The sequence below is a fragment of the Rosa chinensis genome, chromosome 5, assembly GCF_002994745.2.
Source record: "Rosa chinensis cultivar Old Blush chromosome 5, RchiOBHm-V2, whole genome shotgun sequence".
NCBI classification, from domain to species: domain Eukaryota; kingdom Viridiplantae; phylum Streptophyta; class Magnoliopsida; order Rosales; family Rosaceae; genus Rosa; species Rosa chinensis.
In genome coordinates this window covers 51,078,081-51,150,169 of record NC_037092.1, presented here as the reverse complement: position 1 = coordinate 51,150,169, position 72,089 = coordinate 51,078,081, and the positions used below count along the sequence as shown (strand labels likewise).

The window sequence follows — 72,089 nt, the reverse complement described above, 5'->3', positions numbered from 1 at the left end:
AGCCTGATATTGTCACGTACAACACATTGATTGATGGATTCTGCAAAGTAGGTGACATGGATAAAGCTAAGGAGCTATGGAGTGACATGGTTTCTAGAAGAATATCCCCTAATTACATTTCATATGGCATTCTTATCAATGGATTCTGTAGCATGGGACTTGTCCATGAGGCACTTCATTTGTGGGACCAGATGATTGAAGAAGGTATCAAACCCACTCTAGTGACTTGTAATACTGTCATAAAGGGCTATAGCCGCTCTGGTGACACAGAAAAGGCATATGAGTTCTTAGGCAAAATGATTTCAAAAGGAATTGGTCCTGATAGTATTACTTACAATACTCTGATTAATGGATATGTAAAAGAAGAAAACCTGGATAAAGCCTTTTTTTCAGTTAAGGAGATGGAAAAGCAAGGACTACTGCCAGATGTGATTACATACAATGTCATTCTATATGGGTTCTGTAGACAGGGTAGACTGCATGAAGCTGAGTTAGTTTTGCGAAAGATGATTGAGAAAGGTGTAAATCCTGATAGATCCACTTATACGTCATTGATAAATGGACATGTGTCCCAGGACAATTTGAGAGAGGCATTCCGCTACCATGATGAAATGCTGCAGAGGGGATTTGTACCAGATGATGAATTCTAGTTATTGGTTTTTCTCTTGTAGCTCAAGGTGGATATCTCTCCTAATTTCCTCTTTCTTAATTATAATCAGCTATGCCACTATAATGTTGTTACTATACAGACCTTGTTTCCTGTTAACTTGTAATGAAGGTGGTTGTCTTGGCAAATTCATTTTTGATGGATAACTGTTTTCTTGACCTAAAAAAAAAAAAAGATGGACAAGTGTTTTTAAATAATGGAGATACAATATTTCTGTTTTACAGGGTTCACTGGATATAGAGAAAATATACTCACTATGATAGCTACGATCCTGAATTCAGGATACTTGATCTTCATCAGCTTATCACTAGGTATAAATATATGGCATAAATTGAATATTTGTGGATTCATGATGTCTTACTCACTTCCAAAAATTTGGTTGCTTCTAATCTTAGTTGTCCATATTTTTTGAAACATGAACGTACAGTTGTACATGCTTTTTAGTCTCAGACTCTCAGTGACATTCACATAGTTGAATTTTTATATATATCAAAGTGAAATCTATGATTTCTACAATTTTTGCACATTAACAATTTACCTTTCCGGTTTTCACTGCATTAGAGTTCCATTTCAGCAATTCAATATTGATGTCAACAGAAAAAGGTGGGAAAATAGAAAAGGAGAATGTTGTGGATAAGAAAAGGTGGGTTGTTGTCTATGACTGGGGTTTAGATGAAAGAAATTTTAGTAATATGGGTTAGGGTTTATATCTAGGGTTTAAAAGAGAAAGTAAAGGAGGATATGTCCAGGCTAAGCCCTCATTTGTGTTATTCAGGCCTTCCTTAGGGCAGTAATTGGATGAATTGAGGAGAGGATGTCTTTGCAAAGTAGTATATTGAAAACAGGCTAGATCTTGGGACTAGTTTTGTAACTTTACCTTTTCTTTTCAACATCACTTGAAACCCATTTGATATTTGTAGGCTATTTATTGGTGTATCTTTGAACTTATTTTCTTAAATTTTTCCAAGCAAATTTATTTTTGAAATTTGCCTTCTTTTATTTGTTTCTTACCTTTCTTCTCCCTCATTTATATTTTTTCCTCTTTGAGGAACAGTGGCTTGACTTAGAATTTCTACTTCTCTATCTAGTATGAAGTGGAACCAATATATAGTGACTTGAACTAATCTACAGCTTATAAGTTGGTGCATCTCCATAATATCTGGTGATTGATAACTTAAAGGAATCGGTTAGAATTGTTAAATTGTGAATATAATATACCTAGTGTGTTTTCATCTGCCCTTATCCTTGAAAATTCCTTGCTCCTGATGTATGGCTGTTAAATTGTCTAGGTATAGTATATTAGTTAGCCGGTAATCTGTGATTCCATGTCAATTATAAGTTACACTAAGAAAATTAGTCCGATAACTAAGCCTTAATTATGAAATCTATATCAAGATTAATTATAAGAATGCAAGTGTCCTTAGAGCTTGCTCTTGGGTCCCTTTTCTTTCTTTTTTTTTTCCTTCTTTTTTTGTTTTCCCACTTTTGGTGCAAGTGATGCAACAAAGTACTTTGTCATGGTTATCATTAATTTTTGTTGCTTTAAATAAATTTTAATATCATAAGACTTTTAAGCATAATATAGAGTGATCAATTTCTAGATTTTTCTCTGTACATTCCTTTTCTTTATTTGTAGTTTTGAAGTAACAACGAACTTGTTGTAGTGGATAAAATAGTGGGTGCTTGCCCATGTGAATATGATGTAGATTTGTTTTCTCTTTGTAAACACTAATGGTTATCACATTTTTATAACCAGCATTCACATTTTAAAATTGTTTTTGTTGCTGATGTGCAAGAATTGAAAGGAATTTCATTCAAAGTTTCATCTTTTATTGAATATATTTCTTGAGTGTACGGGCTTTACAATTTTAGGGTGACAACTTAGATTGATAAATACATTTGCATCTTGCTGTTTCTGGTACTTCATTGAAAGTGATTCGTTGAACTTAAGCACCAAACGAGTGAGAGAGATATTTTGGTGCTTTCCCTGTTTTCTGGTTGACTTTGTTTCCTATATATAGAAATCACTATATAAGATAAATAACTTTGTATAAATAACACTGTTTCTGGCTTTGTGTATTGGTGTCCTGTCCTCTTTGGGATAGTGTGACCTGAAAATCAATAACTGTTTGATAATGAGCAATCAATAGTGGTCTATATTTGTAGATGACTGAGTCCCTTGAATTTGGCTGGCAAAACTAGTTTTGTCTGAATGTTTTGCTGTTTTAAGTTGCTTTTCTTTTTAACGCCGGTCATGAAGCAAATTTTTCTAATTAAAATTTTGTTGCAGGTCTGAAGATGTGAAATGGCCTCATCCCGTAGAAACTAGAAAGTTTGGAATTGATACTATAATGGGAAAGAGGCTATTGAAGGGGAGAATCAAATGGGCCTTTCATGTGCCCGCTGAAACAGAACATGCAAATATGCAAGAGAGCGCTCTTTCTAGCATTCATTTGTTGTGCTTGGAATAGTGCAATATCTGTTCTTGGTGTTCAGAAGCTAGTCTGCAGTTGAGTTTGCGGTGATACAGCTGCTTCTGTCTCAATTTCTATTATCTCCGCTGTGGCAGTTCAGGTTGGAGAGGAGAAATTTCAGGTATCAACGAGCCAACGAGGATCTGTCTGAGAGATGAGATTTAAAGATGGAGAGAAATTTATGAATTTTCTTGTATCCTTTTAAGATCAAGAAATGAGTTGTTTTGCACCCGAAGAAAACGAGTATAAGGAACTTTTCTTGTATCCTTTTAAGATCAAGAAATGAGTTGTTTTGCACCCGAAGAAAACGAGTATAAGGAACTTGGGTATGCACCGCTACTCAGCCGGTGTCTTCTTCTTTCTGTAAAATTAACGGCTTATAGTAAATCTCATTTTGTCCATTTTAACTACAAATAACTCGATGGAAATGAAGTGAAATGCTAATATGTGGACTACTTCAAACTTTTGTTGTTTAATTTACGGTGCAGTTTCATTTACACTAGTCCAATGGCGGGGATTATATAAGAGCATGTGCAATTCATGTGTATTTGTTAGAGACGTCAGTGTCTTGCTTTCTCTGTTTATCTATGTTCAGTACTTGTGCACTAGAAAATGCACGCTCCTACGGGAACCCGTTATTTTAACTAATTAAGTAATTAGTCATAATTTAATTGTGGCTGCTGGTTTTGTCTTTTAATTATAGTTAGAAATTGGATATGGTATGATTGTATGAACATATAATCTTTGTGTTGTCGCTTGATTGACATATTTTTTAGATAAGAATGAACAAATGACAATGATCTGAGTCTGCTAGCCGGAAATTTGCTACAAGTCTATGGGATGAACTAAACTAATAGCCTGTCGTTTTAACTAATTAGCATATTTTTGTCATGTTTTAACTTGAACTACAAAACATGAAACTCATATGCTCGAGTGATATCATACAATATACAATCATCAACAGAGGACTGCTCACATAAAGTTATTATAATTTCAGTTTTTAAATTTAATACATGTTGTTGTGATGCATTTCTGATAGTGCCTTAAAACTGTTCCTTAGAGTAGCAAGACTGATCATCAATATTCAGAGTTGGTGAAACATATTTGAGCAAAATAATATTGTGGACAGTCTTGGGTTTAGGTTTTAGAATTTATATTAGGACATTATATTGGGATAGTTGTGCGCACTTGTTGAGCTGCCCTAATAATAACATTATTGAGCTTCGTTTTGGATTTAGGATTTAGGATTTACATTTGCAGATTATGCTTGCTGTTGATAAGGGTACGTACAATATTTGAAGAGATAGGGCACTTTTATCCTTGTAATAGGACTAAATATACGTACAATATTTCTTCCACTAACTAAAGTCAATTAATAGCTATCAAAATTTTATCATGTGTCAAAATCAGGATAAAAGGTCAATTTTGTACATATATTATACTGTAAACATTGTGCTCTATAGTTATGGGGCTTGAGCAACTCCAACAGCTTCCCTAAATTTTTTGCTCCAACAGATTCCCTATAACTATCCTCATTTTAGGGATAGTTGAGGAAAGAGAAAACCAAATTCCTTAAATTTACAGTAATTTTTAAAATTTTAAGGAAGAATTATGGAGATTTTATAAATTACTGTAAAATACAGAATCTGTTGGAGTTTGGAAAAAAAAAGATGTTAAAGCTTTAATTTTTACTTCCCTATAATACAGAAATTATAGGGAAACTATTGGAGTTGTTTTTAATATATTATGGTTACTATCGCTATTGTACTTGTCATATGAACAATTCTAATCAAAATTGATTAATCTTATCACATGAACAACTCCACAAGCTAGAGAAAGAAGAAACTAATCATTGTTTCATATACTATACTCTTATTTAATGACAAAATGATGTAGCAACTTTGACTATGAGACATTCTGGCATCTATGGGCCATAAGTGTGTATGTGTGTGTGTGTGTATATATATATATATATATATTTATACAGATTTTATTCAGAGCGGAGCTCCGCTCTGAAATTAACGTGTGAAATTTGAGTTTTCGGTCACTTTTCGATCGCATATCCACATCTCGACCGTTCAGTTTTTAGGTACTAGTGTATAGATCATCTCTGCAAATTTTCAGCCACATTGATGATCATTAAGGCATTGATAACTGCTTTAAAGCTAGTACGGTTCAAGTTGACAGATTTAGTCCGTCCATTGGTTTAAGCGAGTTAGATACCTTAAAGACCATCAATTTGGCTGAAATTTTGCAAAGATGATCTCTACATTAGTACCTAAAAACTGAAAGGTTGATATGTGGATATGTGACCGAAAAGTGACCATAAATCCTAACCTCGCTCTAAAATTACCTCGCTCTGGATGATTTGTACTCATCAAATGGTTTCTACCTGATTTGTAGAGTTCTTTCTTTCACAAACTTGAAGGCGAGGTTCATTGGAACGCAATAATTGTAATACAATAGTATAGTATAGTATGTGCTATTGTATTCAATTGGAGACTCTTAAACACATTCTTAATCATCGTAAAATTTTATGGTCATCAAAAGTAATTTTAAAATCTTTTGTTTGTAAATAAATTCATAAGACCGGATTCTCTTTTTAGCATAATTAGTAAAATACGGGATGTGTATAATACGTGAAAATTACATACGTGTATTATTCGAACATTTCATCAAATAATTCAATAAAAGTTTGACAAAATATTTTTAAGTAATTCATTTTGTTATATTAATTTGTATCCATTTTTGTTCAATAATATGTGTAAAATACGAAGAAAAAAAATGAAAAAATCAATTTTTAGTACGTGTATTATATTTTTGGCTTCAAAAATACTAAAAATTTAATGAGACCCTTCTATAAATACAAAATACAGAAGTAATTTTAAAAATAAAAGTCAATACATGTTTTATTTGCATATTATATGAAAAATTACATACTAACAGTCTTTTTAGTTTGAAGTAAATGTCGGGACAGGAGTAAGACAACTATATCTGTGTACTTTTCTTAACGACTCCATGTATTCGAGGACTTTTTAATGTCCACAAGCATGAACAAGTCAAAAGACGATTTTGAATAAGAAAGTTACTAGGAGTGAGACTTAAAAGGACAAAATTGTACAATGAATTTTAGCAGGAATTTATTTATTTTTCTTTTCTTTTCTTTTGGTCAAGAAACGTCGCATGATTCAATGTACTAAATCTTAGCAGTATGTGGTTTAGAAAAGCCACATGCTTATTTAAAGGGCCAAGTGGCCAACCGTTTTTGTTTGAACAAATTGGTTCATCACGTTCATATGTATTCTCTTTACTGCTAAAACACGGCAAAATATAAAATGATCACGGAAAAGACCATTTAATAAAGCGTGATAAACAAAAAAAGGCAAATATACACGCATATATACTGCTAGGGGAATGCGATACATACTTAGGTGAATATACTTCATGATGATACGTATACCAAAAGAAAAAAAGGATGAAAAGAACGTATACATGATGATACATGCATATACGTGTGATCATATATAGATACGTATATAAACTTACCAGAAAAGTGAAAAACCAAATAACATGTATATATACGTGAGTACATGAATGTGATATGCATTAACGTACATATATTCTGCAAGGGAATGTGGATATGATGGTTCATATATGCATGGGGGAGGATCAACGTATTGTGCCTGTTCCAGCATAAATAGCAGACACATACAAACAACTTGGCTTAGGTGAATATTACACGATCCATGAGCCCTAAATTTAGGACGAAGCCTTGGTATATATCTAATCTGACTAGGGCAAAGTTGCCAAAATGGGCGCCTGCTGGCTATTATTCGCACGTACGAGGACACACATGTATGAGAGAATGCTTGCATTAATTTCATTTTAGGGTAACAACTAACAACCAAGTCCCTTCTAAATTTAATTCTAATCGAAACTGAGAGTCAAACAGACAACAAACATATGTGGAATGGGAGCTTACGTACAGTTTGTGTCAAGTGCATGTGACACTTAGTTACTTGTTTCAAATCTTGAATATTGTCTAAATAGATAGTTCCATACGCAATTGGTTAGGTATGTGCTATCATTTCTAAATAACGTCTAAATTCATTCGAATGAACTAAAAATAAATGAGAAAATTAAATATAAACCCAAAAATTCAACCTTCTATTAGAAAAAACCCATATACATACTTTTCTTTTAGTTTACACCCAAATCACATTGATAAACCTTCTATATAGAGTGATTCATAAAAATAAAAATAAAACCTTCCATATAAACTATAGGCCTATATATAATCAATATTTTTCCTTATTTTCATGTATATCTAATTTGCCCTTTTACATTCTCTCAAATAATACATGTCTAATGTACCTACTAAATATGTATATGTAGGTAGGGCTTAAATAATAGAAACGTTCAAACTTAATAGAAATTGACACACAATGATATATACCACAATCATAGGTGTAACATTTTTGTTTATACAATCATAGGGATAATATAATAGAAAACCTAACAAAGAGGTATGATACAGAAAATAATGATAAATTCTAATACAAAGATGTTATACGAAACCCATTAACATTTAGGCTGTAATCAAATGTATAAACCAAAAACTAAGCCTCCTATATGTTAGATACATACCTGAAATCAAATTATCTAGAAAAAAAAAAAAAAAAGTATTCTAATGATCAGGTACCTTTTTAGTACATACCTTACAAATAGAATAACTGTATAATATGTTATTAACCTATGTTTGCTTTCCATTCAAGTGTTTATATGAAAAATATAACATACCTTTTATATAGAAAAAATCAGATATAAACCTCGATCTAGGTATTGATTACCAGAGCTTCAATCAATGATCTAGTTCATCAAGTGTATTTGTTTAGAGCTTGTAGCATATTAAGAAATTTTTGACAAAAACATATTTTATTTTCTATGTCACTTAATGAGAATTTATTTATGTAATCAACTTAATCAACAGATTTGGGTATATATTAAAAAAAATTATAGATGGGTTTAATCTAATAGGTGTAATCAAATTTGGGTGTAATATAAAATGCCCCAAAATAAATAAATTATTGATGTTTTCTTTAATTACCCTACATGTGATTTGAGGTTTAAATTAGAGAAGTTGATATGGCTGAAGCTCTTGCACTATTAGTCTACTACCGGTAAGGTTCTGTGATTTTAGCCTTAGGATTAATCTAGACATGGACTGTACACTGGTTAATGGGTTATATACGACCATTTTTCAGCAAAAGGCAAAACTCTAGCTATTGTTTGAAAAGGCACGTAGTATTGATAATACAATATCTCAACACTTTTCTCCGTGTACTTTAGAGCAAGTCCATCCGTTGAAGTTGGCTGGTCACGACTATTCATTATTTTCTGTCTTTCATTTTCACATTTTTTCTTAACCAGTCAGATATTGTTCACAAAAAGTCATCAAATGTCAGTTTGCAGGTCAAAAAACTGACCCAGAGTGACTTTTTATGAACATACATCTGACTGGTTAAGAAAAAAAATAGAAATGAAATGTAAAAAATAGTTAATAGTCTTGACCAGCCAACTTCAACGGGTGGACTTGCTCTTATAATTCTGAAGCATGCATGGTTGTTCCTACTCTCAACAATTATTTCGTCGTGCCGCTCGATCTAAATATTTTGTTACATATGAATGCTCATAGCTCATACTGCACATTACCGTTTTTGAAAGTAGAAATATAATGTTAGGCCAATTATTTTTATATTTTTTTTAAGTGAGTCATTTATATATATATTTGAGAACTGAGACCGAGAGATTGTCAAAGCTAGCCGACATGGATGACCACCGACTTATATCTCTCAAATCCCATATAAATTTCCCTCCTTATAAAACAAACGATGACTTTCTCCAAGTCAAATCTATCCCCTCCCGGCTTCTATCTTGTATATAATAAACCCCCACTTCTTTTCCCTGAAGCCAACCGTAATCCTAACTTAATTGAAATCTGCTTCTTCCTCCCCTTTCTCTCCGTATGGGTAATGCAGTGTCTCCATGTTTTCAACAAAACTCAAACTCAGCTGTTAAAGTAATCTTTTCCCAAGGCACCACCAGATTCCTCAGAGGAAAACACATCGCCGGAGAGATCATGTTCGAGTTTCCCGACCAAATGGTTTGCCATGCAGACTCCTTCTTCATCGGTCAACCTATTCCGGCCTTGTCCATCGACGACGAGCTTATGCTCGGCCAGACCTACTTCGTTCTTCCCCTCGATCGCTTAGCAGGCAGTGTGCTCTCCGCCTCCTCTCTCGCGGCGTTAAACTCGTCGAGCCCTAAGAATTCTCCGATCAAATTCGGGGAGAGCCCCTTCGAGTACATAAAGGGTTCCAATGGAAAGGTGTTGATCAAAGTTGCGCCGGAGTTCATTACCAGGCTGATTACAAGAGGTCAGGAAATGGAGTCCGAAAGTCCAGGCAATCGTTTTCTCTGTAGCACACCGGAGCTTCAGAAACACTACGAGCTGCTTGTTGGTTCTAAAGAGCAATCGTGGTCGCCCAAGCTTGAAACCATTTCTGAGCATAAAATTAGGTTTTCACCTTGCAGATTCATAGGGGTAGAGTACTGGAAACCGAAAGAAACGCAAGTGTAATTCAATTTACTTCTTCTTCTCCTTTTTTTTTCAGACAGATCGATGAAATCACTTGATTATTCCCTAGTGGCACTGTGGCAGTAATTAGAAGACAAAGAGATACATATGCTTAGTGGCAAAAAGAAAAAAAAAATTGTGTATTCTTGCTGTTTTGTTAATTTCATTCTTGTCAATGGATTAGTTGTTCTTAAAAAAATTGATTCTTTAGTTTGTAACTTGTATATACAGTCACTTATTAACTACGATCTCGGTCTTTTTCCCATATCCATATCCATCTTCTCTTCTTCTTCTTCTTCATTTTTCTTTTTCCCTTTTTTTTGTAATTACTACCTAGTGTGTTGGAAAGATGATGATTATCAGGTGGTTCAGTTCCATCGTTGTTAACTTAACAGATGAATTACGAATGCATGGACCTATTACCATCCTGTTTGGTTAATTTTTTCCTCCTAATGACTAATTATAACATGCATATATTACCATCCTACCTGGTTTATTATCTCCTAATGACTAATTACACCATGCATATTCATGTCTACCCTTGGGCTTTCCGGATCAACAGATTTAGGTGCGGACGTTGACAACAATTCTCCGTTTATTCAGTGAGTGACTCTGCCTCGAATGAGTCCACGGACGGGGGATTTTGAGAACCAGGATATTTCAGTATTAAACTGTTGTCTTCTCAACATACCCGTGTAATGAATGAAGACTGTAAATTCAAAATCTAGAACAAAACTAGAATAAAAAATTTCAATAATTCGAAGAAAAGTTCCTAATTGGCTAGATCTTAAATATGAAACTATTGGGATACCTATGTAACTGCTATATTCGACTACATTAAGCATCTTGTTTTGCTCAGGCCTATTGCTTGGGCAATGACAGTTTACAATTTGTAAATTTGCTTATTGCCTTTGTCTTCTTGTTTTGCTTATCTACTTTCAATCTTTAGTTTTGCTCAACCAGTTATATAGGGTTTGTATTTGAGACTGTTGTTTTGAGTTGCTTTAACGTCATTTAGTTTCAAACATACTTTAATTTGGTTATCAAGTTATCTAGAGTTTTTTTTTGTGAGACTTTGTTGTCTGCGTTACTTTAACCTTATCTTGATAACTCAATCTTTACTTTCGGTCAGCAAGTTACTTTTCACCTTATCTTAAAAAGAAAAATGATAAAATAAAGAGATAAAGAATATAGAGACTAGTAATTAGTGATGTAGAGTCAATGAACTATGAACTAGTAGAACTACGAAATGTCACAATACCCACTCAATTTTGAAGTATTATATGATCGATAAGGGACGTGAATCCAAGGTTCAGCAAAACCATATTTATTCATCTTTTTTTTTTTTTCCTTTTTTTTTTTTTTCTCTCTCTCTCTCTCTACAGAAAACTCATCGATCGCTCTGGATTTCGCCTTTGTCGAGTGGAGATTGCCATTGCCCCAATACAGTGATTTTGCCTAGTTTTGGGCCCAAAACCGAGGCACCTTGCTTCTCTTTCCCTTTTTGTTGTGTTTTCCTTCGGTTGGTCTCGCTCCCATCAACCCAAGTCTCCTTCTCCCAATACTCTTAACAGTGTCTCATATCTGATTCTCTTCTTGAGCACCGACTTCAAGCCTACTATCATTTCCTTTCACCCACTATTGAAGTTCTTTCACCATGGAGCTCCCTATTAATTAAGTATTAACATGGTTTTTCCGCAAGTGCAAATGAGTCTCTACTTGCCAGTGTAACATAAAATGGATCATCCTATTGGGTGCATGTATGTGCTTTTGTGGAGTTGCCTAGTTTTCATTTACTTTTTTTTTTTCTTTTTCTTTTTCTTTTTCTTTTTTGCTTAAGTTCCTAATTTTCATTTACTGTGATGTGATGTGATGTGAGATGTGATGTCATGTCATGTCATGTGATGTGATGTGGGAATGGCCGAATAGGTGAGTTAGCTGTTGGGCTTGCCTAGATTGGCTACTTTGGGCCCAGATAGTGTTTCATTTTACCCGATTTGCTGGGGCATGTTGTAAAAACAAGAATTAAACTTAACCAGAGTTGGTGAGGAGTTTAAGGAGAATGTAATGGATCTGAACCGACGGTCCGTGACTAAAACACTATTACTGAAATGGAGCCGTAGGGCCCCCCCCCCCTTCCCCAGCCACCGTAGCCCTTTGCCTAGGCTAGGCTAGGCTATAGGGTAGGCTTCTCTTTTTGGCTCTCAGTATTCCAAACACAAAAGCAAATCCCGATTAAATCTCCTCACGCGCCAGCCCAACCGCAGACCGAGGAGGCGCGTGGGAAAAAACAAAAAGTAGGTGTGTAGTTGGTGGAAGTTGAGTGGTGTTTTGCAGGGCTCGAGGCAACCTCGGCATGTGCGCCCCCTTCTCTTCCTCCCCTAAGGCCGCGATATATTAGGGCCATACAATCTAGCGCGTGGTTTGCACGCTCCTAGGGGTTGGGTAAATAAAATATGGTGTGTGGTAGATAGGGACTGGAGAGAGTCGGGGTCTGAGAGCGCCGTTTTCATTTTGGAAAAGTGGGCAGTGATTTTTGTGCCTGGTTACTTACTGCCTTACTGGGCTCTTCTGCGGGGACAACACTAGTACTCCTAGACTACTAGTTACTAGGGGAGTTACTATTTACTAGCGTAGTAGCCAACTCTACTCCTTACGTGTAAAATTCCTATCAGATCTAAACTAGTTCTCAGTGGATACAGTATGCTCTGTCTCCACTTTCACGCTCCCGTTACTTTCCTCTGTTATTGTCTCGGTAAAGTCAGCACGGTCCTCACTTCTTCTTTTATATTTCTTTCTCTGCTTCAAAATTCAAAATGAAGATGATAATAGGAAAAGATAAATTTAGGGGGGTGTATTGTATATGGAATTACTGGCATTTTTAAAGAAGTCTATGAAATTTAAAAGTCCGGGTGTATTCAATACAGACTTTTAACAATCCATAAAAGTCTAGGTGTATTCAATCAGGATTTTAAAAAATCTTTATGAATTCCACCAAAGTTTAGGGGTATTCAATTAGGACTTTTAAAAATGAATAGAAGTTTAGGGGTATTCAAAATATCATTCATACATACGGAATTAGAAAATCATGGAAAATCATGGACTTTATAGTGTTTAGTATAAATACCAAACTCCAATATTTGTCCAGCCATTAGAGCAAAGATTTTGAGCGTGGAAAAGTCTATCAAAGTTCTGCTCTCTGCGCGCGAAGAGGTTGGTCCTCCATCATCTCTCTTTCTTAAATTTTTTGTTGTCTTTTCTCTAATGTTTTGTGGTATCAACTTCTAATACCTAACATGTTCAGTGTTGTTGTTGAATTTGATTTTTTTGTTTTTCAATTGTGATGCTTGGAACCCTAATAACCCAAATATTATCATCTACTCCTAAAACCCTAAACCCAAATTTGTCGTCTATACGTATATGCTTAATGCTTTTACGGTTTGATCATAGTCCTGCGTCTTGCATTATTGTTGTTATTGCAATTGTCATCCTTATTAGACTATTCTGAAAGAAGTTCCTTTTCTTCTGTTGGTTGCTGCGTCTATTTCTTTTTTTTTTTTTTTTTTTTTGGCGAATGAAACATAACACAGTGAAGTTCAAGGAGATCCTGATTTACCAGAAAGCTAACTAACTAGATTGAGCTTTTGACATTAGGAGCAACTAGTCTAACAACACATCCTTTGCCTCTCAATCTCCCTATTCTGATAATATGAATTTTCATCGCTCTTTGCTTGACAAGCTCAAAAATTATGGTATCCCCAAGTGAAATCTTGTTCGCTTCACGAATTTGTGACCAACCTTATGTCAGGGTCATATAATCTTCCATCTTTTTTGTAAAATTTAGAAGCACGCAAACTAACAAGCCATGATCTCCCAGTTGGATTATACTATGATTGAGAATTTGCTATACCAATTTGTTCACTTCCCTTATTTTGTAGTTTGGGATTTTGGGAACTCCAATTTGTTTATTTGGGATCGATTGGTGCATGATAAAGGAAAGTTTGTTTATTTTTATTTTTGGATGAAACATGGACCAAAAATTTATGAACTTGGGTACTTTAATAGAGTTAAGTTTGAATCTTGATGGGAAAGGTTCTTGCCTCTAAGTTGTCTTCAATTTATTGATGCTACTTTTTTCTGTGTTGGTTATCAGCTTATAAAGATTTCAGCTAATTGCCTAGAGAACTAGACTTTTGTATGATAAAGAGTAGAAGCTAGCTAAGCTTCATTGTGCACTATTTGTTAGATGTTGTTTGGTAATAGAGAAAGCATGTATCTAATGAGCCTAGGTAAATTGACTCTTCAGATTGATGTAACATGATCATCTGTTACGCTAATGTAATTTCTATAGGTTTTCCTCATCGGAAAAGATTTCGGAGCTAGACCGGTATACTTGTTTGCCCTTCTGCACCCAGAAAAGGTGTTGGGAGTTGTAACGCTCTTATATGTTAGACTAGGAAACTTCTAAAAGCTAGGAAACACAGGAGAAAGGAATATAGAGTCCTATATAATATCTATTCTATGATGGAGTTAGTACACTTTTTCTTCTAGTAATTCTATAGATGTGAACCTTAACCATATCCACTTCATAATACTTGGAAGGGAAGGAAATTAGCAATTCCTATATCACGAAGGAATTTTATATTTACAGTCCTCATTCTACAAGGGATATTTAAGACCTCTTTAAATACCCCAAAGCTGAGTAGAAACATTCATGTACTTTACTCCAGGTCCGACAAGCTAGCTTTTAGTAAATTTCTTGTGCAATCATCTTGTGCATCACTGTTAGTAGGACTAGCTAGATTTTCCCCTCAAGAAAGTTAAAGACCTTGCGCTTCAAGCATAGACTGATCTCCTTTCCTTGATATATATAATTACAGTTTCCAAGCTGTGCTTACTTAGATCACCAACATAGCCCTTACACACTTCTGCTTCTTCGATCTACCCAAACTTAACTAAAGGGTAGGTGAGGTCTCCATTAATCATTAATCTCTATATCTTAAGTGAGTGACTGTGCAGTGCACAAAGACATGACTAGCACTCTCTCCCTCACTTTTACGCATTAGACAACAATGATAGTACTGTAAGCATGTGAATTGCAGTAAATTTCAATATGTAACATGCTACTTCCTAAACTTAAGGAAAAACTTGGTTATGAAATAACTTTTAGTCATTACCAAAGCATAGTGAAATGGTTTAAGAAACAATACACCAATTACTCTCAGCTTATGCGCCATAGTTCTGGATTTGGGTGGGATCCCATCACAAAAAGATTCACTGCTGATGATGAAGTATGGGCAGATTATTTGAAGGTGAGCTTATTGCCTTTTCGTTTATTCTAATTTGGATTTATAATTACTTCAAATGTTTATCATCATATTGACAATTGTGTTTTTTTTTTTTTCCTACTAGTCACATCCAACGCATGGGCACTTTCGGTCAGAAACTTTTCCAGACTATGAGGACTTGAAAATTGCAGTTGGAAATGGAACTGCAACTGGAATGGGCTCAATCAGTCTAGGTGATGATACAGATGCAACAACATTTGGAGCGGAGGAAAATGAATCTTGGGGAATGATTTTAAATTATTTTGTTTCAATTGCAGCTTGTTTTGAATGATTTTAAACTTGTGTGTGATGGATTACAACTTATTTTTTTGTTTAAATATTTATGATATTTGATTTGCTTTTGAATGAATGTTAATATGAATAGTGACATTTTTATGTTTAGGTGCTTTCTCTATTAGCAATGTCTGAAATGGACATGTATGGAGCTGATGAAGAGGAAGAACAGTTTTACGAGGCTGTTAAGATATTATTAATGGCAATACAAGCAATGGTTTATGTGTTATACGACCTTGTATTCAGCATACGTGGTGAACGTATTAGACGTCCACTGACTCGGCGACCAGTGACATCAAGTGGATACATATATATGCACAAAATATTAGACAGAGACCCTCAAATCTTTAGAGAGGTGTATAGAATGTATCCTGACGTTTTTCGAAAATTATGTAGCATCCTAAAAGTGAAAACACCTTTGCGAGATACAAGACACATTTGTGTTGAAGAAATGCTCCCAACCTTTCTACTTGTTGTCGGCCAAAACAATCGATACAGTGAAGCTCGGCTGATATTTGAGCGATCTCATTTCACTGTTAGCAAAAGTTTCAACAAAGTCTTGAAGGCCTTGAATACAATAGCACCGGAGTTTATGGCTAAACCTGAGTCTGTGCCACCTAACATAAGAGAAAGTACAAAGTTTTATCCTTACTTTAAGGTAAGCAATGCAACTTTTATGGATGGTTATTTATTTCATTGTACAGTAATGAAGATATTATTTCATTTTTCTTTTCAACTATTTTATATCTTTTTTCATTGTTTCAGGATTGCGTCGGAGCTATAGATGGCACACATATTCCAGCAACGGTAGTTGGACGTGAGGTTAGCAGATATCAAAATCGACATGGGAAGATATCACAAAATGTATTAGCAGCTTGTAACTTTGATTTACAGTTCACATATGTAATTAGTGGATGGGAGGGTTCCGCTCATAATTCAAAAGTATTGAATGATGCGATTTCTAGACGAAATGGACTCAAAGTGCCACCAGGTATAGTTTTACTTGCATAAAAAAAGTTCAGAACACTTATTACAATTTATGTCATATAACATGCTAATTGCATATATTTTTTTTATTATTAGGTAAATATTACTTAGGGGACTGCGGATTTCCAAATCGACGCCGATTTTTAGCTCCATTTCGAGGTACTCGATATCATCTCAAAGATTTTGGTGGTGAAGGAAACCATCCTGTCAATGCAATTGAGTTATTCAATCTTCGTCATGCTTCCTTGAGGAATGTCATTGAGAGAATATTTGGAATATTTAAGTCGCGTTTCACAATCTTCAAATCAGCACCACCATTTTCATATAAGACACAAGCAGAGCTAGTTTTAGCTTGTGCAGGACTGCACAATTTTCTTCGATAGGAATGCCGTTCAGATGAATTTCCTCCCAAACCAGAAGAAGATCCGATAGACAATCATGAAGATAATTTTGAATGGGATGATTTTCAAACCCAAGATCAGCAGAGAGAAAATGCTAATGAATGGAGAATGAGTATTGCTACTCATATGTGGACAGATGCCCAACCAAATGCCAACAATGAAAACAATAACAATGAAGAAAGTGAAAATGAAGGAGAAGAATAAATCATATCATTGTTTCAGAGACGTCTGCTTCTTTAGCATGAAACTTTTTTTTTCCCGTCTCTTATTTTTGGTACCGTTTGGTGGATTATATTTGGAGATTTTTCCTTTATTTTCTTATACGTTTGTTTCATAACATTATTTGAGCTTCTCTGATTTCTACGCTAATGGACGTTAGTTAACATAGCTACTGCATCGTATTCTATTCTCTGACTCATAAACTAGCTTTTTTTCTTTCTTTCTTTTTTGTAAATATTGTGAAATCTATAGAAGTCATTCATATAAAGTCTGTAGATTTTTATAAATCAGTAAAAAGTCTATGCTAAAAGTCAATGGTTTTAAGAAATCAATAGAAGTCTATGAACTTTTTATAGAGTCCATGGACTTTTGAAAAAGTCTATCATTTAAAAAAAGTCCACATAAATCCAAATACAATACACCCCCCTTAGATGATGATAGGAAAACCAAATTTATCTTTTCTTTCTTTCTTGCCACTTATTCTTTGGGTAATTTACATTTATCTTTCTGATTCAACCAATTAAAACCTAAGTCAAGAAAGAAAAGATAACATACAAGCAAAACCATAATCATTTATTAGTAAAATTAGAAAATAAGAAAAATCATTAACGAAAATGACACATTACATATGAATGATAAAAAAAAACTAGAATATATGAGGTCATTTGTATATATAGAGTTATAGACTATAGATAAATTTGAATTATTTCTCATTAGCCCTTCTCTCAAGTCTTACCGTTGTGACTTCGAAAGTAATCGTTCAAAATAAGGATCAATGATGTTTAAGGCCCCTTTTAGTAACATTATTATTCTCTAAAGGGTAGTTCTATTTGGACCTCTAAAGTTGATATTTAGACATCCAATTTTTTTCAATTATTAATAGAGAAAATTATCATTTACCCAATTTTAGCTTAAAAATTGCCCACTTACCCAAACACTCTAAGAGATTATTTCCCTATTACCCAATTAAGTATTTTTTATTCTTTTTTATTTATTTTTGGGACAATTTTGCCCCCTCCTTCTTTGTCACTTAGAGAGAGAAGTGATAGGAGACCTTGCCGGACTCCAGTGATCAGTGGCCGGCCGTAGACTCCGGCAACCGGTGACAGGAATCCTGAATCCGGCTACCGGACCGGTGACCGGATTCCTACGTCTGATTTTATTACCCCCCAATAATACCCAGTAATCATATTATTGCCTCCCAATAAACATATTATTGCTCCTCAATAACAAATTTATTAGGGATCAATAATTAGTGAAAAATGAAGATGTTTTGAACTTTGAAAGCTTTCGGAGGTTTATCCAAATAAATAATTTTCTTATTATTGCCCTAATAAACATTTTATTGCCCCCTGTAATCTTTTTATTGCCCCCCAATAATTTTTTTTTGTTTTGTTTCAGGTTTTCACTGAGGCGGTGAAAACAGATCGACACCTCCATCAATTGTTGCCAACACCTCCATCCTAGAACACTTCAGAGAGATAGAAGCAGAAGAAGACTATCTCATTCTAAAAAAAAACCGAATCAAGCTTTAGCAACCCCCCCCCCCCCCCCCCCCGGTCGGGACTTTTTCTCAACCAATCCTTCCAACTGCCACCTTCTCCTCGTCACCGGCGACTACCAGGGCCGCATCGCCCACCAAAAGTCCCCATCCTCTAGTTCGACGCCGACACCACCAACAACTCCGGCCTCGCCGTCCAGGCCCTATTTGAATCCTACCTCCTCGGCGCCATCTCCGAACTCTCCTTCCTTTCCGTTTACGACCCCAACGAGTCGTCGATTCAGGTTACGAGATTGAGAAGTCGCCGAGCTTGTTGCAGCAGACGAGCATGACGACGGCGACGATGGAGTGCGGTGATGGCCGAGAAATTCCCATTGGTAGCCGGCGATGATGGAAGCTACAAGGCCTAGGGCTTGACGGCAGTGGTCTGGGTGAGGAGACGGTGGTCTGGTTGAGGAAGCAGGTGAGAGAGAGAGAGAGAGAGAGAGAGAGAGAGAGAGAGAGAGAGAGAGAGATGATTGTAATTTAATAGTTGTTAGATTGGGTAAATGGGGTTAAAAAACTCTTGGTGGAGTAAGTGGGCAATTTTTAGCCTAAAATCGGGTAAGTGGTCACGGCCCCTTATTAATAAACTTTGTCAAATCATATGAAAATAAAAATAAGGGTAAAAAGAGAAAAATGAAAGGAAAAAAAAAAACAAAACAAAACAAATATTCATCTTAGAGCCTCTTTTAACAGACTTTCTATTCTGTCTCTTTAGCTATTTTGGAGAGCATGATTAGCTTTTAATATGTTTTAGCAGCTGCACCAGACTCCTAACAGCATATTTAGCAATGCTAGCTATTTTTGAGTTAAATTTTAGCTAAAGTAGCTAAAAAGTCATTTTAGCTAGCAATTTTAGAAATACGTCTGCATCAGTGCTCTCTATTCTGGCTAGTTTTGAATTTAAATTATTTTTTAAATGAAGATTAAATAGTTTAAATATATTTATATGTTATATAAAATAACTCAATATGAATGTTTTAAATTATAGAGAGCCTCATCTCGCTCTCTATATTGAGGAGCGAGATAGTTAAAAGTTATACTAGATAGCCACTTAAGAGTCTGGTGCAGCAGCTAAAATATATAAAAAAGTAAACATACTCTCCAAAATAGCTAAAAATCAAAAATAGAGAGTCTGCTAAAGATGCTCTAAGCGGCTCTCCATCATAACTTTTAGCCATCTCGTCCTAAATATGGAGAGCAAGAAGAGGCTCTCTAGAATGTATTAAATTACTTTTGAGTTATTTTATGTAATTTACAATTACATTTAAACTATTTAATCTTCACTTAAAAATAATATAAATTCATAATTAGCTAAAATAGAGAGCACTGGTACAGACATATTTCTAAAGTGGCTAGCCAAAATAACTTTTTAGCTACTTTGGCTAAAATTTGACTCAAAAATGACTACCATTGCTGAAGATGCTTTTACCTCCCCAAATATAACATTCAAGTAATATTTTTTTTCCGGAATTTTCTTATATTGCCCATATAGTTTTATATTTTACCTAAAACAATTAAGTAAAAATAATAATTATCATTTAATACATAAGTAAATCCAAAATAATATGTTTTGGAATTTTCTTAAACTAAATTCATTGAATATTATGATATAGTTATTACTCGATCTTCCAACCTAAAACCCTTAAAATCATTCTTTTAGCAAATCCAAAGGGATTCCAATAACATATGAAGATCGAGAACCAATGTCACACCCTGATTTTTAAACACACTTAAAAATCAATATATATAATCTCATCATTATACATGCGTGATGATTCAGCCATCAATACAAAATAACTGGAAAAAAATTTCCTTCTAAACCAAGTACATACTGATGCCCTGAACCCACAAAGTCAATATATACTCGCTTCGCAGAGTCATATATTACACGAGTTACGAATTAAATTGCCACAACAATATAATAAGTAAATGCTCATCAGAGCTTACTACAAGCGGAAATCTTAATCACGGTAAAGTCACAAAATTGGCTTCCTACTGTAAAGCTGCTAGCACGCTACCTCAGTTTCAGCCACAATTACCCTGACTTGCAGGATTAACCCTTACACCATTGAATAGTGCACCGGGTTGCCACACAACAAACACGGTAAGCTTATGAAAGCTGGTATAAGTAAACTCATATACAACAACCCAAACAACTCACACGAATCACAGGAAAAACTCACATGTTCCAATTAAGGAAACAACTCACACAAATCACGGAAAAAACCTACACGTTCCAATTAAGAAAACAACTCACACAAATTACGGGAAAAACCCACACGTTCCAATTAAGGAAACAACTCTCATCCATCATGGACAATAAAAGAAAGAATATAATCAAGACTCTCTTTTAAAAACTCGTATTCATGAGTCACAAGTAACCTCGCTGTTACCCCATGAGATACCACGACGGACTTACTAGAGTTCTAACTTATCGAAACCACTCACTCGGCCAAAGGCATGATTCCCAATTTCCCACCCTCGGTCACATTTCGTGATCCACGATCCTCAACTCTCAAGTCTTTGGATTCACGGTATAAATACTAAAACATTAAGAAAGTCGCACTAGACCCAAAATGTTACACAATCTCGATCACCATCTATGACCTCTCAGTACAAAGACCAAAACATTAAGCAATTAAGTCATAATGGACCCAAAATGTTACCCAATCCCGATCACCATCTGTGACCTAAAAATGTTCCACAATACACAACACTTTTCAAAACAATAGAAATTAACCATGTTCACAATATTGTTTAACGAAAAACCACACCCCAAAACAATAAAATGAACGCAGCCACAAATATTGTTTTATCACAACAAATCCACCAACACATATACGTAAATATTATATATATATATATATATATATATATAGACACACACACACACACGTAGACATTCACTCAGGAATGCTACTATACCAACTATAGTTTGCAATTAACTAAATAACTCTCAACACGATAAGGTAAACCCGTATGTAAATGAACATTGTGAGATTACTCATCTCTGAATCTTGTTGCGTCTTCTATACAGAACAAAGTAGCACAACCACAAAATCTGTCCAAGAATACTTCGTCAAGTACCTAATTACATACGGTCTCAACTTAGTACACAAATCACAAGTGATTAAAGTCTGAAACCCTCGTTTCGAACTAAAATTCCTATAAGTAATGTCAATCGAGGTGAAACCTCATCGGATACCATTCCCAATTCTTCAGAACAATCCTCCGATTGATATGTCAAAATCACAAGTTGATCGAACACTCGAATCCTCACGGATCGAATAATCGAACGGTTTGAAACCGTAAAAAATCATAACATCTTCATACAATATCCAAAAATTACGTATTATATATCAAAATGCTCGTATCGACGAGTAGATGATAAATAACACAAGAAATTGTTCCTTACATGGCCGGAAAGCCATCACAGCGCCACCACAATAGGTGGCACAACCACCACCGGCCAAAACCTAAAAGCACATTAATCCAACCGTCCAAAATGTCAAGAATACCAAGTATAGCAACTTTAATAGCTGGTAGAGCAACTTTAATACCTGAGGTTCAAACCAACTCGATCTAGATCGCTGCCTATCACCATCCAAAGTCCAATAATTACTATTCATGTTGAGTTGCAACTCCACACTGAGAATCGCTCGAAACCACCACCGAGGATCAACAAAAAAGTCTGTTGTGGGCTCCACAAGCTTAGTTTGAAGTCCCGCCGTCATCAGAGATCGAAGAACCGATCGGGTCCGACTGCTCCTATTCTCGCCGACTTGCTGCGGCGCCGTGGGTGGATATCGCCGTTAGAGGATGCCACAGGGAGGACCGGAACAAGGTGGCGAAGAAGTCTGTGCAGGTTTCGAGGTCGGAGGTCGCTGGAGTTGGAAATGGCAGCCGGTCGGAACTGCGGGTCCAGTCGGATCAGTAGAAAAAGAAGAGAGAGAACAGAGAGTTTCAAACTTTCCGAAAAGGGAAGTTTCCAAAAATATAAATAGTAAATTTTCGAAACCAGAAATTTCTATTTATAGAGATTTCCAAAAATATCTAAAACTTCTGCAGACCATAACTCTCTCATACGAACTCCGATTTCCGTGTTCCACATGTCCACGAAGGTTGACTTTTTATACGTTGGGTTTCTCCGAAAACTTCTTTCACGAAAGTTGTAAACCTTCACGTACCCCGCCGCCCCCCCCCCCCCCCCCCCCCTCTCTTTAAAACCATATTTTTCGAATAACAAGTGGTCCAAAACACTTCCGCCTCATCTACGAACCACGAAATAGTCCAATAACCACTAATTAAATTCCGAAAAATCCTCGGAAAATAATAATGAATTTCCAGAGTACTACAACCAACCCTCTGATTAATTTTGGTGGAGGAGAGACTTACTCATAAGAGAGCAATATCATGTGTTTTGATTCATTCTTCTTCTCGTGGTTGAAGATACAAATAAAAGTTAAGTAGAGTAACAGATTGTAGGGGTCGTCAACGGGCCCGGCCCATTCATAGTGGGTTTGGGCCGGGCCGGGCCTTGCTATATTTTTAAATAATTGCGGGTCGGGCCTGGCCGGGCTTTATTAAAAATCAAAGGATCCAAGCCCGTCCATATAAAGCGGGCCTTGCAGGTTTTTTCGGGCCTGGCCGGGCTTGGCTTTGCGTGCTTTTTTGGGTCAGGCCTTGCGGGCTTTATTTATAAATAAATATTTAAAGACACAAGTTTTTTTTTTTTTTAATCAAGCTTTGGAAATTCAATGGATAATGATCAAATACAACCAAAGATAACAATCTATATAACTATATTATACCAAAAAAATCTATATTTATATATAGATACTAATTTATTGATAAATAAATTTTTAAAGACACTAATTTTTTATAAATCTATATTTATACATCATACACTCCAAAGAGCTACATATAGCAATTCAAAGAAAATGAGAAACCGACCGTTGGATGAGTTTGTAATGTTTTATGGTGGTTGTAGAAAATCCAGCCAATTTGGTTCTCGTTTCGAATTCGATCAACTAGGTCAAACGTAGTTACTCTTATAAACTATATTTATATATCATACACTCCAAAGAGCAACCCCTATCAATTCAAAGAAAATGTAAAAACCGACCGTTGGATGAGTTTATTACAATAAATTATGAGTGTGGTAAAAAATTTAGCCAATTTCACCATATTTTCGAATCCGATCGGATTGGTCAACCGCAGTCACTTATATGTTTTATTGGTTGACCGATGGCGTGGCAACCGCGAAACGTGTTTATTTTTTCACATCACTTTTGTATATATTCAATCGATGGATGTGCGTGGACATAAGATAAAAAAAATTAATTTTAATTACAAACACATTGGACTATACCAATTTTATTCCTAAAGTTGTATGACTTATACATTGCATTTAAATTGTTTAAGTTCATTCTAAAGCAACCATGAAGTGGAAAATGAATTCAGAGAAACCAACCGCTCGATGGAGAGATTGTAATGTTTTATGGTGGTTGTAGAAAATCCAGCCAATTTGGTTCTCGTTTCGAATTCGATCAACTAGGTCAAACGTAGTTACTCTTATAAACCTATATTTATATATCATACACTCCAAAGAGAAATCCCTATCAATTCAAAGAAAATGTAAAAACCGACCGTTGGATGAGTTTATTACAATAAATTATGAGTGTGGTAAAAAATTTAGCCAATTTCACCATATTTTCGAATCCGATCGGATTGGTCAACCGTAGTCACTTATATGTTTTATTGGTTGACCGATGGCGTGACAACCGCAAAACGTGTTTATTTTTTCACATTACGTTTGTATATATTCCATCAATGGATGTGCGTGGACATAAGATAAAAAAAAATTAATTTTAATTACAAACACATTAGTCTATACCAATTTTATTCCTAAAGTTGTATGACTTATACATTGCATTTAAATTGTTTAGGTTCATTCTAAAGCAACCATGAAGTGGAAAATGAATTCGGAGAAACCAACCGCTCGATGGAGAGATTGTAATGTTTTATGGTGGTTGTAGAAAATCCAGCCAATTTGGTTCTTGTTTCGAATTCGATCAACTAGGTCAAACGTAGTTACTCTTATAAACCTATATTTATCCTTCATACACTCCAAAGAGCAACCCCTATCAATTCAAAGAAAATGGAAAAACCGACCGTTGGATGAGTTGATTACAATAAATTATGAGTGTAGTAAAAAATTTAGCTAATTTCACCATATTTTCGAATCCGATCGGATTGGTCAACCGATATGTAGAATATATATATCGGATTGGTCAACCGACATTAGCACATATTTTATATAGAAATATAAGAACTTCCACACACACACACACACATAGTCATATATATATATATATATATATATGTATATAACACACACACACATGTATATATATATATATATATATATAAACACACACACAAATATATATCTATATGTGTGTGTGTGTGTATTTATAAACACACACACACACACACACACACACACACATATATATATAAACACACACACAAATATATATCTCTGTGTGTGTGTGTATATATATATATATATTTATAAACATACACACATCTATATCTATATATATATGTGTGTTATATATATATAACACATATATATAAACACACACACAAATATATATCTATATGTGTGTGTGTGTGTGTGTGTGTGTATATCTATATATATATATATATATATATATATATATATATATTTATAAACACACACACATATCTACATATATATATATAAACACACACACACACACACTATATATATATATAAAATATTTTAGGGGCTTTTGCGGGCCGGGCCTAGCGGGCCTTTGGCGGGCCGGGCCGGGTTTTTGCGGGCCGGCCCACTACCCACCGAGGCGGGCTTTTGCGGTCTTTTTAACGGGCCCGGGCGGGCTTTTAGCCCTCAAGGCTGGCGGGCCTCCATCGACCCACGTGATCCGCGGGCTTTTTGATGAGGCCTAACAGATTGTTGTATCTCATATTCAAGGGTGTTTTGGTAAATATAAGGAGGTCTACTTAGCTTTTCAAGTATTTTAAAAAGTAAATTAGAGGCGTACAAAATATGACATGTCCAAATAGCAAATTTAGAGGTCCAACTAGAACCACCATTCTCTAAACCACTTAATCTTTTGTTCCCCCAAAAACCACTAAAATACAAGAAATATTAATCTTTCTAAGAATGCAGTATTTTCATTATTTACGAAAATACCACTGCATCAAAACAACTACTGTTATTAATTTAAAATTTATTGCCAATAAATAAAATAGCTACAGAAGACTGACAAAAAAATATTTTAAAAAATAAAAAACTATTGCCATTTTTTAGAAATTTTTATCATTCTTTAGAAAAGTCATTACCATATTTTGAAAATATATTGTTGAGTAACTAAAAAGTTATGTTACTTTCCAAGAAAAGCTATTGTTATTCACCATAGTTTTTGAAAAGTTATTAACATTTTCTGAAGAGCTATTGTCGACGAATAAAAAAATTACTTTCAACAAAATGAAAAGCCACTAATTTGTTCTCTGTCCAACTTGAGTACTTGACCGAGCCGAATATTCTCTATTTGGTCACATTTTGATGGCGAACATGTGTGTTCCTCTCTCTGAGACACTTTTTTTTTTTTTTGGCCTTATGAGTGATAAAAATATATGATCGCTTAATTAATAATTTAAGTCTTAAAAAATACTTATGGATAATTTTCAATTAAAATAAATTTCCAACAACAAAAGTTATCTTAAGTACCTAATAACTAGAATAGAGAAATGTGTGAAGAATTTTTCGATTGTAACTTTTGTCAAGCCCATTATTATAGACTTTGTAGTCGATCTTCGTTAGAAAAAAAAAATTACAAAATGTATAAGTTATTATTATTATTATTATTTTTTGAAACGAGTGTATCAGTTAGTATTTAAATGAGCTTAAAATCTCACTTACAAAAAAAATAAAAAGGAGCTTAAAATCTAATAGCCTGTCTTCTTTTTGTGAGAACGATTAAAGATCAATGGAGATTTAATCTTCTAAGATTTAAATTCTAGTGAAGCATTTTACATGAAGAAGAAGAAGAAGAAGAAACCAAGAGAAACGCTACTGTTGGATCAGTAGCACCCCATGCCAAGGTACAGTAAAAGATGAAGAATGTCACAAATCACATGTAAAGGAGACTGATCGATGCATGTCAAATTCCATTCAAGGAGGGAACTGTAGAATGGTCAACTGTGAGAGCCTTGGAGATGAATTTGTATTATGACATTTTGGAGTGACTTGAGGCCTGATGTGACTTGGATATGATGGAATGGTTAACCCACCATCAGTTTTAAGTCGAGATACGGTCGTTTGCTCATGAACTCACCACACAATTATTTTAAAAATTGTTTAACAAATGTTTGGTGAAAAAATTCACAAGCAATTAATTTTAAAATTTACACAATTTGACTACGATTTATAAATATTTGTAAAATATAGTTTTTATAAGCTAAAATTTAAATATGTTTATTGCTTACATTGAGGTGAAATTTTTGGATCCAAAATCGACAAATTTCAGCAGATACATAACTCATAAAGGGCTAACCCCAATTGAACCTATCCACGTATTTCAGCTATGGACTCTGGTCTACGTTAGACTTTCATATGGTTTGTGCACTTGATTAAGAACCATAGTCTTCAACATCAGTAAATAAAATGATTTTTTTTTATAAGTAAAATGCCACAACTATATTAAACCTAAGATCTTTATCAGAATATTTTTGCTTCACATTTCGAGCAATTAGCAATAATTTTTTGCGAACTTCCAGAAATCTATTTCATGTAGAACAATTATCACAACTGATAGAGCTGTAGAAACTAGATATGTTACATGAAAAATAACGAGAACAATACGAGATACAATAAGGCATCAAAATATAAATCTAGTAAGAACTGTAAGACAACATTTAAGAAAGCATAAAAAATAAATCAGATGATGTAAAAAGCAATTAATAATATGACTAACTAAACACATTCCACACAAAAACAGTGTCAAAATGAGAGACCATATAAACTTCAACCATATATATTTCACCAAAAGTAACTGATAATATGACTGACCATATATATGTTATAAACATATTTTTTTCTTAATCAAACCTACAAGGGCGGCAATCAAGTCAGAATAGTCATTAAATATTCTTCCAATGTCTTATATAGACAGGCAAGAAAATGTGTTAGTACTCACAATGATACATAGAACTAGGTTCACTCATTAGACATAAAATACATAGAAAAACGAGCCTCTTCCTTTAGTAATACTCTAGAAGATTCGCTATAAGCTCATAAAAGTGCATAGCACTCGAAAAATTAGAGAATTATTGAAAATAGACTAAACTACTGACATAAGGTTCCCTAAACAAAGAGAATTTTAATAGAAAGAAAATCTAAATAATACTATGGACCTTGGGCAAATAACCTAGCCCAAATCACCAAGCTAAGAGACCGGCAGAAGAAAGGGCCTTACTCAAAGCCTAGCAAGCTAGCCTTGACCTAGGAACAAGTCGTCATCTCCTCGACACTCTAGTCGTATGTACAACAGGTTCAGAGCCTCCCCAAACCACCTTGCTACGGTTTGCACCATCATGACCTGCTTCGCGTCACCTCGATCCACATCCCTCAACCCGTGCCTCCACGACCCTTGTCACCAATTATCTAGCATCTACAATCCATGACGCTAACGATGCAGCACCTCTACGTCGCTGTCGATAAGGAAAACAACCCCCGTTTTGTACAACACGACCACAACTTTTTAGAGGCTTTGAATTAAGAATCTGTTGCCAAAACCTCTTTGTTTATACATCGAGTGAACAATGCTCCCAAGAAACCACCCCCAAGTCATGGCATCATTCACCCATCTGGCAGCAGATCACACAACGTCGAGGAGAGGTCAGTGTGCTACCAGAAGAGAACGAGATTGCAGAAGTTAGCCGCGACTTCTTTTAGGGTTTTCATATGTTATGAAGATATATACATTGAAAAAGAGAGTAATATTCCACCACAATACGAAGAATAAGATAGAGGAGTTTATTTTGAAAGCCCAACACACTATTATGAGAATACACACAAACACACACACATATATAGGGAGGTTATAGAGAAGACCTTAATAAATTTGAAATTTGAGGATATTTTCATTTTAGCATGTAATTTAATAATCTAAATCACTCATTTTATAGTTACATATACACATATGAGTCATACAAAAAATAACCAAATATGAAAACGTTTATCCATTTGATTAGTGTCACAGCCCAGTCCGCATGGTAAGATATTATCCGCTTTAGGCCTTGCCCTCACAGTTTTATTGTTGGGAGGTCACCCAAAACGCGTCTTTCTATGGGGAGATGAGTCTGCACATATACATCACCTCCTCTTCTTCAGGCGATTTGGGATCTCACAATACCCGCCTTAGAGGCCTGACACCCTCATTGATACACTTCTGACCGGGAAGTGACTCTGATACCATTCTGTCACAGCCCGATCCGCATAGTAAATTATTATCCGGGCCCCGCCTTCACAATTTTGTTCTTGGGCTCCCACCTTGCTATAAGGATGTGAGTAATTGAGTATGCACATACAAAAGCACATCACATCCTTTCCTTCGAGCAATGTGGGATCTCACAATTAGCACCATGTTCGTTCTAATTTTATCTACCTTGCTACATTCGTTTGCACATTTTTAATGACTTAATGATTATGTATTTGATTGATTTTTTATAGACATAATTCTTGCATATGAATATAAAGGATCAACTGTTGAAATTGCTAAATTAGGTCGTATACTAATAATAACACACTTGTATATTTCCTATCACTGTCCTTTCTCTAATATGAACCCTGAGTCATCAAAGCCTTTCCGACTCGAACTAGCTCCCTGATTTCTCATGTAGACTCGGTTAAAACTAGTACCTTACCCTTGACGCACAACTCGAAGAAGAATGATTTTTTTTACTGTCTACAACTATGAATGTTGTTCATATGCTTTCTGTTAGAGGTGAAAACTTCCGTAGAGGAGTTTGACCCAACAATTAATGCGGACTGGAGCGGAAGCTGACCTGGGAATAATCGAGAAACTTCCCTCGAGCGTTGACCTGGAGTTTGACCGTCGGCTCGAGGAGAAGGGGGGGGGGGTACCTGCAAAAAACCCTCTGATGCCTAAGTTAGTACGTTTCTTAGTTGTGGAGTAGGGATAATTGGAATTCGATAGATTACCTGGACGTCGAGCCTCCTTTATATAGGCGATGACTTACTTCTGGAACAAGCCGCCATTATTTCTGCTTTGATGGCTGCATTTATTTACACACTTATAATGACAATTATTGCTGCACTAATAACAGTTAATCATTGCGTACTTACGACCTTCATTCATTGCGTATTTATGATAGTCATTCATTGCGCACTTATAATCATAATCATTGTGCGTAGTTATTGTCGTAATAATCGCTGCATTCATGACTGAAATTTAACGCCATACTAACTGCGGAGTTAATCGCCTTAATTGCAGGCCCAGCAGAATTTGCCTACTCCCACAATGCCCCCAAATTTTCTCTTTGGACACTCGTCCTAAGAGGAAATTTCCATTCTCTGGTTGCTTCAAATCTTGCCTCGAATATTTCCTCGAGCTCTGACTGTCCCGATTCTTTCCTCGAGCCCTGGCCGCCCCGATTCTTTCCTCAAGCCCTGACCCCCCCTTTTTTTCCTCGAGCCAATGGTCAAACTCCAGGTCAACGCTCGAAGGAAGCCTCTCGATTGTTCCCGATCAGTTCCCGGTCACCTCCAACACTTTCTGTAATTGTTTGGATACAACAACATCAACTTGATTGAAGAAACCATTAATGTTGGGGGTGCATCTTTTTAATTGCTATCACTCACAGTCCCAGTTTCACTGGAAAATTGGAAGGTCACAAACTGCCCTCTACAGTTGCAAATGTGAAACAATACTAAAGCACCTATGACTATTAAAAATGAAAAAATGACTGCTCAATCAAGAATGTTTTATTGTTACCTTTATTTGTAAAAAATGTTTCGACCTAGCATAGCTCTGCTAGGGTTGGGAGAGCGCCGCCTTCGGGCTTGGCCTCTCTGTACCGTTCTCCATCCTGCGTGGAGTACACCTTCGGCATCCCCTTTGGGATTGCCCAAATCCATTCCTACTGTCGCTGTGGTTTCTCTATGGTAGAAGTTTTTCGGGCCTTCATGGCTGTCTGGCGTGGAGGCTTGTATTTTATCAGATCATTCTCTTGCTGTGCAGGCACGTGCAGCCCCATTGGAGGTGCTGTGTTGCGGTGGCTCGTCTAGGCCTAGGCGAGCGCGACTCAAACATCATGATATGATGATGGCGGCGGTGCTGGCAGATCGGGAGGATCTTGGTGGGTGCAGTTTTCGACTGGGCGAATTCCCATGTCGGGTCAGCAACAATCTCGACATGGAGAGCTTTTGGTTGTTCGGCGTCTGGATGCTTGGCTGTCCATTTGGGTCTTGTGGCAAGACCAAGGTGCAATGGTGAAGGAGAGACGCAGAAGAGAAGAAGCCGGTGGTACTGCAGCAAGGAACGGCTAGTGCCAGTGAAGGTCTCCATTGCTGAGTTTCTCCCTCCGGTTTGCTCTCCTCCCTCAGGCGAAGGCAGGGCGGAGTTTTGCTTCAGGAGGAGATGGTAGCGGACGTCGGGCTGAAGCCACGATGCCCAGATCAGATTAAGGTGGGCTTGGTATTTTGTCAAGTTTGACCTGTCAGATTTGATCACTTTGGATTTGGGGCGGATTTGGATCGGTATTTGGGACCCGGGTTGTATTCAAATCTAGATATTGGATCTGAGACAGTTGCTCATGTTGATCTGGTATTTGTTCTGGTTCTTGGGCATTCGTTTGCTAATTTTCGAGTTTTTGACACCCTCCGGTTACTTTCGAGCTCCAGGTGAGCGAATCACCTCTCCTAGGTGATCATATCACCTGCTACGGTTACTATTATATTTACACTGCTCTCGTGACATATGCAGTGCAGCGATGTCGTCCGACATCAAGTCACATGGTTACCTTTCATTTTAGATGTGTCTGTACATCTTACAATCCTTTATTGTTTTTTCTATTTTTTAGATGCGTTTGTGCATCTTGTTATGCTTTATAGGTTTTCTTTTGATGTTTTTGTATCGCTCCTTGTACTTCTCAGTTTCACTTAATATAGTTTGACGTCTTTCCCTTAAAAAAAAAAATGTTTTATTGTTTTGCATCTTGCTATTTTTATTATTATCAAAATAGAGATTTTATATACACATCCCTAACTACTTAATACACATCCTAATTTTTTTCATTTCAAATAAAAATTTATTGGTAGAGAAAATGACCAAAAGACACATCTATATTAGATTGATAGAAGAAAAAAAATTAAATGAATTGTGTTGTCTCTTCTATATATCTCTTTGGTTTGTTCTTCCTAACCCTAACCTTGCACACATCAACATTACCATCATAATCGTCTAGCTATATTTGTATATGTCTAAAGAAAAAATGAACATGAAATAATTGTTCAATTCATATACATGCAATCATGAGTTAGAGAAGCTAATTAATTTATTCAAGATGTAAATGATTATTCATCTGAATTGTTATTCAATTCCTAAAATAAGATGAACATGAAATCATTATTCACCTCTAGCATGAAAATAATATATGTCCTTTTATCCAATCCTATTTCTACACATTGAGAAAAAAAAAAGAAAAAAAAAGAAGAAGATCTAATCCCATCAAGGTCTTCAATTATGGTGTATGGCACTGTCTTGATCTTGGACACGAGGTTGATTGATTCAAGTCAACACCATATCTTGGATTTGTTTGAGTGATTGATAATGGATGTTGGTTTATGAAAATTGAGGGTAGTTTGGATATTTTTGGGTTGTGTTTTTAGTAAAATATTATGATAAGAAATTAAATAGGCGGTATATTGAGTAAGATGTGTGTATTAATTAGGGATGTGTGTATTAAAACTAATCCCAAAATCGTTGTCGATAAAAAAATAATAATATAAGATATTATGCAATAAAAGAAAAAACTTTAGGCAAACAAATAAAGAACTGTTGTGCAATGAAAGTTTTGCACCTCATATGGTGACCATGGGATACCGTTAATTAAGTTATTTTTCTTTTCAAAGTATCAAAATTTATTTCAAAGCTTATGTAATTTAAATTTATCGATATTTATACAATATTTGAAATATTTTCAAAATTGACTATTGCTTACTAGTATTAATCGTTGTCATAATTTACTCCGTGAAATTTCCATTCAAATTTTAATAAGTTTTGACTACTAAATTAAAAATGAAAAATTGTCATTGAAACCGAAAATTGGTTGGACTAAGAGCACAGGTGTGATTAGTATTTTTGTTGTTGTTGATTTTGTCAAGGAGAACCTAAACGCTTCCTAGACCCAAGATAAACTCTTGCGGCGAAAATTGGTCCGACTAAAAGCACAAGGGTGATTAGTATTCTTTTTGACTTTGTCAAGTAGAACCCAAAAACTTCCTAAGTTCAAGATAAACCCCTTCAGGGCATGTGAAATGATCCAACTGTGCATTGCAGTATAGTATTTGGTCACTTTGACAGCTTCAAAATTCCAATCTAGGTTGGGGAGAACACCCAATTAAGCAAGAACCATTAGGCCACTTACAGTAGTTGGTGTGATTAGTATTTGATATCTGTTTAAATGAAAATTATATTTACCGATAGTACAATCAAGTACATATTTAATGATATCAGATATTAATATTTATTGTTAACAGTATTTTTAATAATTAAAAGATAAATTTGAAATTATCCAACCGTCCAAATGTTAATGCAAGTGAAATGCGGTGCTCAGAATCATACCCCTCTTTACAAAAAGAAATTTGATATCATTCATTTACCCTCGATCGGCGAAGACTGTCCAAACAAGACAAAGGTTGATGCGATTGCAATAGACGCGCCGCATGTGAGCTCTACGATGAGGTGGGCCACCACCATTTTCGGAGGAATAAAAAACAGCACGCGGTAATGAGAAGTGGGTATTACACGCGCGGTGAAGCAGAAGTGATAGAAGGAGAAACACTTTATTTGCCCTAGTTACATGAAATGAATGGGGAGTTGTCATGTGACTTTAGAGTTGAGAGAGCCCATAAAATTACAAAAACTAGAGAACAAAAGTCTTTATACTCTCCCTCTATCTTTATATTTTATTGCTTTAATTCTCACACACAAACAATCACACACTCTCTCTCTCCTCCTATGTGCCATTCAGCTATTGTTTGTGACTGATTATTGGAGTGAGAGAGAGCCAGCGAGAGGAACCCACCTCAGTTTGCTTTCAAGGAAACACATCGAGGAAGCCTTTGGTTGTTTTTAGGGAGAGAAGAAAAGAGATAAAAAAGAAGCGATCGAGTTCGGAGAAGGAAGAAGAAAGAAGCAGGGAAGATCCATGATTATGATGAGAGAGAAAGGTTACTGGGCACAATAGAAGAAACAGCAGAGGAAAGGTCGTTATTGCATTTTCTTTCTTGCTCTCTTTGTCTGGCTCTCTCTCTTTCTTTCTCTGTCATTTATTCATTCATTCACTCAGTGGTACTGGATCAGTGGATTAGTGTGAGCATTGGGCCGGCCCCCACCCAGAAGCTAGAGAGAAGCACAAGTCATCTCCCTATCGCTGCTCTGCTCTGCTCGATCTGTGTTGGTGATCAGAAAACCAACTCCTTTACACATAAAAGCCAAAGTGGCAACGCAACCAGAAGCTGCTGCTGCAGCAGTAGAAGAGAGGAAATAGAAAGAGAAAGCAAAAAAAAAAAAAAAGAAAAAAAGTTAAACTTGAGCTAGATGAAATGAAATGAACAACCTAGCCTTTTTTCCCATGTCCATCCATTTCGATCGATCTATTCTTTTCTTTTCTTATTGAGTTGCAGAGACCCCACTCCACTCACCACTTTGTTTACAAACACATAACACCCAGACATAGATATTAGCAGTGTTGACATGCACTTGCTGAAATTCCTATAGCTTCCATGGATTCGGAGAGCTAGCCTAGCTCGGCTCTGCTCCCGATTTCTTCTTTTTCTCTCTCCTTCCTTCCTTCCTTCCTTCCTTCCTTCCTTCCTCTTGTCCTCTTTTATCTACTGATCAGATGACAAGAAGAAGAAGATAGTATATAAATAATTCATGAGTTGAGATCTATATATATATATATCCACCGAATTTAGCTGTTGTTGTAAATTAAGGGCTTTCAGTTGTGGCTACCACAAGGAGGCTGCCTTCAGATTCTGGTGCTTTTGCAGACTGGGTGGGGGGCTCATCAGCTTCGTCTTCGGCTAACGATCTCTGTCTAGGCTTCAATGCTGGGCCTACTGCCGGACCCTCCCCCTCTGCCTCAGCCGCCATGTGGTCGTCATCATCAGGCCCTTCCAGGCCCATCAACTACGGCTTCCCACCGGAGATGGGTATGCTCGGCCTTCGAGACGTCTTCCTTGTTGCTCCAGCTGCAGCCTACCACAATCATCCGCACCACCACCACCACCACCACCACCCCCCGCACCATCAACAAGACCTTCTCTCATCTGATCATAATTCCATGAATGGCTCTAATCCCGCCACAGCTCTCGGCGTCGGCGTCGGCGTCATTCCACTCCTCACCACCACCCCTTGCCTGGGCCCTTCCAATACCAACATGAATGATGACAATGATGATGATGATGATCACAACATGCTGAGCGGTCGCAACAGAAACAGTGCAGGTGGAGGAGGAGGAAGTATTCACTTGTGGCAGCAGCCGACCCAGCAACAACACCAACTTTTCCTCAAGAAAAACCAGAACCTTCACGGTGGCGCCCATTTGATGGTTCAAGGTGGTGGTGGTGGGAATTTTGGTGCCTCGGCGGCATCGGCATCGGCATCGGCATCGTCCGCTCTCACTTGTCAAGACTGCGGGAACCAGGCCAAGAAAGACTGCAATCATCGGCGGTGCAGGACATGCTGCAAGAGCCGTGGTTTTGATTGTACCACGCACGTGAAGAGCACGTGGGTCCCAGCGGCTAGACGCAGGGAGCGGCAGCTCATGTCCGAGGGAGTGGCGGCGGCCGGGTCTTCTGCGTCTACCTCGCACACTAATAATACTAGTTCCAATGCCAAAAAACCAAGACTGGTTACTTCGCAAAACACAACTCCCTCTCATACGAACTCCACTTCAAACACTACGCCACCCAGAAGCTATGACAGTACCTCCAAACTCCAACGCCAAGGTTCTCTCTCTTTCTCTGTTACTTTGTTAGCATCATCAAATTCATAGTCTACTTGTCGTTGTGGGTGAATTAATTGATCTGATCAAGTGGGGGTACTAGTAGTGCGGCTTTTGAAAGTTGGAGTTAGTTTTTAATTCATAAATACTTGCACATTGTTACAGATGGTGGTTTTCCAGAGACAATGCCGGGCCAAGTACGGGCGCCAGCGGTTTTTAAGTGCGTTCGAGTAACGGCCGTGGATGATGGTGCAGAGGATGAGTATGCCTATCACGCTGTCGTCAAAATCAACGGTCATGTGTTTAAGGGGTTCTTGTATGATCAAGGGGTTGAAGGTCAAGGTAGAGATCATCATGGCTTCCCAAATATTTCTGATTTGCATTTGGGTGGTAGAAGCGGAGGTGCCACTAGTACCCCAACTGGAAGAAATGGAGGTGCTCCAATACTCGACCCCGCGGATGCTTATGCAGCCGCTGCAGCAGCGGCCTCCACTAGTGGAGGATTGCTGCTGGGAGTGTCAAACTTTGGTAACTCAATAAATTAAATTGATGATCGGTAATCATTCTTGTTCCTGGTTTCAGGTAGTAGATTCATCAATGAAATGAAAGTAAATCTATAACATAAATTAGTCAAATTTACTTCTTCATGAACTAATTAGTTTTCTTATATAAATTAATCTTGTATGAAGAATGATCATCCAAACTAGTTTCCTCAAGTCGAGTATACATACATACATTCGCATCGCAGCAATAACACTTGGGTGGAGGGTTTATCTCATGCGAAAAAGCTGCAAGTCTGATCTTTGCCTAATCTTATAATTAAGTGAATAGAATATTTATATATATATATACAAGAGAAATTAATCACTTCCAAGTTGTATTGTTTTCTTCTTGTAAGAAAAGTTATTTACAGCGCATGTAACAAAAATAGAAAAAGATGAAAAATTAAATAAGTAATTAACAAACTTTTCTTCAGTATCATAGAGGAAGAGAGGTTTCTATTATTTTCTTCCATTTCTTAATTTCTCCTTTCCCATAGTAGTAGTAGGTGGCTAGCTTTCTTCTTATCTCATTTTTCACCTATTCTTATTAGTGAAATGGGATCATTTGAATGGAAGTTATATGCTTTCTTATTAATTATATGAAAATTTAGGCAAGCATATATATATTAACAAAAAATATAGAAAAATATTGATCAAAGAAGAGATGTTTTTGTTCCTATTGACATATACTTCTTTTCTCCCATAATGGTAATAGTTTGTTTTCTTGCTATCGTCTCTTTCCTCTTCATCAAAGTCTTTTGCTTGTCAAAGGTGAAATTCACAGCATAAAGCAATTTATTTTCTCCTTTATGGTACAACTATTATTTTGACTTTGTGCGCACTATTCATTCATGTGCCACAGTACAAGGCTTATAATTTATTCTAACTAAAAGTAATATCTACACTAGCTCACAAGTCGCAACGCAAATCCCCTTAATTAAAAGATTTTGTTTGTGAGCTCCATATATTAATTTCATCTGTTTTGTTAATTTGGGCTGTCATGCATATCTATATTTTCGGTCCTGGTGCATGCCTGCTAGCAAATTACTACTATTCACTGCTTAGCTAGCTGGCATAATTTGATTTGGCTCTACTTCGTCTTCATCATCATTATCAAAGCTAGCTATATCGAAGTGAATGAATTGGATCATAGTTGAGCAATTGCAATCCAAACTACTGCTGGCTTTATGCTTTAGGGCTTTAGCAAGTTTGTAGTACTTTGTTGTAATGTAACCATCCTTGATTTGTTTCCGACTAGAAGAAGTAGTTCAATACTGTCTACTTCATGTCCTTTTCAAAATACTAGCTACCTTTACATACGCTAGCATATTGATCCATCCTCTCTGCACTACTGATCATTACTAACTATTAGTTGTTTGGTTCAAAGTTTAAATTCATTTCCTTATTTTGAAAACCTTGATTGATGATTGAATGAGTAACTCCTTGTGTGTTCATTACTATGTAAACCCCAAGTTCATGATCGATCATAGCTAGCTGGGGTATGTTTAAATGTTTCCTGTATTGTATGTCATTTTCGCTTTTGGCTTAATTAGCAGCGATGAATGTTAGCTATATTATGCGTAGAGAATATGAATGGTGGCTTCTTTATTCGTTCTGATGGCTTGTCTATGTTTTGTTGGAACTAACTTTGCATACATTTGTTCAGACAAGAAAAAGAAAAGAAAAATAATTCCATACATTTGTTGACAAATTAATCAATCAATCTATTAATCAATTAATGTTTTGATTAATACTATTAAGAAGCTGGTGTGTCTAAATTCAATGCCTGCGTATATACATGTGCTAAATGGATTTAGTTCTCTTACCCTCGCTCACATGCTTTTCACATAGCTAGATTGCATTCATCAGGTGGATTTCATTCACATTATTTTCTAAAATATCTGTATATCATATATTAATTAATTCATGCCACATATGCTGCTGCACATGATATATCACCTTCTTAGATTCCATATACACTAGCGACTTATGTGAGGCAACCAGTCACCCAGATTTTGATGAGTAGCTAGAACTAGACCAGGTAACAAGTAGCTGTATACCCTAAATATATGACATGGTTCATGTTAGGTATATATATGCCTCTTATATAAGAATGAAGTTTATATTCTTTACTCAAATTTTGAAGTCTGACCGGTGTGTTAAAATAATATTTTTTATTTTGTTTTCCTTTTGGGTATGTTGATATTATCTAGGTTTCGTTGAGATGAGCATATATGCAGGATGGCTAATAGTCATACTCAAAGCACTAGTAGTCATACTCATGCAGGATGGCTAATTTTTCTCAAATTCGTATCTATGCTCCTGAAATTTAGAAGATAAAATTTTCTTCAAGTGTCATCTTGTGTATCAGATTAGAAACCAGGTCGTACGTACCATTCATAAATGAGTGGATTTTGATACAAGTATTCTCAATTAGCTAGGGTTAACAATAGTCTGTTCGATTGCAAAGTATGCATGCAAAAATCTTATCCCTTAAAAAACTAAATGGGTCCACAGTATTCGAACAGTGGCATTTCGTGAGAGGAATCCCACAGCACTGCGGCCCGAGTCAATGAGAAACCGACATGTCATAACATTCTGATAACTTATTAACTCGAAAACGCAAGGCATTTTGGGTGCAGGTTGTTATTTTACAAAACATTTTCTTTGAGCGTATCATTATAGCAACTCGATGAAAATTTGTTGTTAGGCCATGTCATGGCAGGGCACCGATGCTAATCGAATAACTCATTAACTCGAAATCGCAAGGCCTTTTGGATTTAGTTTGTATTTTATAAAAATATTTTCTTTGAGCAGATCATTATAACAACCTGACGAAAATTCGTTGTCAGGCTACATCATGGCGGCGCATCGATGCTGATCAAATTGTCTCCTCATTGCTGTCTTTCCATTAGGCTCAATTTTTCCACTTGTCGAGTGTGGAGAGAGAATTGAAGCTGCTGAGAAGCTTCGATGCTTCCGACGAGTTTTTTATAATTTCCGGTGATTCCGATCGCCGATGATAATGAACAGGGTATGAAACTTGATCTGGGCTTCAAGTTCTACTTGGCTATATACCTTAAATCAATATTTAGTTGATTATTCAAAGAATGGTAATTGGGATACAATTTGGCACAACCATAGTTATTGTGAATGTGGTAAAATTGTTATTATTCCATCCTAAATTCGTAATAATTTCTATTAATTAGGGTTGGGTTGTTGCACGTAGAACATTAATTAGCAACTAATTTTTATATGATTTTTTTTTCAAATAACTACAATTACAACATTGAAAACAATAAGTAGAAAATAAAAAAGCATATGAAATAAAAATATAAAATATTAAAGATTTGGGTTTTTATTTTTATAAATGAAGCTTCTATTCATAACTCTAAAATTGGCGTTTGAACCTCTTTTTTTTTTCAAGTGATACTAACTCATGTCAAATTACCAATAAAGACACAAAAGAGAAAGAAAGAAAAAATAAAAAAAATATTTTCCCTTTTAGAGGTATGAAATCAACAAATGGTCATCCTCATGCCATTTTTTCCCTTTTGTTTTCGTTATGATATTCATCCTTACCAAGTAGTGGAGAAATCAACAGACCAGTACCTCAGTTTGCAGTTCCTCGAGTTAATTTCGGATATGCAATATTCTCTAACCAAAACACAAACAGACCACTTTCGCTTAAAATCATACTCATCCATCGGAGCGTACTGTTTGAGTAAATATATGAAACGAGGGAATCTTAGGAAGTTGAAGAAATGAACTACTCTTGGCCTCTAAAGATGCGTATGCCTACAAAATACAACAATAAGCAAGGGGGGGGGGGGGGGGAGCTATCAATTGAAAGATTATTATTATTATTATTATTATTATTATTATTTTTCAGCTTAGTTATATCAAGAGTAAAATAATATTGTGAAATGTTCAAAAATTGATGGAGGTCTAACTACCGATTTTGGAGGTATATGAATAGAACACTCTAAAAAAAAAGTTTTTATTGATATTATTGGATGATGGGTATTATGGAAAAAATTAGGGAGGTGTAGATAGCATATTGGTTATTTGTAAAAGTAAGTTGGAGGTCTATTAAGTGAGGATGTATGAATAGAAGCTCTATTTTATAAATTAAAAAGTATGTGTCTAGAAAAAACCAGAAAATGAGTACTAACGCATTAAAGTGGCCAAATACTACAGAGAAATTAAAAATACCATAAAAAATCAAAACAAGGCCAAGATGAATCGAACCTGGGTCTTTCAAACCAAGTAAAAAAACGCTCATCACTAGGCCACATGGTTAGCATGTTGTGCGGTTAGAACAAATATATATAGGGGTCATCAATGGGCTGGGTTGGGCTTTAACATAGTTATGAATTTTTTTAAGCCTGAGGCCTGCCCAAGGTCAGGGCCAAGAACCTAAACTCCAGGCTTGCCCGAAAAGTGACCCTAAACTCCAACCTCACACGTTAATTTCAGAGTGATCGAGACCTCACTCTAGATAAGATCTGATATAAAGATCCTATCCAGAGTGAGGCCTCACTCTGAAATTAACGTGTGAGATTGGAGTTTAGGATCACTTTTTGGTCATGAATCTACATCTCAATCTTTCAGTTTTTAGGTACTAATGTATAGATCATCTCTGCAAATTTTCAGCCAATTTGATGATTTTTAAGGTATCTAACTCACTTAAACCAATGAACGAACTGAATCTGTCCACCCTGAACAGTACTAGTTTTAAGACAGTTATCAATGCCTTAACGACCATCAATTTGGCTGAAATTTGGCAGAGATGATCTATACATTAGTACCTAGAAACTAAATTGTCGAGATGTGTATATGAGACCGAAAATTGACCCTAAACTTAAATCTCACACGTTAATTTCAGAGTGATCGAGACCTCACTCTGGATAAGATCTGTGTCTATATATATATATATATATATATATAAATAAACTTCTTGATATTTTAAAATTAGATGACTGGAGGCCTGTTGGTGCTCGGTGGCCTCAGGGCCAACCCTGGTTATTACTATAAACTAAAATGGTTCTCAATGGGACATGGATGATGGATGCTTTGCTTGGACTTTTGTAATCAAGGACCACGATTAATCACATTCAAGCAACAACACAAAAAAAAAAAAAAAAAGCGCCACAGTCCAAATTATAAAAAAAAAAAAAAAAACGTTCTAGCAGCTTTGTTGTTCGGGATTTAATTGACCAATTGGTTCACTTGCCAAAATTATTTAATAAAATATTTGCATATAGGTGAATTTCTAGCATATGCCCCAATTTCCATGAGAAACGCTGCTCAAGAAGTGAGACCTGGAATTGTGCCTTGTCGCTTACGAGTATCTCCACTTTTATGTCAATAATTAAAATCAAATTCAAAATATATGGCCTATTGGGTATGTTGTTATTTTGCAACTTACTCTCCACCTGACATGTTTTATTCAAACGATATTTTATTATATCTCCAACTCTTGCAAGCTTTTTGTATCGAGAAATTGAATCATAATTGGAGAGAAGCTTATTTTGTAATAGATGCCATTGTAAGTACTGGTCATTCAGTTAATGTTCCTATTCTGGATGGAACCTAACTTTTAAATGCTGCTAATGCTTTCCATCTAGACCATCTGAGGTGTGGTTGTGCATCTAGATGTTGTAATTTATTTTTCTATTGAGAAAAAAAAAAACTGACAACCAACACAAATTAATATGCAGGTCCCCTATGTTACATTATTTAGAAAATTTCTTTGGTACAGTACTTGTGTAATACGGAAAAAATAAGTACGTGTATTATTATGAAATTTCATGTAATTGCTGTCATTGAAAAATTTAGCAAAGTAGTTTAATATCTTAATTTTTTAGGGGCAATTACATATAATGCCATTTCTGAATATTTTTTAGCCATAGGGCCACCAACTAATTTTTTTTTTTTCTCATAAGACCACTAGATTAAAATTTGTGTTATATTTTGGATATAAAAATTAACATATTTACGTAAACGCTATTAGAGTAAAAAGTCAACAATCATTCTCTCTCTCTCCTCTCCGGCGAGGTTTCTGGTGACCACAAAATCTACTGTCACTAACACAAAAAACAACTGTCACTAGCAACAAAATCTACTCTGACGAGGTTACAATAGCTACTCCAGCAACAAAATCTACTTTAAAGATATCAGAGCTAACGGATTCCATGTGGAAATGCATACTGAGAATGGAAAAGAGTTCATTTGCATTACCTTTAATGATTGCAGATGAAAACGCATATTAGAGAAGCTTATGTGTCAATCTAGTGGACTTTATGTCACTACAATTCGACTTATTGAATCCAATAATGTAATAAGAGAAGATCTCTTTGATTCTGACATATATTGGCTTTGGCATGACCGACTAGGACATCCTGGTCGTGATATGATGATCCGTATATTAACAACTTCACATGGACATCCATTCTTTTGAGCGAAACGAAGCAAGAATCAAAGATTGATTTTTGGACTTAGTGTGACCGTCGTTGCAGCCGCCTCTGGCACCGCCGCAGTCCACCGCTGCCCAAGGGCCGCCTCTATCCCCCTTGACAACGCCATAATGGCATCACCCATGGTCATGGTGCCATGGATGCCACTTCCCATGGTTCCAATGCCATGATGGGTGATGTAGTCACAAATTTTACTTCTAATAGCGCTTAATACGCTTAGGCCCAACCAAAATCCTCATTAGTTGCTTCTAAGGCTCCTCGCTCAGTTTGCAAAGCCTGTTCCTTAGGAAAATTAGGATCGAGACCGTCGTAACCAAAGGATCCAAAAATACTAATTCCATTCTTACACAGAATCCAAGGGGATATCTATGGACCAATTCAACCATCTTGCGGACCTTTTAAATACTTTATGGTATTGGTTGATGCGTCAACACACTGGTCACATGTCGCGCTGTTGTCCACTCGAAATGTTGCATATGCTAAACTCCTAGCCCAGATTATCCGTCTACGGGCTCACTACCCGGACAATCCAATTAAGTCAATTCGACTTGATAATGTTGGGGAGTTTACATCAAAAACGTTAGATGACTATTGCATGTCATTGGGGATTGATATAGAGCAACCAGTTCCCAATGTTCATACCCAAGATGGTCTCGCGGAAGCCGCTATCAAACGACTACAAATGATAGCAAGGACATTGATTATGCGCACCAATCTCCCTGTTTCCGCTTGGGGATATGCAATATTGCACGCGGAGCCGGTTATTCGTCTAAGACCTACCGCCACCCAACCTTATTTTGCATTACAGCTAGTGACTGGTTATGAGCCAGATATGTCGTACTTACGCATTTTTGGGTGTGCCATTTATGTGCCTATCACAGTGTACTAAGATGGGTCCACAGATACGAATGGGCATATATGTTGGATATGAATCTCTAACTATCGTCCGCTACCTTAAACAGTTGATAAGCGATATCTTTACCGCTAGATTTGCAGATTGTCACCTTGATGAGACAATCTTCCTGTCGTTAGGAGAGATAAGAACATAGATGTTTAATAGGAACGACAAGAATTATAGTGGTCTGTCCCCACTATGTCTCATCTCGATTCCCGTATCGCACAGTCCAAACTTGAAGTGCGACGAATTAACGAGCTCCAGAAAGTAGCAGACACTCTACCTGATGCGTTTTCTGATGTTGCCAAAGTGACGAGATCACATATACCTGCTGCAAACATGCTTGCAAGGATTGACATCCCAAATAATGGATGTAATGTCGCTCCTGAGGTACCAGGAGATGGTGCCACTGCCCATATTGGTAGTGATGTGGCGTCTATGGCCGCAGGTCCTGTGAGAAAGCGCGGTAGACCGATTGGTTTGAAGGATACTCACCCTAGAAAGAGGGCGAATGAGGCACAAACAAATCCTTTGATCATCGATACTCAAAATCAGTCCCATGAGAATGTTCTAGATTATGGTTTTGTCCAAAAGACATCTTTAGGAGACGCCTCAAGGTCAGAACCTACTCTTGAGAACGTAAAGATCTCTGTAAATTACCCTAGTGTACATGAGACGTGGGAACGAAACTCCATCATCATTGATGATGTATTCGCGTACTATGTAGCACGTGAGATTATTGAGACCAATGACATCGAACTATGCTCCGTTAATGAATGCCAACGTACAGCTGATTGGCCAAAATAGAAAGATGCGATCCAGGTAGAACTTGATTCTCTAGCGAAGAGAAAGGTATTTCGGCAAGTTGTGCCAATACCGCCCAACACCAAACCAGTTGGTCATAAATGGGTATTCATTAGAAAACGTAAAGAGAGAAACGAGATTGTAAGATACAAAGCTCACCTTGTGCCGCAAGAGTTCTGACAACCCCCTGGAATCGACTAAGAGGAGACATATTATCCCGTAATGGACGTTATTACATTCCGCTACCTTGTTAGTTTGGTAGTTTTCGAAAAACTGAACATGCAGCTCATGGATGTGGTTACTGCGTATCTATATAGGGATCTAGATACCGAGATTTATAAAAGGTTTCAGATGGACTTCAATTACCCAAGTCAAGTGGCTCTAAACCACGGAGCGCGTTTGCAATAAGATTGAAACGCTCACTATATGGATTGAAGCAATTCGGACAGATGTGGTATAATCGTCTAAGTGACTACTTGATTGGGAAGGGATATGTTAACAATGAACTATGCCCATGTGTGTTCATAAAAAGAACAAGTTTCGGATTTGCAATAGTAGTGGTGTATGTCGATGACTTGAACATAATTGGCACCCTTAAAGAGTTAAGGGAAACCGCTGAACACTTGAAATCCGAGTTTGAGATGAAAGATCTTGGGAGAACACGTTTTGCCTCGGTTTGGAACTTGAGCACCGTGAAAATGGTATTTTGATAAAGTTAGCTTATACCCAGAAGATACTTAGGCGTTTTAATACTGATAAAGTTAAGCCTTCAAGCACCCCAATAGTCGTTAGAAGTCTTGATCTAAAGAAGGATCCATTTCATCCAAAAGATGATGACGAAGATGTGCTAGAGGCAGAAGTGCCCTACCTAAGTGTAATAGACACATTATTGTACTTAGCTCAATGCACAAGACCGGACATCTCTTTTGCGGTGAACTAGATATAGCTCTGCGTCAACACGACGCTATTGAACTAGTATTAAAGATATCATTTGACACCTAAGTGGTACGATTGATATGAGCTTGTTCTATTCCCACATAGATACAATGGATTCATACCCATCATATGTAAGGAAAATCACCAACAGTTGTCTGCGTTCTCTTTCCCCATCCCAAAACGACATAAGTGTTTTGGAAGGTTTTGCTGATGTTAGGTACCTCTCTGACCCACACAAAGGTTGTTCCCAAACTGGTTATGTATTCACCATGGGGAAGACCGCGATATCTTGGAGGTCTACTAAACAGACCTTAGTCGGTACTTCTTCAAACCATGCAGAGATTATTGCTCTTCACGAAGCAGTTCGTGGATGTATATGATTTAGATCCATAGTTACACATGTTCGAAACAATTGTGGTCTGAAGTCTATCACAGATGAGCCTACCAGCATTTATGAGGATAATGCTGCTTGCATTAAACAAATGAAGCAAGGCTACATCAAAGGCGACAATACTAAGCACATATCGCCCAAGTTCTTCTATAATCAGCAACACACAGAAGCTCCTCAAGATCAAAATGAACCAGATTCAATCTGAGGACAATGTGGCAGACTTGTTTATTAAGTCATTGCCCAAATCCACGTTCGAGAAACATGTTGCAAGCATTGGCTTGCAGAAGTTATCCGAATTCCTATGATCGTAGTCATCAGGGGGAGACACAGACATCAGGGGGAGATGTCTACATGTTGATCTTGAAACGTGTAGTGTGTGTTGTGCTCTTTTTCCCCTTCGACTGAGGTTATTTTTGTCCAACAGAGTTTTTGTTACTCGACAAGGTTTTTAATGAGGCAATGAGAGGAACACCACGTTTGGGCCACACAAGGGGGAGTTCAAGTAAATCCAGATTTTGTGTCTCGCCCAAACTCAAGGTTACTTGCTCTAGTTGAAATATGGTTAGAATTAGAGATAATCTCAGAGAATCTTAGAGATATCCAATCAATGTATGATTACCTTTCCTTGTAATGCCTCGTAATCCTCTATATAAAGAGGCCCCTATTATCAATGAAAGCACATCAATTTCTCTCTCAAATCTCGATTCCCTAAAACATGCATAATATTTTTGAAAAATATGAAATACAAATTCATTTTAAAAAAAATACATCATTACTTATATTATTCGCGTTTGATACAAAAATCTATTAGAGGAAATATCAACGGTGACAATATTTTTTTTTTTTGAATAAAGAGCTGGTGCAGCTGCCCTCAAGCCTTAATTAATGAAACTGTGGGGGGGGGACATTAAGCCTAAACCCCTGATTACAATAAGCATCTAGCCGAAATAATATCAGGAATCTCTACAGAAGACATGTATTCCAACAAGCACCAACTAGTAAAGAGTGCACTACTAACTACTCCTTATGAGTTGGAAATAGTTTTTGACTATTCAGCTGCATTACTGTGAGCCTGCACTTGAATTTTGACATATAAAATGAAGTTAAAAACTTAAAAATTAATATTTTAAATTTGATACACGTGATATTTTCAAGAGTTTTGTACGTAGTCAGTTTTGTATCATTCTCTCTCGAAAAAAAAAAAAAAAAACAAAAAGAAAAATAGTGGGCCAGGAGAAACGTGCAGACAAATATGGTGACATCTCATCGCATTCCGACGTGTTGACTCTTCTGGCCACAGTCCCAAAAGACCGGAACATCGAAATTGGATTTAATTTTTTTTTTAAATTTATTTAATTAAAATAGGACGAACCAAGCAATTTATGTCATCCACAAACTCACGGCTCTGTTTCGTAGGGCTTTCCATCCCTAAGGAGGGCCTCTCTGCGTGTCTTCTCTTTCTCTCAAAAACTTGTCTCAGTTACTAAATAATAATATGTAGCATAGAAGAATCAGAATAATTTTCCAGCATCTCTATATTATATTCTAGGGAATATCTATATATCAATTCGTTTAGAAGCTTGGTTTGAGATTTCTCAGGCAGCATATGATTCAAGTTAGATCAGTAGAAAAACTTAGGCAGGTTATCAAATCGATCATGACTTCAGTCATCAACGTCGACGGCCACGATCACCTACCCTTGGATCTTTGCAATTCATCCACCCATCAACACCAGGTACCCTCTTGCCGCCATCAGATCCAGTTCACGTCTTTTATTTATTTATAATTTTGTAAATTATCTTCGGATTTTTGGCTCAATATGAATAAATTTAATTTAGTTTTTTTTTTTTTGGTTTTCATTGATTGTGAGTTTTGGGGTTATTGTTGATTTTTCAGGGGGAAATGGAAAGCAAAGAAGATAATTGTGAAAAGGGGCGATGTGGGAACCATGGTGGGGTGTGTGCAATATGTTTGGATGAGATTATGCTTCAGGAAACGGCTCTTGTAAAAGGTTGCGAGCATGCCTACTGGTTTGTCTTACCATTCTCTTTTATCTCACTATTTCCTTATGCCTACCGGATCTTGACTACTGCATTGTTGCTTTTCTTTTCCGATCATATATCTTGGTTTCTGCATTTAGTGTTAGTGCCCGTTAATTTATATATAATGCTGCTTTGTCATTTTACTTGTTTGGTCTTGGCTTTTGTGGAATTTTGCTTTTTTTCTTTTTTGGATTGAATGCCTCTTGATTTATTTTACAATAGGACACTTATCTGTTTGTCTTTCTCTGGGGAAAAAGGTTAATCTGACGACTGCGTGTCTTTAGATCGACAGAACTAGGGGTTTTGGTGTGTTTGGATTTCTTGAATGAATTGCTATGTTGGATTTTGCTTAGACTAGTCTGGCAGGGGTGTGTGTGTGTGTGAGACACGGCAGGTGAATAGAAAGATAAATATACACGTGCTTTCAAAGGCTTTCCCACAACTTTCATTGTGATACCAGATTGATTTTGATCTATCTGGTGCTGCTGGAATGCTTTATATGGTGGTTAATGACGTTGAGACAGTGTACTTTTAAACCATCTCTTTTCCCTGATTAAATATGGTTTTCCTTATCAATGTGCAATCAATTATCCCTTATTTCTTCAATATAAAATTATATGTAATAATTTGTTTATATTGATAGCATGTTGGTGTCCAAGCCTCAGCATTGTGACATTTTGGGTATTTTACAATTGTTGTGGTAATAAATGAAATGGAAAATGCAACTTTGAAATTCTTCATTGTGTTTCCTGTGTGTCATGCTGTCAAAGCAGTCCTTGCTGCGGACTTGATTGTTCAATATTTAAAAGTAACTGAGAAGGTGACTGGAAACATGAAATTGACCAGACTTAGGGGAGTAGTTTTTACTTTGCTTTGTGTATGCTTTGGATAATCCAGACAGAAGGTCTGTTTAGAAATGTGTGAGATTCTGTTCTATACTTCTTGTGCATTTGGGGAAACCTTGGTGATAGTGCTACTTTACTAAAAGAACTGATTGCTTCTCTATTTTTCTCATGTGCAATCTTTCCTATTTGGCAAAGGATGGGAATCTCGTAGTTATTTGTTAACATATCTTTTTGTGGTTGTTAGTGTGTTTCATTAGATCTTTTCTCTCTATATTCAGCTTTGCACCCATGTTTTGAAAAATTTCATTCATTTTTCTGAATAACTGAGTGTTTCATACTCAGAACAATGGTAGTTTTTGCCCTGCTACAATCCTTTTGGAGCTTTCAAGAAATTAAATAATTACTGTTGTTTAATCTTAATGAAGCATCTAACAAGCGAAGCAAGACAGTAAGGCCCGGCTTGGAAACTGGGCTTGGGCTTGGATATAGATTTGAGACTCTAATCTTAAGATTTCAACATTTCAACGTTTTGTTGTTTATATTATATCCTGAGTCCTGAGATGGAATGAGGAAAATTAGAAGGATTAAAAGCACCCGAAATCTAATTTTATTATGATTTGCCCAAGTTTCCTGTTCATTTTACTGGGACTGAGTGATATACTCTGATATCCAAGTTAGAAACTAATTTCAAATCCTTGGATCTAAGCTTTTAAACTTTGGGATGGATTTTGATCAAATTTAAATTTTCATGATCTAAACTTTAAAAACAAATACAAGATTAGGATTTGATCTCCAATAAAGTACTAACGTTCATAAGAAACCTTCCCTTTTTTTTTCAATTTCTTTTTCAATTATTCTTTTGTTTTAAAAATTGGCGTTTGACTTTGGTTTTCATAATTTCATTGTGGTTCTGTGCAGTGCAACTTGCATTCTTCGTTGGGTGACATACAGCAAATCACCCACCTGCCCTCAGTGTAAACATCCATTCGAGTTCCTGAATGTCCATCGGTCACTTGATGGCAGGTATTTAAAGGCCTCCTTTTTTTTTCTTTTCCCAGAAAAGGATAAATATAGTTATGAACTCTGAGCAAGTACTCCCTAGCTTGAGAGGGGGAATATATTTACGCATATAACAGTTCACTGATAAATATTCTGGGAAGATTTTCAAAAAAGTTTGTATTACACCCAAAAAGAGAAGAAAAAAGAAATGATAATTGATACGAATGTCAAGGATTGAAGGTTAATCTTGACTGGCAACAGGTTGCTTCAAGTTTATTAGGGTATTCACATAGTACATACTAGGACATGCTATTTGTTAGTAATCAGTTGGCATGCCTAAAGAAATGCCTGTGCTGTAATCTTAATCACTATGTTGGCTTTACAGCATACATGATTTTATGTTCGAGGAGAGTGTGTGTCTACTGCTTAGAGCCACATGGTTTGAGCCTCTAGTTGTGGAGGATCGCGAAGATGTGTATGCATATGATGATTCTGAAGATTATTATCCCTACGAGGATGAAGAGGATGACCTAGATGAAGCTTACTTCAGCAGTTCATCGAGTATCCGTATTGGTAATCGAAGGTGGGGAGATAATGGGTATGTGAGCGCTGGACGGCAAGAAGCAAGGCCTGTTCACAGATCAAATATCCAGGAAGCAGGTGCTAGTTCTTCTCGTGAACCTAGAAAGAAAGAGGCTTCAATGGATAAAACTGGGAGACGGGCAAAGAGGGCACTTAAGCGAGAAGCCGCGGACAAGGCTGCTGCAGCAAAACATGAGCTGCATTTGGCAAGGTTGGGCCGGAAGTGATTCCTACAACATCATGTGCCAGATCCTCAAACCCCACCTGTTCTCATGTACAGTTTCCATGACTTTTTTCTTTGAGTACATTTCAAATTTGAAATAATGTACCATTAAATTGACCACAAAAAGGGAAAAAAAAAATAGTGAAGAGGACACCGTCAAGTAATGACTGACTGGTACACTCCATTGCATCCTTTTAATGTTCAGAAATCTAGTTACGGCTTCATTACAATGCTTTGCTTTCCTACCGTGCTGTCTTAATTAATTATTGATAATTTTTTAGGCCATTTCAGTCTTTGTTCTTGGTGTTTGATGAGGAAGTCTATGCAGCAAGAAGCCAACAGAAATTCAAAAATTAAAAGAGCTTCCCGCTTCAAACTATATGGATTTCTTTTTATGAAATGGAAGTCCCAAAGAAATGGCAATTGTTGGCCACCATTTTTTTTTTCTCTCATTAAGTTGGAGAGTTTCTTGCTGAATAATTAATTGAAGATATTCTTACAGAAGTCATCCCTTAAAAGAGAACCAGTAAAGCAACATTAGACATTGTTGCGAAGGCTAACACAAATGGTGATTGGCTTGAACGTTCCGTATGATTCTCACTTTGTCAGGCTTTTTGTCCAAGTAGTAGCTGTTAAAGGTTGAAGAAGTCCCATAAAAAGTTAAGGCTTATGCTCCAATGGCAACATTTTACTTCGTTTTCGTCATTCTTGATCTTGTTTCTTTGGATCAAATGAGAAACTTTCATTGATAAAGCTTGGTCAATTACAACCATGAGCCTCCGCTGGTCTTCTCTCTAATGCCTGTGTATCTCAATTGGCACGGTTTTTTTTATCTTGACTTGCAAAACATGTGGTTCTTATTTCAACCGGAAAAAGTGATGCGACCCCATGGAATTTTTACAAATAAGGAGAAAATGATGCAACCCCACAGAATTTTACAAATAAGGAGAAGGACTTTTACCCTACCTCTTTTGTAAAATTTTTATTTGTGCTCATCAAAACTAAGAATCCTGATTACTAATACATATCAAGGGCAATTGCTTCCGAATCTTAACCTGTATTTTGGAGGTAATGGGGCTGTTGAGACATTTTGTTCCAAGAGAGAGTTGCCTAAAAATCCTGATTACTAATATATATCAAGGGCAATTGCTTCCGAATCTTAACCTGTATTTTGGTGGCAATGGGGCTGTTGAGACATTTTGTTCCAAGAGAGAGTTGCCTAAAAATCCTGATTACTAATATATATCAAGGGCAATTGCTTCCGAATCTTAACCTGTATTTTGGTGGCAATGGGGCTGTTGAGACATTTTGTTCCAAGAGAGAGTTAGAGTTGCCTTGTGACTTTGGAAAGCATCTTAGTGAGCGAGAAAAGGTGGAAGATGGAGGGCCTCCAATTAGCTTAGTGGAGCAAGTTTAGAAATTGAAGTGGAAGCTGTAATGTCAAGCAAAGCAACCCCCCCCTCCTCTTCAGAAATCACCATCATTCCACCCACCCCCTTACGAAAAAAAGGGCATGAGGAAAAGGTTGTTAAAAAAACAACCATAATATTCACATCAACATCATCATCATCATATTTTTCTTCCTTTGTTTGGCTTTCTTCTTTTCACTCCCACCACCTACTCCCAAACCCACCACAGAGCAAAGCAAGCTCCACAATTCCACTGTAAGTCTCTCTCTCGCAGCTCAATTGGCATTTCTTTCTATTGTAAAATGCTTTGCTTCAATATATAGATTGATTGATCCTGAAAACTTGAGTAGAACTGTTATAGTTGTAGAAGCAAAGGCTTTAGTTTGTATTTGGTTAGGACGTCAATTTGCTATTTCTGTCCTGACATTGCTTCTTCAAATTCTCACGTTTTAAGCATGAAACAAACTTACTCTTAAAATGTTATATTGAGCAATCATCTATATCTATATCAAATCTCTTTCTCTTCTGTTGTTGTAGAAGAAATATTCTTGCTACCATACCAAGCAGAAATTAGTATTATTATATATTACCAGGCCAGGAAGCTATTCAATGGAATCATTCAGTCAAACAACTGGATTCCGGTACAACCTGAATCCAAACACAACAGGCGGCGATGATGCCGAGTTTTCAGGGATTCTTGACATCTATGCTCATCATGCTAGGAACCTTCACAACATATGCATCTATGAAAACCAAGATGTCTACGCAAAATTCTCTCTTACTTACAATCCAGATGAGACCCTCTCAACTAGGATCATCAATGGAGGTGGCAAGAATCCAGAATTCAATGAAAACTTGAGGATGAAAATCACTCAAATTGATGCTGTTCTCAAATGTGAGATTTGGATGCTTAGCAGGGCCAGAAACTATATGGAAGACCAGCTCTTGGGATTTACTTTGGTCCCAATTTCGCAAGTGATTGGGAAAGGAAAGCTGACTCGAGATTACAGTCTTTCTTCCACTGACCTCTTCCATTCCCCAGCTGGAACCGTCCAATTGACTCTCTCTCTCATCCCATCTTTGCCTATCAAATTGTCTGCTAACTCATCCATAACTTCAGAAGTAGTATTGCTTGGTCGAAAGAATTCAGAAGAAGTAATGTTAGACCCAGTTGAGTATTCGAGGATCGAATTCCCTGATATCAATGCAGTGAGTCAGAATCAGCAAATGGTGACTCAGTACTTTGACTTGGCAAAGCACAAGCATGGTTCTCAAGGACTAGCTGCATCATTTCTTCGTCTTGGTGCATCTCCTGATCAGGACTATGAAATGATTGTGAGCTCATCGCCGCCTAATGAGAGCATCCACAACTCTGGCTTCTTAAGTTCCACCACAACAAGCTTGAGTGATGACCGGAACAACAATTCTGCTGATTCAGTCGAGCAAAAGAGTCGTGTGGCTTCTGTCACCAGTGGAGTAGCTCATCAAAATTTTGCTGCTTGTCCAGACACTCCAACCTCAAGAAAGGGAATAGAAGCCTCTTCCGGAGATGAAAAGTCGAGTTTCTTGGGCAAGGAAGATGAAGAGGAAGAGGAGATGAAGAAGGATCAAAAAGTTGGTTCAGGTCAATTTGGTCAGGTGTATTCTGCTCCACATGGGAATATGAACTCAGAGGCTGAGCAATCTGCAATGCAGCAACAAATAGTCGACATGTACATGAGAAGTATGCAACAGTTTACTGAGTCTCTGGCAAACATGAAGCTCCCGATGGATCTTGATAAACCTGAATGTGAAGACCGTGGTGAAGTGATTCCGAACAACAACAACTTAGAACTTGATAAAAAGAAGGATGGATCAAGAGTCTTCTATGGTAGCAGGGCCTTCTTCTGAGTCTGAGTAGTAGCTAATTGATTCTGTAATGCTCTTGAGGGTACAAATTAGTTTATTTAGAAACAAGAATGAGGTTTAATTATTGTTAACATTCTTACTTTCACAGGCTGCATTGAATTTCTTAGAAATTTGTATAACTGTTATCCCTTGTTTATGTGAATAGCTGCTTCATATCCAGGTTTCGTTGTTGCTTTAACTACAACGACCAATTGTTAATGTCTGCTAAATCTGCCTAATAGTGTGTTAATGTAATTTACATTTGTGTTCTGGAGAGATTTTGTTGGTTACTGATCATTGTTTTGGCCGTAAGGATTCAGGAAATTTTCCTTGATCTTACAAACAATATATTAAGCATGGTCTTACAACTCCTATAATTAAGTATAATAACTAACAGGAGACTTTAGGTGCAATTTGTAATATCGTAAAGCGTTATCCTTGAACTAGCTAATATTCCACAGCCATTAATGAAATGAATTATTACTGTACAACTGCAATAATGTGCTGCCTTATCCAATAAACTTGAGTAACAAGCTATTGAGGTCTGACCATGGCGAAGAAGCTGAACAGAGCGATCCTTTTGACCCTAGTGGCGGTGACAATGATCTCAAGTACTATTGCCGGATAAATTTATAAAGTAGTTATAAGCTCTGCAATTGGTATTGACAATTAGTTGCGTCAGTTGATCTCCAGTTGTTATTGATCTAGCATGTGTTAAATTTAGACATTAACTTTGCCAAAACTAAATCAGACCTTAGAAATATAAATGAGATCGAAAGATGACAGAAGAAAAAGGATGAGAAATACCAAGCAGCAAACTGCAAATAGCTTACAAGATCAGTGAGAGGTCTACGCAGTCTCCTTGAAGATCATCAATGCCCTACGCAGTCTATTGGTGGATGAAGAAGAAGAACGAATATGCAGTCCACGATTCAGTCATCATCATCTTTTGTTTCATCAATCGCGCAGCAGTGGAAACAAAAGAATAACTTTGTTGAAGAGGATAGAGAGAAATGGAATCAGTTTTCCAAAAAAATAAAGAGAGTAATGGAAAGCCCAACAAGCCCAAAGGCCCAATCTATTGGGTCTAGTGACGTGGATATCGTTTAGTTTAATAGTTTATCTTCATTGTTTTGGGCCGGTGACCTATAAAAGCATCTCCAAAGTGTGTCAAAATTAAATTTTAAACCTGACCTAACAATATTATTTTGCTAAACTTCAAACTTCTTCTCCAATGGATGGTTAAATAATGGTTGTTTTGCATTCTCTCCAAAAAACTTGGACCCTGCGTTTAGGGTTTGCGACTTCCTTCTCGTCCGGCGGTGGTTTTCACCATGCCGGTATTAGGCGGCTACCGGGCGGGGACTTGAAAACTATTGCCTTGGTAGTCTCATGGGTGGGGTGATGTTTGAGGTTTCGAGTGGAATGGGTGACAGTGGAGTTTGGTTTTTAGTCGGATTAGGCAGGTATGGTGGGCGTCGATTGCTTCCAAGATCTGTGGCGGCGCGCATCTTCAGCAGGGGATTTCCAGGGCTTGTGGCGGAGTGGCTGTGGCGGTTTTGTGGTAGATCGGTGTGGCGGCGAGGCTCTAGTGGTTTGGGAAAATCATTGTGGCGGCGTGGCTATGATGGATCTGCGCGGATCGTGGCTGATCAGTTTTCTGCGCGATTTCGTGAAGGAGGTCACGGCGTTGTTTGATTGGGAAACATGGACGGCGGCTGGAGGTTAGGGATGGGGTGGCGGGCTCGGGTCATCCTTCTGCTGCTGGGCCTTGAGCTGAGCCCAATCTCTTGGGGCTGCTTGTTTGGCTTTAAATTGGGCTGGGGTGTTTTGCCCTAGGCCCATTCCTATGTTTTTTAGTTTATCTAATTACAATAATTCCTTGTATTAGGAAGCTATACATTTATGTGCATTCTATGTACCTCTAGCGCCTCTGGAGTAGTACCAAATGAGGGTTCTCGCTCTGTCTACGTATTTAATTGGTCTAATGAGTAGGTCTATAGCTATGTACCACTGTGGGTACTACCACTATCTTCTTGTCTACGGCGGAAAGGTATGTAATGACATGTTCTGGCTTTTGTTGCAATATATTAGCACCCGATTTGGGTTTGATTCAAAATGGATGGTTAAATAATAAAAATATTTTATTTCGTTTTAAAATTATTTTATTTAAAAACAATTAAATTTATTTTATCACTCATTCTCCTTCTCAATTTTTCGTTCTATTTTTTTTTTTGTGTTTTCTTTTTACAAGAATAAATATCAGATGCCTGAATGCCTCAATTGACTCCTTAATTCTTTATTTATCTCTCCTTCTGACTTTTTTTTTTAATTATTATTATTTTTAAATTTTTTTTTTTACAACCATCAGATGCCTAGAGGCATTAGATTACTAGTAGGCCTGACACTGTGTGGGTTTTGAACGGGCCAACACGGTAAATCCGGAGGATTTGCAGGTTACTAGTTGGAACCCGTGAATAGTTTTTTTTTTTACCCGTTGGAACTAGTGGTGGGTTTGGTTGTGTTCAGTTTGGTTTTTACACTAAATCGAGAACTGAACCGAACTTGAACTTTAGTTCAATTCGGTTCGGTTTTCTATTTTTGAGAGTTCAAAATCAAAAACTGAACCGACCTGTCCGGTTCCTTTTTTTTTATACTATATTTCAAATTTTTGTTCTACATTGTCTTTTTTTTTTTTTCCGTCTTTTTGTTATGAGTTTTTCCTTCTTTGCTTTTGAGAATTGCTACAATAATAATTTACAATGACCAACATATATAATTTACAATAAACCAAATAAAATGCTTGAAAGTATAAAGTCCATTGACAGTTCACTTTTCTAGTTGTGGCATAGCTCAAACTCATCATTAAAGACCAAGTCACATGACAACTGAGGGATTTGGCCAGGAATAAGATGTCCCAACACAAGCATCTTCCCTATGGTCTTTCCATAGATTACAACACCGTCAGATGCCGTCTTTGACTCACCTAAACAAGCCTACAGAACAAGCAACTTGTAACAACCTCAATAACGAAGCATTAAATGCAGACTTTGAATTTAAAAGCATAATGAAGACAATAAAACAAACCTGTGATAAATGCACCACATTGCCTTGGTCTGGCACCAAGGCACTACCTACATAGGTTTGAGCGACAAGTTCCCTGAAGAGATGACCATACATTTATAGAAGAGATCATAAATAGGATTAATATATTCAGAGAAAATTGTTGTTTAGTATCTGGAAAATGATAATCTACATTTCAAACATGAGAACAATCTGCTTTGTCTAAACTACTTTTCGAAATGGTAAGATATACAACTGAACTTTAGATCACTTAGCAGTACATTAACATTCATAATATTCTCTATCCCTCAAAAAATTACATTGATGCTAGTTAACAAGAAACCATTCTAGAAAATAACCTCCTAAGTAATCAGTTTCCAATCTTTTGGGTCACTACTTCAAATATAATTGACAACAAGTTAGGCAGACCTTAATCTTTAGATGGCCCTTTAACAATTTAAATACAACTAAAAATGATTGTTTGAAATTAACAAACGGAAGATGAGATTGCAATGACATACCTTATGAATGCTCTCCAATCATTGGACACACTTGTTTATACTTATCAGCTACCTGCACAAGAAGGGTAAACCAAAGATTCAAATCTCACTACAATTCAGACCTTAAAATGTTTAATGATATCAACTGCACTACCAATTATAAAGTCTTTGTTTTATATTTCTCAAGTAGATAGCATATTACCATCAATTAGACAAAAAAAAGAACAAGCCATCATGAAGAGGAGTGATAGTCCATTCACCCTTTCCCCGGAGATTAACAAGACTCAGAAAGTCAGTTTTTGACATGCTGTAAGTAACACGCAATTTAACCCTGCAAAATGTAGTTGTCAGTATAGAATAAGTAGGGATCGTTCAAGCCGGGGATTGAGGGTACACCTGTAATTGCATATACAAATAAAGAATTAATATAAGTATAAAGCATTATTTACAAAAATAAAACAAAGAATGAAAATATACACATGAAATTAAATGGGGGATTTTAGGTTTGAAATTAAGAATTAAAAGAAACAAAAATTAAAATGTAAAATATATATACAAGGCATGGAACGCAAGGAACAAAGATCAAAACCACAATCATATGAACGAAATCCAATTACCTATAGTTGATTTTCTATGTCATGAGAAAGAAGTTGACATGTGAAAGGTTAGTAAGCAAACGATTTCCCATATTTTACTTTTCTTAAATAATTAATCTAAGTGAAAGCAAATTAATCCTATTGAACATGCAATCATAGTCTAGTAAGTCAGCTAATCAAGAACACATTCAACACATGAAGAACAAAGAAAGGATGTCAACCAAAGTGCACAACCTAGTATGAAAAAGTTCATCTATTTGCAATCCTCCTTAATTGATTTCGACTTTTGTCCAAAGCCTTGACTACTTATGAATTAGATTCACAAAACTATTAGGTGAATTGTTAACCTAAATCTAGCTTCAATTATATGCATATATCCTAAGTTGGCCACCAAAGAACATAATCATGCAAAAGTTTTCTGTATAACAAAATCAATTAAGCAATCTCACATAAGCAACATAGAAACCAACTATAAAGAAATCACAACTTTTATTCAAACATAGAGACGAGTTTAAACTTTTCCCCTAACGTTATATGTTAACTAGAAATCATTGTTTACGAATTCAAACAAACAAAAAACCAAAGAGTTTACAAGAAAAAAGATCAAATTACACCGTGAAGGGATGAATGAAGAACACTTGTAGACGATGAACACTTGAAGAACTTGAAAGCAAGGCTTCAATGTGGAAGGATGGCGGCTAGGGAGGCTCACAGCTTCTTCTTCTTCTCCTCTTTGCTTGAAAATGCAGAACTCTGAAGACTAGAGAATGGAACAGAACTTTTGATGTGTGAAAAGAATGAAAGAATTGATGAATGAAAACTTCTCAAGGATGCATCTATATATAGGGGACGGCAAACTTAGTCTCCAAGCCTTCTGGATCCTTCTTTTAATTTACAGGAATTATCTGATTGGTCCACACAGCTCCAACCAATCAAATAAATCCATGTCATATTTTTTGCGTCGTCCAACCAATAAGAAGCCTCTAAAATTAAGTGGATTTGCAACATGAGTCTTAAAAGGAGATAATATTTCCGAATTCATAAAGATGTTTTCTGATTTAAACTCCTAAAATTCGGCCAAATAGGGGTGTGAGCAACAAAAAACGTGTCTGGTCTTGATTCCATCCTTTCTGCATGTTTTAATCCTTTAAAACTCTCCAAGGATGATGCCAAACCCTTCTGAAAACCTCTAGGACGTCACATGTACAATATTATCTGAAATATGAAGCATAAATTCATCCATGGGCTTCCAGATGTGATTTGGGCCTCAAAACAAAAATTCCGGTCGAAAGTCCGATTCACGCGCAACTTGACTTTCCTGTACTAAATCAGCCATAACTTCTTAAAATGATATTGATAAGTCGTAAAAAGATCTGGAAACTAGACATTTGAGGCTTTCCAACAATAAAAAGATCATCATCTAGCTTGTCCTAAGCTGCTCTCAATGCTCTGTCGAAGTTGACTGACTTGTACATGCAGATTTCTTGATTTGGCCTTTCATGCGCGTTTGCTCCTAGTGCTCTCAGGTTTCATAACCCCATCAGAACTCCTTATGTCTTCAGGATTTCTAGTCAAACAAGGACTCTTCACATGAAATGTTCTTGAACCTTCCGGAATCTTCTTTCACTTTCCTAGTTCAACTGAGACTCCTTGTGTCATTAGGATTCATTTTCCTGGTAGGAGTAGGTTTCCCAGTCCAACTAGGACTCTGCATTTTTCGTCATTTCTCCGAACATGTTTCCTAGTTGACCCAGGATTCCTACTTTGACTGGGATTCCTAGTCAGACCATGAATTCTTGGTTGGACCAGGAATACTCCATTTCTTCATTTCAGCATTCCTTGTGTCTTCTACTTGTCATTTCCAACGTCTTAATCCTTCTCAGGTGCCTTTAAGCTCATTTCCTTGTCATTTATTCCAATGTACCTAGAAAATAGAAACTAAGTTAAAAATGATTAAGTAAAGGAAATAACTAAGCAAAATAGCTCAGTGGTTAGAGCACCCACTACCTAATGATGAAGTCATAGGTTCGAGTCACCATGGGGGTAGGAGTGAAATCCTTTGATCCTCTTTAAAAAAAAAAAAAAACTAAGCAAAATATGAGGAGTTAACTATTAAGCGTTGCATTAATATGCTTTTATCAGTTTCAAACAACAAAGTCAGAGAATCAAATCGTCAAACAAGTAATCTGGTTTATGAGACGGCACAAAATCATGGTCAAGGATAACATCAAAATCTAAGGACGACAAGCATGATAAGCAAGTATGATACAAACTGTAAGTGGAATGTGGATCTAATATGTTAATCAACATAAAATTAACACTCATCTGATCTAAAACATCGCAATCACAAATCTGAAACAGAAAATCAATGCAAGCCAAATATAAGAGGCATACCTTACTTGAGGTCTGTGGCCACCGAAATCGAGAGCTACAGTGCGACAAACATGGACACCACGCCGGTGGAGATCAACACGATCTTCAGAGAGAGTAATCAGTAACTGGTTGTTGCTCGAACTCGATGACATTTATAGTTTTTGATAGGAATCTTAACTTTTCCGGCGAGAGCTTTGTTTTGAAAGGTTAGGGATTTGGGAGGTAAAGCCCATGGATCAAGAGGTAGGCTCTGGGATTTGGATCAAGAGGCCGGCTCTAGAGTTTGGATCAAGAGAATATGACGAAGACTTGGCTGTGAGAAGCTATTTATATCGCGATATTTGGGTTTGGTTTCTGACATAAAGCAAAACGACGATTCGGTTCGGTACGGTTCCAACTTGATTTTTGACACCCTTAAATTGAAAACTGAACCAAACTGGTTCACTTCAGTTAGTTTTTTTGTTTCGGTGCAGTTTTTTTTTCCGATTATGTTGTTTTCAGGTTCGGTTAGGCTTTCGGCTCAATTTTTTTTCGATTTTTGGTTTCGCGAACCCGCTCCTAGTTGGAAACTGTTCAGACTCAACAGCAGAATATTCTTTTTTTTTTTCCAAACCTTTTTTCATAGCCATTGTAACCCATTAAGACTTATGTATATAATTTTTATTTTCTCAAATCCGTTAGACCTTTAATACATATATTTTTCGATTCATTCTTTAATTAACTGTTAGAGAAATATAATCAGATCAATTAATAGATGTATGTGTTATGATGGTTGAACTAAGCTAGTAGATATAATTAAATATTTCAGTTGTAGAAATTATTTTTCAAATAAGTGATGAAATAGTATCAATGACAATACTAGCTTCAAATTCATAATTGTTTAAGGAAAACTGAAATTTGGAGAGAATTAAGTCGTACTTTCATTGATAATAAAAGCCTCTTTATATAGAGGATTACAAGGCATTGAATCAGAGTTCTACAAGGAAACGTAATATTACAATTGATTGGATATCTCCAAGATTCTCCGATATTATCTCTAATTCTAACCCTATTACCACTAGGCCAAGTAACCTAGAGTTGGGGCCAGACAAAAAAATAGGGATTTACTTGAACACTCCCTCTTGTGTCGCCAAAACGTGGTGCTTCTCTGGTTGCCTCGCTAAAAACCTTGCCGAGTAACAAAAATCCAGTGGGACGAAAATAACCTCAGTCGAAGATAACCAGTGGTGCTTCTCTCGTTGCCTCGCCAATAACCTTGCCGAGTAACAAAAATCCAGTGGTGCTTCTCTCGTTGCCTCGCTAATAATCTTGCCGAGTAACAAAAATCCAGTGGGAAAAAGAGCACAACACACCATTCACGTTTCGAGACCATACATGTAGACATCTCCCCTTGATGTCTGCATCTCCCCCTGATGACAACGATCATGGGAGTTTGGCTAACTTCCGTAAACGATGCTACCAACATGTTTCTGGAAAGTGGAATTTAGGCAATGACTTAGTGAGCAAGTCTGCCATACTGTCCTCAGATCGAACCTAGTTCACTTTGATCTTGAGGAGAGTTTGTTGTTGTTGATTATCCTTGGTGTTATCGCTTTTGATGTAGCCTTGCTTCATTTGTTCAAAACAAACAGCATTATTCTAAATGCTCGTAGGCTCATCTATGGTAGACTTCAAACCACAATTATTCGAACATGCGTAATTATGGATCCAATCCATAGACATTCACGAACCACTTCGTGAAGAGCAATAATCTCTGCATTGTTCGAAGATATAGCGACTAGGGTCTGTTCTGTAGACCTCCAAGATATCACGGTCTTTACCCAAGGTGAACACTTAACCAGTTTGGGAACGACCTTTGTGTGAGTCAGAGAGATACCCAATATCAGCAAAACCTTCCAAAACACATGTCGTTTTGGGATGGGGATAGAGGACACAGGCTAATGTTGGCGGCGCTCCTGGTGTGTGATGGGTCCGAATCCATCATCTCTCTGTAGGGATAGAACAAGCCCATATCGATCGTACATCTCAAGTACCAAAAGATATCTTTTACACAAATCCAATGGCGTCGCGTTGGCGCAAAGCTATATCTAGCTAACAAGTTCATTGGAAATGAGATGTCTGGTCTTGTGCATTTAGCTAAGTACAATAATGTGCCTATTGTACTTATGTAGGGCACTTCCGCCTCTAGCACATCTTCGCCATCATCCTTCGGACGAAGAGGGTCATTTTCAGGATCAAGACTACGGACGATCATGGGGGTGCTTGAAGGTTTGATCTTGTCAAAATGCTTAAGCATAGCAACACGATGCTCAAGTTCCAAACCGAGACATAATCGTGTTCTCCCAAAATTCTTCATCTCAAACTCGGATTTCAAGTGTTCAACAGTTTCTCTTAACTCTTTAAGGGCTTCCAATGAAGATCATGTCCAACATGAACTGCGATAGAATCCAAAACTTATTATGAAAACGCGTGGGCATATCCCTTCCCAATCAAGTAGTCATCTTAGTGAGCGTTTCAACCTTATTGTAAACGCGCTCCGTGGCCTAGAGTCATTTGACTTGAGTAAATGAAGTTCACCATGAACCTTCATGAATATTCCATATCTAGATCTCTATAGAGATACGTAGTGACCACATTCGTAAGCTGCATGTTTAGTTATTCGGAAACTACAAAACTGACAGGGTAGTGGAGTGCAATGACATCCATTACGAGAGAATATGACTCATCGTAATCGATTCCAGGGCGTTTTGTGAGAAGCCTTGCGCCATAAGGCGAGATTGCCATATCTTTTTCTCATCATGCTTTCTAACGAAGACCCATTAGTCAATAGGTTTTTATGTTAAGAGGTGTTGGCATCACTGGCTCAAAAACCTTCCTCTTCGTTAGAGAATCTATCTTAACCTGGATCGCATCTTTCCATTTAGGCCAAATTTCTCTACGTTGGCATTCATTCATCAATGGAGCGTGGTTCGATATCATCTGACTCAACAAACTCATGCGTAACGAAATGCGCAACTACATCATCAATTGTGATAGAGTTTCTATCCCACGTCTCATGTATGATAGGAGCAAAAAGTGTGACGATATTATTGAATATGTGCCCCATTTTAGCCTTGTTTGTCCCTTAGTTTAGTGTTTTGAGTCATTAAGTCATTTTGAGAGTCTTGTTGAGTGTTTGGAGTGAAATAGGCGAAAAAAGTAAAATTCATGAAAAATCCTAGCTGGATCAGGATTCCTCACTGTCGACTGTTTTTGCGGTCTTTACATTTTAATTTTATTTATTTTCTCTAGAAAATTCTGATATTCTCCTGCTTGTTGTAGGAAACCTTGCTCGGTGGAACTCTTGGAAACAGCAATGATGGAGTCATAAAATAAAGCATTTAAGACAGTTGACCAAGCAATGAAGAAGGGAAATAAAGGAGAAAGACATTTTCAGCTAGAGAATAAAGGAGAAAGACGTTTTTCAGTTGGGGAATAAAGGAGAAAGATGTTTCAATTGGAAAATAAATAAGAGAAAGACGTTTCAGCTTGTTAAAAGACCCCATTATGAGAGAAATTAAGGCCATAAAGGAGATGTTTCAGTTGGGAAATTAAAGGAATTATGATGCAATCCCATCCGTCCAATGATGAAGGGTATGATCGACAAAAGCCAACCAATGCTCCCCTATAAATAGGCAACGTCCAGAATAGAATTTGCATCACTTCCTGGCCAAAAACCATTCCAAGACTGCCCAATTCACTCCTCCAACCTCCATCTCCTACAAGACCGTGACCACCATCCATCCATCAATTTACGAAGCTCTTAGGCGCTGAGTCAAGGACGCTCCACCACCATAGCAGAGACGAGTTCATCACCTTGTTGCTAAGCCGCTGAGGAAAGCTTCAAAGTGTAACTATGACTCTACTTACAATTTTTGTTTCGGTTTTGTGTGTTTGGATTTGCAAGTTGTGTAATTGGAGACATGAAATTTTCAGAATATTTTTATTAATATTTTTGAGATTTTCAGTTTATTATTGAGTTAATTTCAAGAATTCTTTTATGATGCATGTTACAATGTTGTGCCCTTTTACGTGTTTAGGTAATTTTCAGAGTTAGGTTCATAAGTTTGCATGCTAGAATAACGGTGAGAGTTCTTGTGTGTTTGCTTAATTTGCCAAGAGTAATTGTTATTTGTTAAGACACTGAGTTAAACAAGTAGTAATTAGTTCTAACGAGTGGTAAAAATCATGCTTTAATGATTAAACGATTCTAGAAATTACGTGTTAAATTCTATGTGTAATGGTTAATTTGCACGTGTGAGTTGATTCGAGGGTTAGATAATACTACTAGTTAAGAGAATTACGCTGAGTGTTTTCGAAAATTAGTAGTATTAGGCTTGGTAAGGACTTTTCCAATCCAAGGCTACATTAGAACGAATCAGATAAATGGATTGATCCGCTGAGGCTTTTCATTTGGGCTCTTATCTAGGCATTTAAGATGGGCACATTTTTGTAGCATGTTGAAATGAATTTTCTGTTTTTACACTTAGAAATTTCCGAGTGGTATTGGTCTAGGTTAGGGAAGTCGATCATTGTATATAGTTTTATTTGTTTCGTTTTTATTTTAAGTAGATTAGGATCCAAATTTGAAAACCCCCATTTTATTCTTTTATTTATTAATTGACCTTTTAGTGTAGGTGTACCCTACAATCCCCGGACTGAACGATCCCTGCTTATCCTATACTGACAACTACATTTTGCAGGGTTAAATTGTGAGGCTATTTCAGCCGCATCAATGTACACTAGTGTAATTTTCATAGAGCTCTATATTCTCAGGAATAGGTTTTGACGTCGAGGCGTCCCCCAACGATAACCATAACTCGAAAGATTCTCATGAGACCGATTTTGAGTCTTGATGATCAAAGGATTGGAATGTGCCAAAGTATCCTTCGAATCCACGGGTCTCCCACGCATCCTAGCTAGGGCCATGGCCTGTAACGCCAAAGTGCCACTCTCTATGGCGTTGGTGCCATGCCTACCTTCGTGTAGGGTGGCGCTATGTCCTCTCGTAGGGACGTCCTTCCTCGCAGACTTGTTTGCATCATATTTGTGTGATCTCGTCACTTTAACAAGGATCGAGATGAGACATAGTGGGGACAGACCACGACAATTCTTGTCGTTCCTGCTGAACATCCGTGTTCTTATCTCCCCCTAACAACGGGAAGACTGTCTCATCAAAGTGACATCCGCAAATCTAGCGGTGAGGAGATCGCCTAGCAAGGGCATTAAGTGACAGACGATTGTTGGAATCTCAAATTCAACATAGTTGCCCATTTGTCTATAAGAACCTATCATAGTGCGCTGTGGCGGCACAATTGGCACATAAATGGCTCACTCAAATGTGCGTAAGTACGAAATACTTGTACCCAGTCACTAGTTGTAACGTAGAGATACATTGAGTGGCGGTAGGTCATAGACGAATTATCATAGCTGCATGCGATATTGCATCACCCCAAGTTGATGTAAGGAGATTGGTGAGCATTACCAATGTCCGGACTATCATCGTAGTCGTTTTCGCGAGACCATTTAGGTGTGTTCATGGGAATATGATGTCCGACATCAGTCCCAATGCAATAACCATCGAAAGTCTTCGATGTAAGCTCTCTAGCATCGTCAAGTCCAATTGACGGAATATGATGATCTGGGGAGTGAGCCAGTTGTCATATGATATGTGCTAGGAGTGTAGCATAAGCAGCATTACAAGTGGACAATGGCACAACACATAACCAGCGTGTTTGCGTGTCAACCAATCACATGAGATATTTAAACTACCGCAAGTTGGTTGAATCAGTCCACAGAATCCCTATGGATTCTATGTAAGAACAGAATGAGTATTATCATATCCTTTGCATAGGACGGTCTCAGTCTTAATTTCCCTAAGGAACGGGCTTTGTAAAACGAGCGAGAGGCTTTAGAAGCAACCAATGAGGATTTTGAGGGGCCAGCGAGCTAGCGTAGAGCTGCGGGGGCAGCAGATGCAGGGCGCACTCGCGGGGAGCAGCAAGCTCAGGGGCGTGTAGGAGCTGCGGGGGATTTTGTGAGAAGAGTTTTTAGGGTTAGGGTTAGGGCTCGTGCTGATAATGTGTTTAAGGAAAACTGAAATTTGGAGAGAATTGAGTCGTACTTTCATTGATAATATAGAGGATTACAAGGCATAGAATCAGAGTTCTACAAGAAAACATAATATTACAATTGATTGGATATCTCCAAGATTCTCCGATATTATCTCTAATTCTAACCCTATTACCACTAGGTCAAGTAACCTAGAGTTTGGGCCAGACACACAAATATGGATTTACTTGAACAATAATAAGATAAAGGTAATAATGCAATAAAGACTGAAATAGGTTCGTTAAATAAAATACATATTTAATATACTAAATCAAATCAAAGACGTCAAAGTCATCTTAATTGCAGCTTTCTCCTTCTCTGGATTGATCTTGCAATGTCAAATCCAAAAGTCTTCAATAAGATCCTCTAATTCATCACGCTCTTTTTCTAAAATATAAACAAACAAAAGAGAAAAATATTGTAATGACATAAAGATTGATATTGTGATAATAAAACCAAGTTGTTTTTAGTTTACCTTGGTTATCAAAAATTCAATCTCGAGTACACATCAAAGCTTGAATTGTGTCAAGCAACAATGAGCTGCGGTATTGATCTAAAACTCTACCGCTAATACTAAATGCCAATCCAGATGCAACGGTACAAATAGGAATTGACAGCACATCATGAGCTAGATGAGAAATAATAGGATATTAGATCTGCTCCATTTTCCACCAAGAAAGTACATCCAACTCTTGCTTTCTTTCTAGCCTTACTTTGTCTAGATACTTGCTCAAATCTGTCTTCATAGTTTGAACTTGAACCAATTTTATAAGCGTTATCAAAAGCCTGCAAAAATAGAAAAATAAGAGCAACTTAATATTAAGTACATGGCAACAGTATACATATTACTAAATCAATTTGATTATATCTACTGGTAGACATATGAGTTAACAAAATAAGAGAAGCTTGATATCAATTTGCTCATCTAGGGTTTTTCTAATGTAAAAGGAAAAATTTTGCCAACAGTGCACCAACTAAAGGCCACTAATAATTTCAATACATAAAGTTCCAAACCCAGCATTTTGGAACACGAAATCTGAAGCCCGACTCACTATCTAGACACAAAGTCAATGACACCGAGAGAACCTCTGGCACCTGTCATAATTTGAGGGGTAAATTGGTCTAATTCTTTTTATATTTAATGAATATGTTATGGATTAATTGGCCACATATTTTTTCTAAGTCAATATTTATCTAAACTGGTAAATTACCCAGATCACCATCTAGTGAGTTTTTCATCATTGCCACCCTTTTTAGTTTGGGTATCCATTAATTCATTACTTAGTTTTTTGTTCTTTTTCTAATTTTTGCTCCCATTGAAGAAAAATTTCCTTTCTTCAACAATAGAAAAATAATAAAAATAAAATAAAAGGTGCAAAACCCTTTGACTGCTTATAGGGTTACTTTATCAGTAATAGTGAAAACATGGATGATAATATTGAGTTTAGATTTAGGTGGATGAATGAAAGAGAAGTTTAGGTTTATGTTTAGACGGTGGGTGTTTTGTGGGTGCCATATAAGCAAGGGAGCCCATCTAATGAGGACTACTAAAATGAGGACTTTCTAATCAACGGTTTGAGAGACTCACTTTTTTATTACATTACGGTAAATCAACCATTAGATGTTTATGTATGCATGAGTAGATCACTTTTGAAAATTTTCTTCTAAATTGCTGTTCATTAAGGTACAGAACTATATCAAATTAATGGACGAACTGAATCTGTCAAACATGAAGCTTTAATGTTCATAACTAATAAATCACGATTATGAATGCCTTAACAATTTTCAAATTGGTTGGAAAAATTGCATAAATTATCTACACATGAATATCTAAATATCTAACCGTTGATCTGCAGAAAATGTGATCGAAAAGTGGGTTTCTCAAAAAAGTTCTCAACTAGTCCTTATTTTAGTGGTTTCATTAGAAGCTCTCCCATATAAGCAAATGAGTTTTAATTTTTAATTAATTACTGTACTTATCCACCATTTTATTATAATATCCACCATCTTATTATAAAGGTAAAAAACTATTTCAATAATTGTCACGCCCCGAATTTTGAATAAAGAAATTCAAATCCGAAACGCGAAAACTCAACAAGCACAAGAAGAATAAACATAAAATTTTTCATTTAAACTAAGCAACAAACAAACTGAACTCACAATGTCAACACAGACTCATTCTCTAGAGTCAAATATCACATCACCAAGTGTTTACAAATTAAACCGAATAACAATTTAATAAGTAAACGCACCCTCTACACTCACCACACAGCGGAAGACTAGAATCAAAATACCCTACTACGTCCAAGCTATGACAGCAACAAAACCTCAGCTTCGATGATGATTACACTGACCTGCACAATAACCCCTACACCATGGAATAGTGCACCGGGTTGAAACAACAAACCCGGTAAGCTTTTGCAAGCTCGTGTGAGTAAACCTAAATAACCACAATTGTACCCACAACATAAATTATATACAACCAGTAATCCCTGCATAGAAATTAGTTCAGGAGATCACCAAAAGGCACACAAACAAATTCATGGTAATCCCTGCATATAGTTTAGTTCAGGAGATTACGTTAAATCAACCAATATAATGAAAAAAAGAGAGAAGAAAATAAGGAAGTCAAACAACTCACGCGAAAAGTAAGGAAAACCTCTCAACTCATGGAAAAGAAACACACACCATGATTCCTTAAACCTCAAGACTCCTTTTGAAAATTTGGTACTCATGAGTCCAATAACAAATAGTTACCACCATGACCGTACCCTGCAGACAGACTAGAGCTCTAACTGAATCGTAACCTGTCACCTCGGCCGAGGTTCAGCCTTACGATATCAATTGCTTCTATCACCACTGTGACGCCAGATCCGTAGATCAGAAAAACATTGCCTCAACTGAATCGTAACCTGTCACCTCATCCGAGGTTCAGCCTTACGATAACAATTGCCTCTGTCACCACTGTGACACCAGATCCGTAGATCATAAAAACATTTAAAAAAAATCCCACATGACTCAAAATATTACCCCAACGCTCGAATACTCTCTCAACACCATATGTAACAGTTCAATACGATATTCTGAATAACTCACAATTCATACGCACATCACAATGTCACACCATCAACATATATATATATATATATATATATATATATTTCACGTAAATACGCACACACACACACACACACACACATATATATATATATATACGTAGTCATTCACTCAGGAATGCGTACTAATACCAACTATAGTTCATATGTATTAAAACCAAGAAATTCATCTTATACTTAAATTCATTTTTTTACCTGTGAGCCGTAGCCCTATGAACCGTAGTTGATCGAGTTCATATTATTTCAAACAAATCTTTATTTTCGAAAATGATTTACAATTATCAATCAATTCCGACAATTAAATAACTCGGTTCATAATTGAACCACGTGAGATTTACTTACCTCTAAATCCTGCTGCGTCTTCTCTAACAGCCAAGATCACATAATCAACAAATGTTCGCCCGAAACAATTCCATCAAACACCTAATCACATACGATCTCAACATAGCACATAATTCACAAAAACATAATTATACGATGATTCAACGGTTGGATCCTCATCTGAGACTACCTAAAGTCATCAGAACACTAATATGATCAATATATCAAATCTACAAGTCGATCGGACGGTCGGATCCTCACGGATCGAAAACCGATCAAATCGAAAACCTTAAAACCCTAAAAATTCATAACTTGCTCATACAGTTTCCAAAAATTACAAACTATATATCGAAATGCTCGTATCGACGAGTAGATCACAATGAGGGGCATAAATTCCCTAGAGGTAGACGGAAGCCGCCGTACAGCGCCACCACAGACGGTGGCAGAGCCGCCGTCAACCACCGTGGATGATGGTGAAACCAGGCTGCACCTCTTCGTCTCAACATGGTGAAAAACTTTCATAACTATCACGAAGCTTGAAAACGAAAGGAAGTTATCGAAAAGTACCTTTGAAGCTTCGGATTTGCCAGAATTTTCCCAATTTCCGGCGAGCTTGAGATTTCCGGTCAAATCTTCACTTTAGGTCTGATCCTTCTAGAAGCATCATCAGCATCCTCAGGCAATCCCAGGGTGCCCAACAACTCACGCAAAGGTGGAAGGAGCTGGGAGAAATCGCCGTTGACTCGAAATGGAGCCCGAATAGGGTTTTGCTTGCACCGCCGTGTAGCCACCTTGAGAGGGGAAATGGTGACCACAGGGAAGTGCGCAAGGTCGAGGCGGTCCTAATCCAAGAAATTTCACGTCCAATGGTGGCCGAAGGAGGAAGAAATCGCCGGTGGAAGGAATCGGGCCATTTCTGGCCGAGAGGAGAGAGAAGAGAGCTCGGGTTTCCCAAAATTGAAACCTGGGCTTTTCTGCAATTTTCTGAAACTTTCTTCCTTTTATCAAAAATAAAACTTTTTTCAAATGAGATAACTTCTTCATACGAACCCCGATTTTCGCATTCCACCTATGCACAAACTCGTATCGACGCGCTCTACGACTTTCGTGAAGAAAGTTTTCACAGAATCCAAACGTACAAAAAGTCAACCTTCGACCCCTCCCCTAAAACCATACTTTTCGAATAATTAATCGTTCGAAACATTTCCGCTCCATTCAAGATCTAAAAAATCATACCAATGAACACTTTAATAATTTCCGAAGCATTTAGGAATTAATAACGAATTTTCGGGGTATTACAATAATTTAAATATGTGTAGAGTGAGATAAGCAAATCGTAGAGTGGCAATAGCTGCATCCAAATAGAAATATGTACAAAGAATGTTTAGGAGGATGAATGAAAGAGAAGTTTAGGTTTATGTTTAGACAATAGATTTTTTATGGGTGCCCAAGCAAATGGGTTTGAATTTTTAATTAACTTTTGACTTATCTATCATTTTATTATAAGGGTAAAAAACTATTTCAACACAAATATGTGTAGAGTGAGATAAGCAAATCGTAGGGTGGCAGTAGCCACATCCAAGTAAAGATATGTACAAAGAATGTTGTGGATGAAAAAAGAAGAAGTTATTTCTAACTTTACTGTAGTATACAATTGAGACTAATTTTAGTTATTTTTAAAATTTCAGGTCATATTTGGAATATAACAATGAAATGGCAACATGTCATCTACAACGAAGGGTTTGGGATCTACCAAAAACAATATTTAGGCCCTATTTGTCTGCTGTGAGAACAAGCACCTTAGAAAACTTTTTCTATAAGAAAAAGTATTTTTGATTTTGCTCTAAGGAGACTGAGTGTTTAATAAACTGCTTTTAAAAGTGCTGTGAGAAGAAAAAGCAACTTTTGAATTTTTGGTAAGTTGTAATAAAAAAGTGTTATGGTTGGGTAAATTGTCATAAATGCTAAAAATGAAGTGTAGCTTCTCAATTTCTCAATTGGGAGAAGCTAAAGTGGGTCAAAGGCTGATATTAAGAATTTTACCAAACAACCTAATCTAGACCCAGAAAATACT

General features: G+C 36.8%; 6 protein-coding genes and 1 long non-coding RNA gene across 9 annotated transcripts in view; 6 read left to right on the top strand and 1 right to left on the bottom strand.

Annotated features, from left to right (window-relative positions):
- Positions 1-3,638, top strand: part of LOC112167660 (pentatricopeptide repeat-containing protein At5g01110) — a 5,348-nt gene extending 1,710 nt beyond the window's left edge. The window contains exons 1-3 of one of the 2 annotated variants that reach the window (XR_002923880.2): positions 1-677; positions 892-978; positions 2,958-3,638. The exon at positions 1-677 is cut by the window's left edge and continues 1,710 nt beyond it. Coding sequence is in view for 1 of the 2 variants with exons in the window: in XM_024304710.2 (XP_024160478.1) it covers positions 1-650 (650 nt within the window). In the remaining variant the exon portion in view is untranslated. The remainder of the gene's footprint in view (positions 678-891; positions 979-2,957) is intronic. The other variant, XM_024304710.2, reaches the window with a different exon arrangement.
- Positions 3,639-9,062: 5,424 nt separating this feature from the next.
- LOC112166024 lies at positions 9,063-10,043 on the top strand. Its single transcript, XM_024302775.2, has one exon. It carries the CDS (start codon positions 9,167-9,169, stop codon positions 9,779-9,781), a length of 615 nt encoding a protein of 204 aa, XP_024158543.1. The 5' UTR covers positions 9,063-9,166; the 3' UTR covers positions 9,782-10,043.
- Positions 10,044-15,991: 5,948 nt separating this feature from the next.
- LOC112202847 lies at positions 15,992-17,046 on the top strand. The gene is made up of 3 exons (XM_024343867.2): positions 15,992-16,057; positions 16,165-16,390; positions 16,804-17,046. The coding sequence occupies exons 1-3, from the start codon at positions 15,992-15,994 to the stop codon at positions 16,989-16,991; spliced, it is 480 nt and encodes a 159-aa protein (XP_024199635.1). The 3' UTR covers positions 16,992-17,046.
- A 16,704-nt stretch (positions 17,047-33,750) lies between these two features.
- On the top strand, positions 33,751-36,517 carry LOC112166874 (protein LATERAL ROOT PRIMORDIUM 1). The gene is made up of 3 exons (XM_024303797.2): positions 33,751-34,117; positions 34,215-35,866; positions 36,028-36,517. Exons 2-3 carry the CDS (start codon positions 35,008-35,010, stop codon positions 36,405-36,407), a joined length of 1,239 nt encoding a protein of 412 aa, XP_024159565.1. The 5' UTR covers positions 33,751-34,117; positions 34,215-35,007; the 3' UTR covers positions 36,408-36,517.
- A 10,794-nt stretch (positions 36,518-47,311) lies between these two features.
- On the top strand, positions 47,312-50,859 carry LOC112202631. The gene is made up of 4 exons (XM_024343630.2): positions 47,312-47,644; positions 47,806-47,939; positions 49,715-49,819; positions 50,181-50,859. The coding sequence occupies exons 1-4, from the start codon at positions 47,516-47,518 to the stop codon at positions 50,602-50,604; spliced, it is 792 nt and encodes a 263-aa protein (XP_024199398.1). The 5' UTR covers positions 47,312-47,515; the 3' UTR covers positions 50,605-50,859.
- Positions 50,860-51,867: 1,008 nt separating this feature from the next.
- LOC112202630 lies at positions 51,868-54,186 on the top strand. Of its 2 annotated transcripts, none has more exons than XM_024343628.2 (2): positions 51,868-52,264; positions 52,603-54,186. In XM_024343628.2, the coding sequence occupies exons 1-2, from the start codon at positions 52,038-52,040 to the stop codon at positions 53,897-53,899; spliced, it is 1,524 nt and encodes a 507-aa protein (XP_024199396.1). In that variant the 5' UTR covers positions 51,868-52,037; the 3' UTR covers positions 53,900-54,186. The 2 variants fall into 2 exon arrangements, with proteins under 2 accessions (XP_024199396.1, XP_024199397.1); XM_024343629.2 differs by having other exon boundaries at positions 51,873-52,264; positions 52,547-54,186.
- A 2,820-nt stretch (positions 54,187-57,006) lies between these two features.
- Positions 57,007-57,789, bottom strand: LOC121049243. Its single transcript, XR_005799501.1, has 3 exons — positions 57,662-57,789; positions 57,481-57,532; positions 57,007-57,056 (listed from the first exon to the last, which is right to left on the bottom strand). It is a non-coding gene; the product is annotated as an uncharacterized LOC121049243 (long non-coding RNA).
- Positions 57,790-72,089: the final 14,300 nt, after the last annotated feature.

Excerpts from the sequence above, each read along its gene's own strand:
- LOC112202631 (XM_024343630.2), top strand. The coding sequence starts at position 47,516 with ATGATTCAAGTTAGATCAGTAGAAAAACTTAGGCAGGTTATCAAATCG. Across the intron at positions 47,645-47,805 it reads CATCCACCCATCAACACCAG|GGGGAAATGGAAAGCAAAGA; the intron begins GTACCCTCTTGC and ends TTGATTTTTCAG. Across the intron at positions 49,820-50,180 it reads CATCGGTCACTTGATGGCAG|CATACATGATTTTATGTTCG; the intron begins GTATTTAAAGGC and ends TTGGCTTTACAG.
- LOC112166024 (XM_024302775.2), top strand. The coding sequence starts at position 9,167 with ATGGGTAATGCAGTGTCTCCATGTTTTCAACAAAACTCAAACTCAGCT.
- LOC112166874 (XM_024303797.2), top strand. The coding sequence starts at position 35,008 with ATGTGGTCGTCATCATCAGGCCCTTCCAGGCCCATCAACTACGGCTTC. Across the intron at positions 35,867-36,027 it reads CTCCAAACTCCAACGCCAAG|ATGGTGGTTTTCCAGAGACA; the intron begins GTTCTCTCTCTT and ends ACATTGTTACAG.
- LOC112202630 (XM_024343628.2), top strand. The coding sequence starts at position 52,038 with ATGTCAAGCAAAGCAACCCCCCCCTCCTCTTCAGAAATCACCATCATT. Across the intron at positions 52,265-52,602 it reads GCAAGCTCCACAATTCCACT|GCCAGGAAGCTATTCAATGG; the intron begins GTAAGTCTCTCT and ends ATATATTACCAG.
- LOC112202847 (XM_024343867.2), top strand. The coding sequence starts at position 15,992 with ATGGCTAAACCTGAGTCTGTGCCACCTAACATAAGAGAAAGTACAAAG. Across the intron at positions 16,058-16,164 it reads AGTTTTATCCTTACTTTAAG|GATTGCGTCGGAGCTATAGA; the intron begins GTAAGCAATGCA and ends TCATTGTTTCAG. Across the intron at positions 16,391-16,803 it reads TGGACTCAAAGTGCCACCAG|AAGAAGATCCGATAGACAAT; the intron begins GTATAGTTTTAC and ends CTCCCAAACCAG.